Raw genomic sequence first — 70,044 nt, 5'->3', positions numbered from 1 at the left:
TAGTCTACCTATGGTAGATCAACTCTGATGGCAGGGTATACTTGAAATTAGACCTTTTAAGGAACATCTTTAACAGAGTTTATTCTGTTTGATGAAACAGATGTCATGCATCATGGCAGATGAACCCACCATTTGGTGTTTAGGATCCAAATTTCACTTCAGGAGCAGGGTCGTAAACAACTGAAGCTTTTCTCATTCAATCATGCCTGTTTGTTGGCAAGTTAGTTTTTTTAAACAAGAAAATAATCCTCATATCTTCTCCCTGACAAAGTTTTACTTAACTAATTGCTCTTAGGAAGTGTTATACTTGTATAATGAAGAATATCATTGATATAGTGAGAAATACAGAGCAAACATCATTTTTAGCTTACTGAAATCATGTAATCAGTTCTATTATATTCCTTAATTATTTATTATTTTCTGAGTCTAAAATTTTTTAAATGGAATAAATTAAATTACTCCATGAAGAGAAAGCTGGGAAAAGTGCTTTTTTGTGTGTGTGTGTACAAAAACTTATAAAATTAGTATATACTTAAGGTAAACAACATATGTCAGATGATTTTTATTTCAGTGATTTTAAAACAGTTATTGAGGCCGGGCGCGGTGGCTCAAGCCTGTAATCCCAGCACTTTGGGAGGCCGAGACGGGCGGATCACAAGGTCATGAGATCGAGACCATCCTGGCTAACCCGGTGAAACCCCGTCTCTACTATAAAATACAAAAAACTAGCTGGGCGAGGTGGCGGGCGCCTGTAGTCCCAGCTACTCGGGAGGCTGAGGCAGGAGAATGGCGTAAACCCGGGAGGCGGAGCTTGTAGTGAGCTGAGATCCGGCCACTGCACTCCAGCCTGGGCAACAGAGCGAAACTCCGTCTAAAAAAAAAAAAAAAAAAAAAAACAAAAAAAAAAAAAAAAAAACAGTTATTGATCAATGGTGTTCTGATTAAATCTCAGCTGTTCATTTTAAAATAGTGCCTTCTCATCCTTTTCAGCATTTCTTCATAGAAAAGCAATTATCTGGTTATTATCGTTAACTAAATATAAAATTATGTTCAAATAAATATCCTTGAGCACACAGAATTTTGTTAGTATAGTATTATGTGTAAATTTAGCTCTATAATTTTGAATTTTCAGTTTATTTTAAAATTTTGAAATACTAATAAACTCATTGTTCCACTGCGTATATGTAAAGATCAATAGCAGTAAGATTCAATATAACTATTATTGAATAAATGAAAAGCAGTAGCTCTTTTATCTCATCTAATGTAGTTTGTTTTTATAACCAAACACTAAGAACTACTTGTATTTTTTTAGTGTTTTGAACTCTGCACAATGTTTTCATACCAAAGATGGCATTCAATGATTTTAACTATGAGAAAAGAAATACAGTAACAATTACATGCTATATATATTTCAGACTCTGCTTTTAGGTAGACAGTTGGACTAGGAGATGGTCACTTTTCCCAAAAGAGACACTGTGATTTTCTCAGTAAATTTATTTTGAATGCTGCTAAAACACTTCTGTCTGAAAAAATCTGACTTACTTTCTTTTTTTCTTTTTTTTGAGATGGAGTCTCACTCTGTCGCCAGGCTGGAGTGCAGTGGCACAATCTTGGCTCACTGCAGCCTCCGCCTCCCAGGGTAAAACGATTTTCCTGCCTCAGCCTCCCGAGTAGCTGGGACTACAGGCACCACCAGCACGCCCAGCTAATTTGTATTTTTAGTAGAGACGGGGTTTCACCATGTTGGCCAGGATAGTCTTGATCTCTTGACTTCTGAAAAAATCTGACTTTTATCAGTAGCTGAAACTCTGGGAGTTGAGTCTATATTTCAAGCATATTTTGTTCTCTATGCCTTTGATCTATGTTCTTCTTATCCTCAGCCGAAATGCAAATCTCTCTGTTTTTGACATTCTGAGGAGCTCTCATTTCCTTCTTAACTTTTCCTCCTCTGCTGTTCACTTCCAGTTCTTTCAGCACTTTTAATCCTTAGTGCTCTTACATCTTCAGTACTCAAAGTTTTTACTGGTCATCTATTTCTGTGTAATACACTAACCCTCAATTAAGTGGCTTAAAACAATGACAACATTTATTTTCATAAAGCAGCAATTTTATTTTGATTTTGCTCTGATCATTGTCATTGGGGGGTATTGCAAAGACTGGTTGCTAGAATTGTCTAAAGAGTGCTTCCTCACAAATCTGGAAGTTGATGCCAGCCATTGGCTTAGATGTTAGCTGATGCTGTCTGTTGGAAGACTCACATGCTGACTTTCTACGTGGCATTGGCTTCGTTATACCTGGTACATTCCACAACAAGCTTCAATAGAGACAGTGAGCTGTATTAACTTTCAGAACTTATCCTCAGAAATCATACACTGTCATTCTCTGTATATTCTATTTGTTGAGGATTTTATAGAAGCCCATTCAGGATAAAGGGATGGAGAAAGGTCTAGAAGACCAATTTTGGTTGGAAATTTTGTTGAAGCAATTTTTTATAGTCTACCACAGTGCACGTTCTTTTTTCTCTTTCTGCAGCTTGCTATGGAATCATAGAAAGCTAGAAAGAATGCAGTTCTACCATGGACCATTCACCGTGTGGGTCATTATTACTTCCTCTGAGCTAACAATTGCATTTATGAAACTATTGCTTTAGACATATTATTAAAAGTCTGTTCCTTCTTTGAGCTCCATGTCACCTTGTGTCAGCTTTGCTACTACATTAGCTTTGTCATTTACTGTCTTCTTGGTTCCTCATCATTAATTGATGGATACACCTACTTGATAGTCTTTAAGGATGACTGCTCCAAGGTATAGCCGACTCTCTGGCCAGCCCATCTACCCATCCACCTAACTATTCACCCATCCACCCACCCATCTACACACCGCCCACCCATCTACCCATCCAACTACCCATCTACCCATCTAGTCATCTACCCAATCACCCACCCATCTACCTACCCATCCACCTAACATCTAGCCATCTACCCATTCACCCACCCATCTACCCATCCACCTACCCACCAACCCATCCACTCATCCACCTACCCATTTACCCATCTACCTAGCCAGGTTCCCATCCACCTACCTATCCACCCATCCACCAATCTACCCATCCACCTGCCCATCCACTCATCCACCATCCACCTGCCTATCTATCTATCTTCCTATCTATCTATCTATCTATCTATCTATCTATCTATCTATCTATCTATCATTTATCTGTTGGTGCCTTAAGCAGTTATGTTTGTAGCTGCAGGAAACCATCCTCAGACTCCTTCCTGGGGACCAAGATAGCCACCGACGGAGCTCTGCCCAGAGCTGTGGACAAGCACCAAGCTTTTCTCTTGGTTAGCTCCCCTACATCACAGTGCCTGAACCAGTGACCCCGGCTTCCCTTGTTTAGAGGAGCCAAACTCCTCTAAACAGATGAACAGCAGCAGCAAAGAGGAGTGAACACCCCTCTGTCGCTCAGCAGCCCTGAGTGGCTGTGACAGGCTGGGCTCGAGACTTACCAGGTGCTTGGTGAGGTCCCAGTTGTGGATGACCCTGTCCAGAATCACTGAGGCATCGTCTTGGTGGCAAATGTCACAGTAATAGAGGCCAGAGAAGGCACAGAGCTCGGGTCGTACAAAGAAGAAGCCGATCTGCCAGAAGCAGCCTGGGGAGATGGGTAGAGAGTGAGTGGTGTGGCCAGAGTCAGCTCCTAGTAACTTGAGAGCTGCTGTGGTAGAAAGGATCTGTTAATTTTTTTTAAAGGTAGGCACAAAGACAAGAATAACCACCACTCATATTTCCACCACTCAGAACTCCCCCTACTAATTGATCTTTACAACAACACACTGTAAGAATATCATTATTTTACAGCTGAAGAAATGGATGCTCAGAGAGGTTAGGAAATCTATCTGGTCACATAGTGATGAAGTGGCGTGGCTGCATTCAGATCTGGGTTTGCCTGGTTCCTTGGTTTGCCTGCTTCCTGGGGAAGGCACACATGCTTGGTCTAATGCCCCCAGGCAGCCCCCGCACAGGGGCATAAGAGCTTCTGGGTGGTACACCAGAGGCAGATGGGTAGGTGACCAGGAGGGTCCCAGGTGGGTCCCATCTGCAGGGACCAGGCCTTTCAGAAGGCAGCTCTGAAGTCCTGTTTTCCATTGCTAAAGGGGCAAGGTGTTCCCACAAGTACTATAAAACCTCATTGCAGAATGTCATCATAATTGTGCTCATTCAGGGAAGCATTTCCAGAAAAGTACTATATTGTCTCAAAACTGCCTACAGAGGACAAAAATACTGTTTCACCTGTCAAATAGGAAAATATTTTCCTGAAAACTACTCTATGCAAGTGATGATTATAGAGAGCTCTTGATTCCACCTGTAGCTCAGATCTAATCCAACCCCATGAAGCCCCAGGTGTTTTAAATGGTCCTTCCAAAGGTCTTTACCCTCAGTAGTTGGTTTATGTAACAGCTCTGCGGGGCTTGTTCAGATCTGCTATTGGTTTTGTTTTTTGTTTGTTTGTTTGTTTTGAGATTGAGTCTCCCTTTGTCGTCGCGGCTCACTGCAAGCTCCGCCTCCCAGGTTCAAGTGATTCTCTTATCTCATCCACCCGAGTAGCTGGGATTACAGGCACCTGCCACGCCCAGCTGATTTTTGTATTTTTATGTTGGCCAGGCTGGAGGATCTGCTGTTTGTTTAATGTCCTCCAGTGTTTCCTTTTTTTTTTTTTTTTTTTTGAGACGGAGTCTCGGTCTGTCACCCAGGTTGGAGTGCAGTGGCCGGATCTCGGCTCACTGCAAGCTCCGCCTCCCGGGTTCAGGCCATTCTCTTGCCTCAGCCTCCTGAGTAGCTGGGACTACAGGCACCCGCCACCTCGCCCGGCTAGTTTTTTGTATTTTTTAGTAGAGACGGGGTTTCACTGTGTTAGCCAGGATGGTCTCGATCTCCTGACCTCGTGATCCACCCGTCTCGGCCTCCCAAAGTGCTGGGATTACAGGCTTGAGCCACCGCGCCTGGCCTTTTTTTTTTTTTTTTTTTTTGGGACAGAGTCTTGCTCTGTCACCCAGGCTGGAGTACAGTAGTATGATCTCAGCTTGCCGCAACCTCTGACTCTTGGGCTCAAGTACCTCGGCTTCCCCAGGAGCTGGGATTACAGACGTGCACCACCACACCCAGCTGATTATCGTGTTTCCAGTAGAGATAGGGTTTCGCCATGTTGGCCTGCGTTCTGCTCCATTACCCCTTGCTGCGTGTGTCTAGTGTCCCTGCTGCTGGCTCAGCAATGCCAGCCTCCTCTCGGTCCACCCCTCCACTCGGGCCCCAGAATGGAAGCAGCAGAGTAGGGGCTATGGCGAGCAATGAAGTGGCTGGGGGACAGGGGTTGGGGTCAGGGCTGGCCATAGGGAGTGGACAGGAAGCTGGCAGGGGGCAGGGCAGTCTGCACAGTGTCTGATGCCTCAGGACTGTGGGGCAAGGCTGGCTTCGGCACCCCGTGGTTGGATAGTTCTTACGGTGTAGAGATGTCTCCACAGCGGGGGCCCATGGGAGCAGCCAGTGGGTGTGTCCTGGGCAAAAAGCAAAGGCCCTGACTCCCCCAGGGGCAGGCAGAAGGGTCCCTGGACCTTGGGACCAGAGGGCGGGCTCTGCTGCTCACTAGTTGCCTTACCCTGACCTTCACCTAATTTCTTCAAGCTTCCATTTCAATGTCTGTAAAATTCAGCTACTACCAGCTATTTTGTGGGGTTATTACAAAGCTTAAATGAGGAAAGGTTCTGCAAGTACCCTGCGAATTATGAAATACAACCCAGATGCCAGTGGTTGGTGTCTGCCACTGAGCCGTGCCTGCTGGGTAGAAAGAAAACCCAAACCCCCTTGTCTCTAAAAACAAAAACAAAAAATAAAAACAAAAACAAAACCCCACAGAACTCCAGACCTACTCATCACAGTAGCTCATGAGAGGAAACTATGGAGTGAGACCACCACTTCTGCTATCCTTCCCAGCTTCTCCTCCACCTCCCCTTTTCCCTAGTTTATAAGACAGGAGAGAAGGGGGAAAGCCAAAAGTTGGAAAGAAACAAAAGTAAGATAAATAGCTAGACGAACTTGGCGCCACCACCTGGCTCTGGTGGTTAAAATAATAATGATATTAACCCCTGACCAAAACTACTAGTGTTATCTGTAAATTCCAGACATTGTATGAGAAAGCACTGTAAAACTTTTTGTTCTGTTAGTTGATGTATGTAGCCCCCAGTTAAGTTCCTCATGCTTACTTGACTTACGACCTTTTCACGTGGACCCTTTAGAGTTGTAAGCCCTTAAAAGGGCTAGGAATTTCTTTTTTCGGGAGCTCGGCTCTTAAGACGTGAGTCTGCCGACGCTCCCGGCTGAATAAAAAAAACCTCTTCCTTCTTTAATCCGGTGTCTGAGGAGTTTTGTCTGCCGCTCGTCCTGCTACAAAACCAGTTTTCCAACTTTGCTTTGTAGAACTGAATGGCTCTAGAACTGAATGGAGCTTGGCGAATAGTCAAGAAACGATACAGTCAGGTTCCTTGCAGAACTGCTTTTTCTGAGCTCAGACACGAGGTCATGCTGCTGGCCTTCATCATAGTAATGCTACCTGAAGCAGCCCCGTTAAACCTCCCTGGAGCTGTTTTGCAGGGCACCTGCCTGTCCTTCTAGATCCCATGTTCATGGAGCTACACACAAGAAATTTAAGAGCGAAGGGTTAGGAAAAAGCTTTGATTCCCTCAACATCTGGGTGGGTTTTATTTTTCAACAACAAAGAGACATGCACCTGATAGCCCTTCTCTTTTCACCTTACCTAGCAGGAAAGTCAGAGCTAAATTTTCTTCAGCAACCACCACCTTAGCACCTGTACATCATCTGCCCCCTAATTCCTCTCCGTCTTGAGTCCCGTCTCTAACTTGCTTTTCGTGGTCCTGGCTTTTCAGTGAATTTGCCAGTTCACCACGTGTGTTTCTGTTGTGATCTGCCTCAAACCTTCTAGGGACTGAGGTCAGGGTAAGAGTAGTTTAAAAACAAGACAACACATGGACAGTGAAGGGTGTGGCCCTGGGGGTATCCTTCCCGCGGGGGTAACCTGGTAGTCTTGCCCACTGCCCCGGTTTATTCACTGGGGATGCAGTCCAGTCGGAAATGGGGCTCTGGCTCGGGGCAGGGAAGGGGATCTGGGGAGAAAGAGGTTTCCCAACCAGGCCTGTCACAGTAAGCAGTCAAGGACACGGAGCCTCCTGTCTCTCTCAGGCTGGGACGAGGGCTGCCATTCTAGGCATGAGAATTTCCTCTCCCAGAGGCCCTACTCCTCACCACCCTCCAGGGCAAGGATTATTAACTCAACTCCTGGAGAGGGAACTGCAGAATCTGTGATGCTAGAAGCACAGGATAGATCCCCTCGGGGGCCCAGCGTTGGCCTTGAGCCCCGAGAATGGTAGCCCCAGTTCTTCCCAGGTCCTCCTTCTTGGGGCTTGCCTACAGTAAGGGTCCCAGAGCACTGCCAACAACTGCACCAGTATCACCTCTCTGGCTCTGGATTCCTACCTCTATTAATACAGCCAAAAGCTGCACTCAGTGTTGGCTCATAGAGAATTAAGGGTCAAACCCCGCCAGGTCATTTCCAGGTCAATAGTCGTCAGAGGGCCGGCAGGCATCACTAAGCCCCTTCCCTCCTTCTCCCCACCCCCGCCACTCACTTCCAGCACATTCTTCCTTCTGGATTTGTCTTTGGGGGCCCGAGAGAGTGGCCCCCCTCAGCTCCACTATGTACTCGGGGGTGGGAAACTTGGAAGGCTGCCTCTGTGGGAGAGGGAGGAAGGTCACAGGCAGCCCTCAGCCCAGATGTGTCTGCTGTGGCACTCTGACCCTAGGAATAGGATGGGGTCACTGGCGTGGCCAGGAAACAACTCTGGGGGAAGGAGCCCCGAGGGTTCCTCAACCCAGAGACCCTGACCTGTGAGGCCCAGAAGGAGGGGGCATTAGCCAGAGCAGTCCCTCCCTCATCTTAGCATGGTTGGGGAGGGGCAGCGACCCTTGGCATTAGAGGGAGAGTGGGTTAGGGAGTCAGATAAACTGGGTTCAGAGCTTGACTGTACAAGTTGGGTGACCCTAGCCAAATCCCCTCATCTCCCTGAGCGTCAGTTTCCCCATCTGTAAAATGAAGATAGCCCCTCAGGTAAGTGAGCGGGTCATGTGGCATCTGGCCGGGCAGTGCTCACTAAACAGCCATTCCTTCCCATCCCCAATGCCTGGTGGTACCCCCAGATCTGCAGACAGGACCTGAAATTTCTGACGCAGATCTGGGCCCAGCCCCTCATCAACCTGCAGATGGTGAACGCATCTCTGAACGAGCATGTGGAGCGGATGCACCTCATTGGGAGGAGTTGGGAGCAGCTGAAGCTCCTGGGGGATTACCTGGGCCTGTGCCGGAGCGGCGCCCTGAAGGAGCTCAGCAAGAGGTGAGCAACCTCTACGTGCATGCACACGAACACACACACACACGCACATGTACACACAGACACACATGTACACACACCCACACACATAAATGTACACACAAATACACAGACATGCACACACATGCACATGCACACAAATGCACACACATACAGGCACTCGTGCACACGCACACACACACACGGGCAGTGCCCAGGGCAAGGTGTCCACCTGGAGGAAACCTAGGCAGAGATCTTCCCATTGGGCCTGGGAAATGATCACATTTTTTGTGGATGATTTTGTTGGGGTTTTGTTCATGTATCCATGTGCTCATTCAAAAACATGGACTGAGAACATACTAAGCTCTGCACATCTGGCGAGGCGTGTGGGCTGCAACACTAAGCAGGCCAGAACCAGGGCTGACCCTCCAGAAGCCTCCGAACTGGCAGGGAAGACAGGTGGAAAAGCCAGAACTCCATCCGGGGCTGAGGGTGAGAGGGAGACAGGTGGGAAAGCCAGAACTCCATCCAGGGGTGAGGGTGAGAGGGGAAGACAGGTGGGAAAGCCAGAACTCCATCCGGGGCTGAGGGTGAGAGGCACAGAGGCTTGGACATCCAGAACTCCAGATCCAGAGGTGAGGACAAAGCAGGAAGGACTTCCTGGAAGAAGTGACTTCTAAGGTGAGACCTGAAAAATGAAGAATTAGAAAGGGGAAGCAAAGGGGGAAAAAGCATTCCAGAGAGAAGGAATAGCACGCATAGGCCATGAGCGAAGGCACCGGTGGAAAGCCCAGGGAGAACTTTGGCGACAGTGTGGAGGAAAGCGGGGAGTCCGGTGAGAGGCAGGCAAGGGCCAGATGTTCCTGCCTCTTCCCTGTCCAGCTCGTCGTCTGGCCCATGGCAGCCTCCCGCCTGAAATTCTCCAAAGAGGACAGGATCGGGGCGAGGCCCTCAGGATGCCCTTCCGGAAGCTTCTCTTACCCAGGGCCTCGGACCTTTGGTGCTCAGGAATGGGATGTGATGCCGGGCTTCAACAGGGACTCAGGCCTCTCCGTGCCTGTCATAAATGCTTCTTAGTCCTCAGGTCACAGCCCAGGCCGCAGTCTTCCCAGGGCTGTGCTCTCCCGGCACCCTCAGGAGGGCAGACCTCAGCGGATGCCTGCCGGTGCCTACTGCCCAGCATGGGCTTCGAGTCCGCCTCTTCTGGGTTTCTGGGGACAGGGACCAGCTCACAAGCCCCTCCAGGTTCCTCCGTCTGGCCTTCCCTCGCCACAGGGCTGGCCTAGAGACCGCCTGTCTGAAGACTGCCTCTTCCATCCTGGCTGCAGTGCTCCCAGCGCCGGGCCTCCTCAGGACCAGGGTGTGCCCCGAGCAGGTCCCCAGGGGCTCTCAAGGGGTGCTGCAGGGGGCTGTCCCCTAGGCAAAGAGGAGAATCTGGCCCCACAGCTGCCAACTGAGCCTTGGTCTCCTCTGCAGGGCCTGAAAGAACAGAAAGCCCTCCGGGGACCACCATGTGGGACCCTAGACCCTAGAAGGCTTCACCCCTGGAGGCTCTGCCCATCCCAAGCATCCGCGGGTGACTGGGTCTCCACCTCTTGGCAAGCGCTGACTCTCCCTACCTCTGAGAGTCCAGAGAGACTGTCCTCCTGCCCACCTAACCAGGTGGTGAAATCTCTGGGGTCAGGCGGGGCCTCATCACCCTCCTTGGTCAAGGAGCCAGGTACCTGCACAGGCCTGCAGACCTGTGTAGACCAGGTGCCTGTGGGGTGGGTTGTGGGCCCCATTCACCCGTCCCCGCCCTGCTGAGAGAGTTTGTTCATTGGCTTTGCTGACCTGTCTGCGGGCACCAGGGGCAGCCCTGTCGCTCTCTCCCTGGCCCTCCTGCTCCGTCCCTGGGCAGCAGCGCTGTACTCCTGCCATGCGCTCAGCCTGCTGCGGGAAGGGCCGTGCCTGTGGAAGTCCCATGGAAACAGCGTGGGGCAGGGGAAACAGTATGGGAGCCCCTCACCCACTGTGTGTCAGGAAAGTTGCTTCACTTCTCTGGGTCCAGCTTTCCCATCTATAAAATGGGCCAGTGATTCCTCCATTCCTGTGGCCTCCTGAGTAGTGGTGAGGGCTGCGTGAGGGACCCAGAGTCTGGGCCACAGATGGCGCCGGGTCAGCATCGTGTGTGCCCTGAGGGCACCTGATCCAGCCTTGGCAGGGGCCAGAGGAGCTCCCAGAGGAGATGGCATCTGAGCTGAGGGCACGCAGAGTTCTTTTCCTTTTTTCTTCTAAAATGTTTTTCTTCTCTACAAAGGTCAATCTTCCAAGGGAGGAAAATTTATGAAAGGGAATAAAGCAGACCGTTCAGTCAGCCCTTCTCAGAGCCCACCACCACCTGCTTCTGCACCTCACGTGTTGCCACAACACAAGTGACATCGTGTGTCTATTGAACTGGGGCTTAGAAAAACGAGGGAAGAGCAGAAAGGGCAGGGGAGAACCTGGCTTTCCTGGCTAAGGGACCAGTAGCAGCAGGCGGGCAGGAGCACAGCTCACCGAGGCCCTAAGGGGCTCTGGGCAGCTGGGCTTCGGGTGCAGGGCCCAGAACTCAAAGGGCCCTCGACGACTTTGGATTTGATCTGCCACCTGTGGGGAACCATTGAAGGGTTGTGAGCACGGGGCTGTCACTTCTGATCTGCGGCTTAGAAAAGGCCACTCTGAAAAGACCAGGTGCAGTGGTTCATGCCTGTAATCCCAGCACTTTGAGAGGCCAAGGTGGGCGGATCACCTGAGGTCAGGAGTGTGAGGCCAGCCTGGCCAACGTGGCGAAACCCCATCTCTACTAAAAATACAAAAATTAGCAGGGTGTGGTGGCTGGCGCCTGTAATGCCAGCTACTAGGGAGGCTGAGGCAGGAGAATCGCTTGAACCCAGGAGGCAGAGGTTGCAGGGAGCCAAGATCACACCACTACACTCCAGGCTGGGAGACAGAGCAAGATTCTGTCTCAAAAACAAAAACAAACAAACAAAAAGACCATTCTGGCCCCAGTGGAGTGCAGTAGGTGAAGGGGAGAGCCCTGGGTGGCGGCTGGTGTAATTAACCCAGGGAGCTGGGCCTGAACTGAGTCAGCCAGAGGGGAGATTGAGAGGAGGAGAGGGCTGAGGCATGGGCAGGTCTTGAGCGTGGGACAGGAAGTCAGGGAGGAGCTGTCCGGCACTAATGGCAGCTGCCTGGCCAGGTTCTGTCTGGCAGACCTCGGACGTGTGTCCAAGGGCCAGAGAAGCCCCTAAGAGTGTCCTCTCCAGCCCTTGAGAGGAAGCCATCACAGAAATGCCCCACACCCTGTCCACCCACCAGACCTCAGTGTCCCTCCCGACAGCCAGGGAGTGGTGGGCAGAGGAGGAGTCGGGGCTCAGGAGACAGGTGGGACCCAGGTCCCCCATCCATGCGCCCCTGATCTTCCAGCCCTTGCCTGGCCCTTTCTTTCCCTGTCACTTCATCGGTTCCAGGAGCTAAGATTCGACCTCTCCCCTCATCTTCCTCTCTCCAGATTCCTCTGGTCTCTCTCAGGTAGCCAGCCTCACACCAGAGGACAAAGAGGGTTCTCATTGTGTGGGTGGAGAAACTGAGGCCCCAAGTAGGCCTGACTGTGCCCCGGTGCACCAGAGTTTCTCTCCTGGAGGCCAGCAGGGGAAGTGACTTCTCGCCCCTGGGTCAGTGCTCTCTCCCCTCTGGCCTTGACTGAGCACTGCAGAGAAACCAGTCGCAAGTCCTTGCTGAGAGGGTGACAGGCCCAGGACACAGGGGCTCCCAGGGCTTCCACGACTGTGGTCAGAGGACAGATGGCAAAGCTAATTCTCCATCCAGATCAGCCCACACTCCTGCCAGCTCAGGGCCAACCTGTGTCCCCCCAACCCGCTGTGTCCCATGTTTTCTTGGTAACAAATGGCAGCTTCCCTTCCTAGAGTGCAGGAAGTTTAGTGGGGACACCAGCATGGTAAACCAAGGGGCCAGTTGGCATCTTGGCCTTTGTGGCTGCTTGATGGGACTCACCGTCTCTACCCCAGATTGGGCTCTCCTGGACCACAGCTGAGGCCACCAGCTGGGACAAGGCCAAGTCCCCATCCAGATGCTCCACAGCTTGCACCTGGGAGGCCCAGACCCAGCGCTGGCACCATCCTGTCCCCAGATGTCTGGGGCATCCTGGGGCAGGTTCCCAAGCATCCTCTGACTTGGAGTAACCTCCCACCGCCAGTACCCACCCAAACACACACAGCCAGGCCAGGCAGGTTTTGTACCAGGGGACTTTCTACAGGTGTTTCCATCAGGATGGGGCCTGCTGGATCCCTGCCGTTGGTGTGGTGGAAACTAGAGCCACATTGGTGGCTGAGCCCTTGTCCTCTGCTGCCCCTGCCACCTCTGAAATGGGATCTGCTGTATTTAGGACACGTCTCAATTGCTCTCGTGTAGCACTGAAACCAGACACTTGAATGTCTGTCCCTCGGCCAAACGAGGGGCCACAGGAATGCAGAGGCCATATCCTGTGCATTGCTGTCCCCAGCAGTGTCCCTGGTATGTGATGGTGGCAGTAATCACAACAGCCTGCATCTCTAGGTATTTAGCAGGTGGACAAGGGTGCAGGCTCAGGAGCCAGGCCCCTGTGTTCAATCTTCAGCTGTCCCACCTACTAGCTGTGTGACCTCAGGCAAGTGATTTAACCTCTCTGTTTCCTCTTCTCAAAATTGGAATTGTGATAGTACTAGCCTCACAGGATTATTGTGAGGATCAAATGAATGAATGCGTATGAAGCTCTTAGCCCAGTTCCTGGTCCCAGGTGTCAGCACCCATCCTCCTCCTCCTGATTAATTACGTGTTTACTGGGAGCTTGGCACCAAGTCAAATGCTTTAAATAAGTTACTCAATCCAGACAACTCCATTTCCCAGACAGGGAAACCCAAGGTTCAGAGAGGTTAAGTAATGTGCCCAAGATCCAACCAGCCAGTTAGTTACCTTGAGGACTAGGTCCCAAGCCCAGGCAAGCTGAATTGCGCTCCTAGCCCCTGCCCCGCCCAGGCGGCAGGTGTCTGCCTGGTGAGCAGCGCCAGGGGAATGAAAACAAACAACACAGGTTGGCCCGGGTCTTGGAAACCTCTCTAAAGAATCGCTTGTGTTTTGTTTGAAGGCTCAACCACAGGGATTATCTCTTGGAGTCTCCGCATAGGTTCAGTGTTGCTGACCTCCAGCAGGTGAGAGTGTCATGCTTCCCCCGCCCAGACCTCCAGAGAGGCCTCATTCCCGGAGAAGTCAGCAGGGAAGATGGGAGGGGTGTCTGTAGTTTACTGAAGACAGCAGTCTGCAGCTTTTCTGCAGCTCGGGGTGGGTTGCCCTGCTGCCCCGGCTTCCCGGGCAGGGACGGATACCCCCCACACCCTGGAATAAGCAAGCACTCCAGCAACCCCAGGATCACAGGAAGAGAGTTTGGAATACTCCTTTCTCCAGGGGGCGGGTGCAGTGGAGTCCGGTCTCATCTGTGAGTCCCATTAGCCCTGAGTGGCCTCAGTGCCCACGGGCTGGACGCTGGCACTGCTCAGCCTGACTCAGGGAGGTTTGCTTTTCTTGCCCACGTGGAAACTGGGGGTAGAAGTTCTCCAGGCAGAGTGCCATGGCGCCTCAGTGCAGGTGCTTGAAAGGCCTGGGGCCTCAGTTTACCAGCCCTCCGCAGATGGCAAATGGGGTGCATAAAGGATTCCTCAAGACCCTGATCGAATTCGCCTCCCAGCACGTCTACCACTGCGACCTGTGCACCCAGCGCAGCTTCATCTGCCAGATCTGCCAGCAGCACGACATCATCTTCCCCTTTGAGTTTGACACCACAGTCAGGTATGCGAGACACCCAGCCAGCCGTCTCCCAGCCCCACCCTTCTCCCCACACCCACAGCCTGGCCCAAGCACGCAGGGCAGCAGGCCTCGCTCTATGGGCAGGAACGTATTGAACATCCGTTTGTGCCGTGCCAAGGGCTGGTGCTGCTGTTCGGGGCAGCCCATGCCCTGGGCAGTCATGGGTAGCTCCGGTCCAGCTCAGGGGGCAAGATAAGCTCTCCCAGGACTCCTCTGCCTTTATGGAACCATCTGTCTTCCTAAAGAAGAGGTGGCTGCCGGCTCTCTGCGTGGAGCCTCCTGGCACCTCAGTGTATGCATGGGTTGAGGAGGGTTGTATGAGTTACCGATCTGCACTGTTGGCATGAGACCAGGAACAAAGTGGGCGCTTGGTGGGTGGTACCTGCCACTGCCACTGCCTCTGTTGCTGAAATGATCACTCTTGTTCCCAGTTATTGCTCATTATCAGCAACCTCTCAGTGGAGAAATTCATTCAGACCTTCCTCAACCCACATGGGAGTGGAAAACTGAACTGGGAACATTAGTTCTTTTTCTGTCGGTGTTCACTGGCCTGGATTCAGCCCTGAATGGGCCTGGGGGTGAGTTTTTAAAATTATACAGTCTTGGCCAGGCGCGGTGGCTCATACCTGTAATCCCAGCACTTTGGGAGGCCAAGGCGGGTGGATCACTTGAGGTCAAGAGTTCGAGATCAACCTGGCCAACATGGTGAAGTGCCGTCTCCACTAAAACCACAAAAGTAAGCTGGGTGTGGTGGTGGGCACCTGTTATCCCAGCTACCTGGGAGACTGAGGCAGGATAATTGCTTGAATCCGGGAGGCAAAGGTTGCAGTGAGCCGAGATCGTGCCACTGCACTCCAGCCTGGGCAACAGAGTGAGGCTCTGTCTTAAAAATAAATAAGTAAGTAAATGTTTTTAAATATGATAAATCCTTAATGAATTTCAAGCAGCATTTATTAAAAACTGCAATAGTACAGAGAAAATCAGTGTGCATTGTGTGACATATCAGTAAGCACTCTTTCGAGAATCTCCTGTTCCAGAACGGAGAGGCACGGCATGCGTGCATGGGTTACACAGTATGTCACAGACGTATCGTGGGTTCTGGTCAAAAGTGCTGGCCAGCGTGGCCACAGGGCAACCTCCAGCCCAGCTGGCACCAGCAGGCGTGCTGCTCTCTCCCCAGGTGTGCCGAGTGCAAGACCATCTTCCACCAGAGCTGCCAGGCTGTGGTGAAGAAGGGCTGCCCCCACTGTGCCCGCCGGCGCAAGTACCAGGAACAGAACGTTTTCGCCTGATGCCCATCTGCTGACCCCGTTCTGAAGGCCGGGGGTGAGTGCAGCTCAGCCATCCCAGCTGGGTTTGCCATCAGCCCAGGATACTTACCGTGTCACAGCTGTGTCCCCTTGTCAGGAAGACCCTCAGATGTGACCAGAGCACTGGCCTCCCAGAGAAAGCCCAGGAAGTCCCTCTGATATCCCCTGGCCCCCTCACCACCCCTCTGCTGCAGGAGGCGTGGCCACCGCCAGATGCTCCCTGTCTCCGGGCAGACAGGGCCTTTCACTCACCAGGCCCTGGCTCACCAGCATCCCGGCACCTCCATTAGGGCTGCCCAAACACTGTGCAAAGGAGGCTTGGGGAGCATTTTCAATTCCACATTCCTGATTAAAAGGTCTTGTTTTATAAGGTGGGTTTTTCCCATTCATATTTCAACAGAAAGTATTTTTTTATTCTTGACCCTACGTGAGTCACCCACGAAATCCGGACATTCTCACCCCCAGCGGATGCACGGGAGTCATTCAGGCCTGGCCTAGAGGCAGTGGGTGGCTGGCGGGCAGGCCACTGCTGGGACAGGGCCCACCTGGAGCCTTTCCTTGGCCTTCACTGCCAGTGCCAAACCGCCCCTCAGCAGGGGAAGGCCAGTCCTGGTGACCCCACTTCCTCTCTGTCTTTACTCCCCACTCCAGTGCGTCTCGCCTGCTGAGCCCACCCCTTTCTCAGCGTCAGAGCCCCTAGCTCTTCTCTAGCCGGGGGCCTTGGCCCCATTCGGAGAAGGAGAAATGACTGGAAACCAGCACTGTCAGCACTTTGAGCCCTCCTCGGTTTAGGGAGGGTCACCGTCTTGCCCACCCCCGATCCTCACTCCTCTATAGACAGGGGCGCTGCTGCAGATGCTCCAGGCCCACCTCGGTGGGTGCCCGAGGTCACACTCTCTGCCTGACTGACCCTTGCCAGGGCACAGACAGGCAGGACCCCAGAGAGGGCAGGCAGCCCGGCCCTGCACTGTGGAGAAGTGACCCGGTCCTTCGCCCTAAGCTGTGCGGGGCGTGCCGGGGAGCTGCCCTGTGGATGCAGCCGCGGCCTCACAAAGCCATGAATTCCCACAGCATCACTGAACTTGCCCAGCTAGGACATGGAGACTGAAGAACTTCCCCAGAGCAGGACTGCCTTTGAAGGGGCCTTGGGGCTCGGGTGGGAGCCTGGAATTGTTTTCAGACCCTCCAGGCTTTGGGGGAAATGTGGGTTTGCTGGTCTCTCTGTCGCCATCCTCCACCTCTCCTGGACCCAGCAGGCCCTCAGTCCTAGCTGTCTTACCTGCGCTCAGCTTGGAGTCTGAGGCCTCAGGTGGAGATCTGCCGGTCACTGTCAGAGATGAGCCCACCCTCACCCCTCCCTGGGGGCGATCGGCTGCTGAGTCACCCACCCAGCCTTGGAGCTGGATGCCTGTGCAGTAGAACAGAGGCGGCAGTGGCAGGCAAGTGGAGGCTGCACACAGCTTTTCCGGGTCATGGCGCACACCCGTGCCCAGATGCCAATGCCTCCTAAGCCAGGAGCTGGGTTATGCACTTGCCATGGCCCACATTAACTCTCCCCCACAAGCCTGGCCTCGTCAGAGTCCTCATTGCCCCATCCCTGAGTGGGCAGGAGCCTGGCCTGGGGAGGGCTTGGGCCTGTGAGGATTCTTCTCGAAGGCGCCCTCAGAAACAGACTAATTCTCAGGGAAATCAGATTGCGGTAAAATGAGATAGAAATAGACAACATTCAGATCTGAGATTTCCTGTCCTTGTAGGCCCCTTTCAGATTACAAGTTGGCATCCTCTGCCCATCTAGGTGCCACAGCTTCCCCCAAGGACAGTAGATGGTAGGCCCAGAGAAGATAAGAGAAACTGGGGGAGGGAGGCCCAGTGGAGGGCCACTGCATGTGACCTGGTTCTGCCCTGCAGGTGGGCTCAGCCCTTCTCCATCCTCAACAAAGCACCTCTGAGGGCACTTGTTTCCCCTTCTCCCCAACTTTTTTGTTTGTTTGTTTTGAGATGGAGTTACTCTGTTGCCCAGGCTGGCGTGCAGTACCATGATCTCAACTCACTGCAACCTCCACCCCCCGGGTTCAAGCAATTCTCTTGCCTCAGCCTCATGAGTAGCTGGGACTTCCCCTTCTCTTCTGCCTGAAGGAGGAGGGGTGGTTTGCAGATTTCAATCCAACCCCCAAGAGCTCATCACATAATATAAGTGTCATAATAGCTGATATAGGTGGGCACGGTGGCTCATGCCTGTAATCCCAGCATTTTGGGAGGCCAAGGCAGTCAGATCATTTGAGGTCAGGAGTTCAAGACCAGTCTGGCCAACATAGTGAAACCCCGTCTCTACAAAAATACAAAAATTAGCCGGGCATGATGGCAGGGGCCTGTAATCCCAGCTACTCAGGAAGCTGAGGCAGGAGAATCACTTAAACCCAGAGACGGAGGTTCCAGTGAGCCGAGATCGTGCCACTGCACTCCAGCCTAGGTGACAGAGCCAGACTCCACCTCAAAAAAAGAAAAAAAAATAGCTGGTATATTGTGTGCGCTGGGCATGTGGTAAGCTCTGCTTAGTGGACCTCATTTAATCCTTCCAATAATCCAGCGAAGTGAGTGTTACTATTGATAGGAAAGAAAGCTGAGCTGCAGAGATAAGGCAGAGCTCCCAAGGCCTACCAGCCGCCAAGCAGCAGAGTGGGGTATCATACCAGCCTGACCCCACCAAAGACCATCACTGCTGCCTGGCTGTGCTGCAGGTGGGGAGGCAACTAAAAGGTAGGGAGGGAGAAGATTCCTTCAGTCACTATTTTCTAAGCATGTCGGGCACCAAAGACGGATGCCGAGTTCTGCTGTGTGCCTACCCTGGAGGGTCCCAAGGTGCCACCAAGCCTCAGACACACTGAGATTATCAGAGGAAGTGGGGACTCACGGGTGGCAACGCCTAGCAGGGGCAAAGATACAGAGGTAAGGGAGTTCCAGAATGAGCGTGGCCAGATTCAGCTTCCCACCCAACCCTGGACCCCCAGGAGGTGGTGTCAAGAGGGGCCATGGCCTGGGGTTCGGGCCCCTCTTCCTCCCAGAACACTGGCCTGAATCAGCCAGCTCCTGACACACACAGCCAGGTCCACAGGCACAACTGTTCTTTGGGGCCCCTGAGGGCAAGGGGTCTGCTGGGGCTGTGGCTTGTGATGTCTGGAGTGAGCGCAGGCTCAGATCAGGGCGAGGCAGCTTGTCCAGAGAGGCAGGTAATTCCCAAACAGAAGGCCCCCAAGGCAGAGGGTCCTGGGGCTGGACTCCTGGCCTCTAGGAGGTTGTTCTGAGCTTACCCTGTGGACAGATTGGAGGGTGGCCCTCCTTCCCCGCAAGGATCAAGAGGCAGTTGGGGATGGTGGGAAGGTAACCTGGCCAGGAGAAGCTGCGAGGGGGAGGCTCCTGCCATCCTCAGTCCCACCATCTGAGCCCCGCGTCCTCTTCCTCCCTGGAGACAGCTAGGTGTGGCCCAGGATCCCGGGAAGTGCAGAGGAGGGGGTGGTGTCTTCGCTCTTCAGGCGCTGGCCTGGCCCAGAGGGGTCAGGAAGCCAGGACGCCGGGGATTGTCTCTCGCAACTGCAGCCCAGACCCAGTCCGGGAGGAAGTTCTGCCAGGCGCTTTCCACCGGTGCCTTCCTAGTTATATTGCTGAATAGGAAACCGGGCAGCGCGGGAACCGCGCGGTGGAGTAGCGAGCGCTGGACACCGAGCCCACGAGCACCCGCTGGGACAAGTGGAGGCGAGGCCGGCGAGCGGACGCCCCAAAGTGCCCGGGCAGGCAGTGGGCCGCCGAGCGGGGATTGAGGTGGGAGGTGGGGTGGGGGTGGGGCAAGGGGCAGGATGGGGAGGAAAGTGTGCGGCAGGTGGCGGGTCCGCACCAAAGAGCTCCTCGCCCTGCTCCTCTTGTCTCGGTGCTGGGGCGGGGGCTGCGCAGGCCTCATCCCACGGGGAGGAGAAGGGAGGCGAAGGGCTGCCCTCCATCTGGAGGCAGGAGGGGAGCAGGCCCAGGCCCCCAGTGCCGACCCAGGCGTTGACGCCGCTGCAGCTTGTGTCACCTCGGCGGTGGACGCAGGGGACCTCCTGGGGACGGGTGCGATCTTGTGCTCCAGGGATCCTCCCGGTCCCCACCAATCCCTCCCCTTCTCTGTGTTCCCCCAGGTTGGCGAAGGAGCTGTAGCCGGGTCCACGTCTTATCCAGCCCGAGACACTGCGCTCCGTTGGGCGTCCCTGCGCTGGGAATCCCGCTCGGAGTTTCTCCAGGCCCGGCCAGGCTGGAAAGGCCCCGGTGGGGGAGGTGGACCCGGAGTGGCGGGTCTGCAATCCGGTTGGAAGGACTCGAAGTGGGTGATTCAGGGTGCGAATAACCTCCCCGCGAGCAGGAACGCCCGCACGAGACAACCAGCCCCAACCCGGCATTCCCAGAGCCGCGCGCGGGAGGGACGCAGGGACTACGGGACAGCAAATCCCCGGGGGAGAAGGGAAGGGGGAAGACGGGGCAGGGGCAGCCCCACCCTTCTTGGGCTCCGCTAGCGACCAGCCAGCGCCCCTTCAGACGCAGCCTTTCTGGCTCCTGGCCCCGGCCTTCTGCTCCGGGCCTCGTCCCAATGCCCCGCAAGGTCCCCAGCAGAGGCATTCAGGCTCCTCCTCGCCCCGCCCAGACACACCTGCTTTGGTTATCGGTGACAGCACTCCTGAGCGTCCCTGTCCCTATTTGCTGCCATTGCCAGCTCCGATTCCGCGCAGCCTCTCCGGCCTGGCCCCTGGAAGCCCGGCCCAGGGCGATGGTAGGGGCCTAACCTGCCGGCTCCGCCCACCGGGCCCTTGGGCTCCCTGAGACCAGCCCAGCCGACGTGAGTGCGCTACGGGGTCCAGGGAGAAGGGGCGCCGGGGGCAGCGTCCACCTTGGGGTTTGTTGGCTCAGGGCAGCTCGATGACCGCGCCTCCGGGGCCCAGTGTGCGTAGTGACTCAGTGTACACCCTTTCCTCGTCAAGAAACGCTTGAGAAAGTGGCGAAGGAGCCCTACGGGGGCCTCGGTTGGACCCTGCTTCTTCGGTCCCTCAGCCTCGGCCAGCAACGGTCCCCTGGCCCCTGGTCCGGGTCACCTTAGGGGGCAGGAGGAGGTGTGGTCAGTGTGGGAGTCTGGAGGGGCCATGCACTTCCGGAGAAGACCACTGACTCGTGGCTTTGGTGGAGGGACGCAGGCAGATTTAGTTAGGCTCTCCCCCATCCCTGACACACCGGTGCCAGGGCGGGAGTGGGGCTTGTGACCACTCCGGAGAGCTCTGGGGGCCCCTGCTCTGGGACTCCGCACGGATAGTCACTGTCTCAGAGTGCATTCTCCAGGGGCCACTCTCGTGGGGGCACTGTAGGGGTCCCAGGGCAGGTGGGCAGCCTTTCTCCGGGGCGGCGTGAGAGCCAGAGAGCAGGGGGCGGGGCGGGGCGGGGCGGGGCGGGCCCGGCTAGGGGTCACGTCTGCGCTGAAGTAGCTGCGGAAGGAGAGAGAAACCGAGAGAACCGGTCCCCCGCCTTGACAGCGGAGGCCCCCACACCAAGGCCCTCGGACTAAGCGGGGCAGGGACAGCCCCCAGGTAGAGCTGTTCACCGGGGCGCCTGCAGAGCCCGCATCCCAACCCCGACCCAGGGGCCGGGGCGCAGGCTCGCGGAGGGAGGCGGTGCAACGGGACCCTCTGCGGATTCTCTGCGGGCGGGAGGCGTCCAGATGGGACAGGGCCCGGGGAACGGCAGGAAATGGGCTGCTTTTCCTACTTGACTGACGGGAAAACTAAGGCTCAGTCAACTATTAAGCAAGCGTGGTGTCGACCTTAGAGCAGGCAATCACCCCTCGTTTTAAAGCCAAGGTTTCCCTCGCAGTCGATTTGGATCAAGACTACCCACGATCTCCCCACCGCAGGACCGAAGCGAGGCTCAAATCTTCGAATCAGCCCCACGGAATGAAGAGGTTGTCCTAATTTCAGCACTGAGTGTAAGAATGGAAGCCTTAGATGTGAGTGTAAGAATGGAAGCCTCAGATGTGATTTTATGCAAGTCCCCATTTTAGAAATGGGAAAACTGAGGCCCGAAGGCGAACGGCAAGTGCAGCATCGGGACTCGAACCCATGTCTGTCCCTGCGTGCGGGGCTATTCCGGGCTCGGTTGTCTTGACTTCCGCGGCCCTCCTCCTTGTTGCCTGCAGGAAAACGCCGCGGCCGCGATGTCGGCGGATGTGGAGGGAGACGTGTAAGTGCTGGTGGAGTACGCCTTCGAGTACACCGGCAACAATGGGCGCCGCGTGGCCATCCCGCCCAATGAGCTCTGCCGGCCGCTGCGGCGCAGCACCGAGCACCGGTGGCACCTGCGGCGCGAGCCCGGCGGCCGCCCCTTCTACCTGCCCGCGCAGTACGTGCGCGAGCTGCCTGCGCTGGACAACCCTGCCACGGCCGCGCCGCCAGGTCCCCAACCGGCCCCGCGGCCCCCAAGCCGTTCTCCTATGACAACCGGTTCGTGAGGGCGGCGGCGGCAGCGGGCCCCAATGGCCCCCCGGCGGAGCCCCGAGGCGGCGCCAGCTCCCTGTGCGGCCCTGCGCATTGCGGCGCCGCGACCCAGCGCAGCAGCCTGGCGCCCAGCCTGTCCGCCTGCCTGTACCTGAGGCCCGCGCAGTCCCTGGACAACCTGGCGCGCGCCGCCGTCTCGCCTGCCTCCGGCCACCTCGGAAGCAGCGGCAGCTTCAAGGCCTGCAGCGTGGCGGTGTCCTGGGTGTGCCTGCTGCCCCTGGCGCGCAGCGACTCAGAGAACGTCTACGAGGCCATCTAGGAGGTGCGCGGCCCGCCGCGGGAGGAGAGCACCAAGCAGGTACGACCCCGGGCGCGGAGGCGGGGAGGCTCACTGGAGACCGCGCCCGCAGGGAGCCTGGGCGCGAGGAGACCCGCTCCGCTCAGCATCGGGCACGACGCCCACCTTTGTCCTAAGACTTCGGATGAGCTCCCTCTCCCCAGCCGCGAAACAGTGCAGGCTCCCAGTCCCTCATCTGCAATTCCCAGGCTCCAAAGCTCCCTGGAAGCCCAAAAGGTTTTCCGTAATCCAATTGGTGGCAAAATTGCGCTTGAACTGATGTGAGGCTGTTGATGGTCTTTATTTATCGCGCTTGTGTGAATATTCATATTTTGCTGCAGAAATACAAATGAGCGCGGTAGCCGGCGGCTGCCCCAAGCCCTGATGGGAGGTAATGTAACCCACAGCAGGTGGGTGCCTCACGATATCTTTCCAAGTCCCAGCTGTTCTGTATTCCGAAGCGCATCTGGGCATGGAACGGGGGATTGCGGGCCTGCCGCCAGCTCAACCGCCTTGCCCGTCTCCCAGGAGCCTGGGGTCAGATGAGAGGGTGGATGTGAAAGTCTGGCGTCTGCTTCCCTTTGAGGGTGCTTCCAGAATTTCAGTTCCTTTTTATTTTTTATTTTTTAAAGAACTCCTGATGAGTTTGTTTCAGAAAGACGTCCGGTTAAGTGAGGTTGCTTTTTTTTTTCCTCTTCAGAATCCAGTTGTGTTAATCTGGGAAGTCGAAAATAGAGCACGTTTTATAAACACACTTACATCCCCAGAACACTCTGGGCGACCCTGACATTTTGAACTTTAGGAACTTTTCAGGGAGGGGCAACCCGAGGGGAAGAAAGGATGCTCAGAACCGTTCTGCCATCTGCCACCGGCCTTGTGATGATCTAGAGGCAGTTCCCTTCCTCACTCAGGGTCTGGGTTTGTTCTTCAGCCCAAAGGGAGGGGGTGGACAGATGACCTCTGAACCTTGGGAGCCCCTAATTTCTTTCGCTGTGCCTGATGTCATTACCATGAACATTGATGCCCACCATGTGCCAGGACTGAGTCCGGGATGCCCAGACGAAGGAGACACGTAGGCCCGCTGCTGGGTCTTCCCTCCGCCCGTCTCGTTACAATGCAGAGCTCAGGTTTTGAGGCTGGGGAAAGGAGAATTGGACTCTGCTGGGTCACCTGCCGGCTGCGGACAGCCACTTAACTTACACACGAGGACGCTCCCCCAGGCCCAGCGTCCTCTGGTGTAAGCACAATACCTAAGGATTAGGGTTGTGAGCCTTAAACGAGGTAAGACTTCGAAGCGCTTGGCAGTAACAGAGGGTCCCCCCAGACTCTCTAGGTCGTCCTCGTTTGGCTTCCCTGGGTCTGCGCCACCTTCTCTCCGGCTCCTGCAGCGGCAGCCCGCCGCCTTGCGGCCAGGATGGAGAACGCCACCCGACGGGCTGGGCTGAGGACCGCGGCTGGTTCCTGTTTTGTGCCGCTGCCAGCCGGCCAGGCAGCTTCTCTGGGATAGGTGGCTGGATGCCAGCCCTCTTCTCCCCCAGCGCCCCTCAGTTTCCTGCGTAGGCTCCCGGTGGCGCACTTCTCGGCCTCTCCACATTCTCTGTGCTGGTGACGGTGGGAGGGTGCCTGCCCGTCTGAGCGGAGCCCCTGGAGGTGGGGGAATGGCCTTGCTCTTTGAACCTCGCATCTGGCCCAGGGTCTGGCTCAGACAGAGTGCACACAGTGTGTGTTGAAAAGGGCAGAGGTGTGGCAGTCCCATACCTATGAGCCAGGGCTCTGTAGGTCTGCCCAAGGGCCACCACTCCAGGCCCCAGGACCAAAGAGGAAGGAGACTGCCCAGGTCCTGACGTCTCCTGAGAAGACAGGTCACCCCGGCTGCCAGGGCGCCTGCCAGGTGGCCCCTCTGCCCATCCTTCTTCCAGCTCCTAGCAGGTTCCTAGTTGCAGTGGCATCTGGGGGAGGGGCACAGGTGATGGGGGCAGGGGACTTACCCAGGGGGGCATCTAGGACATTAGCCAGAGACAGGCTGCTCCTTGGCCCCACTCGTGGCCCGAATTCACTGTGTGACCTCCACAAGTCACTTTGCATCTCCGGTCCTGTTTCCTCCCCTGTGCGATGGGTGCAATAAAACCACATTCCCTGCACCAAGCTTTATTCAAGAGGCAGCTGTGGGTCTCCCTGGTGCTCCACCCCCAACAAAGTCCAGGGTAGGGAGTTAGTCCTGCTCCCCAAGGGAACCCCACCCCTGCCCTTAGTTGTCCCAGGCGGCATTTGCCACCATGATCCTCCAGGCCCATTCACTCGTTCATCAGGCGTGAACTAGCTGAATACCTGCCAAACCCTGGTGAGCCTTTGGATCTGGAGAGGACTGAGGCACAGCCACGTTCCTGGGGGAGTCGCCCTCTTGGATAGGAGGCCAGCAAGAGAAGACATGGGGCCGGGGCTCAGGAGTGGAGCTTAGGGTTGGGAGTGGGTGCCCACCCGGGCAGGGCCTCATGGGCGCTTGCCAGGAATGTGCACGTTATCCTGCAGCTGCTGTGAGGCTTTTAGCAGAGACAGGAGTGGGACTGAGAAAAATATCCCTGTGGCCAGGGCTTCAAGCACGGCCGAAACTCTTAGTGGTCTCGTGGTCATGTGATGGTAACAGAGGTTTGGGAGGTGGATGGGCAGGGCCTGGGGGCTGAGGGAGGTGGGAGGGAAATCTGGTTGAGTTCTAGATTCCTGGCTGGCACTCGTGGGCAGACAGTGGTGCTGCTTACTGAGGTTGGGGTAGGGGGCAACTTGGGGAGGAGTAGGGTGAAGAAAAGCTGGGGCCCACCTGGATTTAGGTGCCAGACAAAGGGAAGAGAAGCGTGAGAGTGCTGGCTCAGAGGACAAGAAGTGGCCAGAAGAAGGACGCACAGGAAGGTCACGTGAGAGAAAGGCCTTATAACACTTACCTGAAGTGGCCACTAGAAGCTCAGCTGGTCAGTGGGGTGCTGAAGGCAGAGGGCGGTGGTCAGGAGTGAAGTGAGGGTGCGAACTGAGCGTGTGGACAATGGGCAGGAGGAGAGAGACACAGTGTGGCCAGAGGGGGTGTAGGTCATGGATGGAAACGTGGTCCCCAGGTTCAGGTGGGTGGGCAGGAGATGCGGAGGCTGAAGATGGGGAGGAGGTCGTTGCTGAGAAGGAATCTTAGAAAGAAAGTGGGTGCAGAACAGAGGGGGCAGGATGTGGGGATGGCATGGCATAGGGGCACTGGGGAGCATGTGGGGACCCCCCTCTATTAGGCAGCAGCTCAGGGCTTAGGGCAGGCTACCGGGCAGGGCCAGGGGCCCCCAGAACAGAGGAGCTCCTGCCATGGATGGTGTTTTACAGTCTTGTCACTCCCCATGCACTCTAGTTGCACATATTGAGCACTTGGTGTGGGCTGGTCACCATGCCGGACACTGGGGACAAAGTGTGGTAAGACGCAGTCCCAAAGGGGCTAACAGTCCTGTGGGCTGTTGCTCAAAGGCTTGTACCCAGGGTTAAGCTCCCAGCAGCTTGGAAGGCAGGCATGGACACCTCCATTTGCCCTGAGTACAAACAGAGGTTCGGAGAGGTTTAGTGACAGGACGAAGCTCACACAGCCAGGAAGTGGCTGTGTCCGGGACAGTTCCAGGTCCCTTGACCCCTAGCCCCACCCTGGCCACCAGGTTCAGTTTCAGTCAGGTGACATTTAGGGTTGGCCACCCTATTCCCCTTGGCAAGAACAGTACAAGCCAAAGGCAAGCAAGCGCTCCTTCTTCTGAGCAACCTGTGTGCCCAGCCCTGTGGTGGGAGAGTTGATGATGTCCCAGGAAAGGGACGTCTCCTGTTCTCTTGCTGCCCAGGAGAGGGCAGAAGCAAACCCTTCTGAGAGGGGAGAGAGGGAAACAGGGGGAAGTAAGCAGGGATGACTCCTCCCCTCCCCCAAAGAGGCCACTCAGGGAGCCCTGGGAAGCCAGGCCAAAGGCGGTGCAAAAAGGGGCCTCTGAGAGTCTTCCCCCTGGCTGAGGTCCTGGCTCTGGGATTGCAGGGTGCAGTCACCATCCCCGCCCAGAGGTGAGAAGGCTCAGGCTGGTGGGGCTGGCCTGGAGCTTGCCACTGCTGCTGGAGCACTGGCCGCTGGGAGGGAGGTTCCAGCCAGGCTGCTGCACCTTCTCATACAAGCAGCCCTGGAGGCGCCGCACCTGACACAGTCAGCGCCCACTGGAAGGAGCCCGGGGCCCTCAGTCCTCCTCCTCCTCCTCCAATGGGAACTGTGAGTGAGCCCTTGTCCCTAGGGGACTAGAGGGTGGCCACAGCAGTTTCCCCACTCTCTCCCCTCACTTTCTCACCTAGGGGCCCCTCCTGTCTGGATCCAGGGCCAGCACCCACTTCCTCTGAGGGCAGGACAAACTCTGAGGGCAGCCCGAGGCCGCTGTGATTGAGAGAAAGGAACTGGCCTTGGGACAGACCTACCTGTCCCCACTCAGGGCCAGCCAGGGGGCCTTTGGCAAGGGGCTTTGGTAACAGCAGGAAGCTGAGGCCAAGTTGAGGGGACTCCAGCTAGCCCCTTGCCTGTACTCCCTCCTCCAACAACCCCCACCCCCACCCCCCAGCTGGGACAGCCGCCCTGGGGTGGCTCTGCCGGTTTCTTTGCACCTGACCCAGTTCCCTCCCAGTGGCTCACCTGCAGCCCCGGGCTGTCCCAGAGCCCCTCTGCCTGCCTAGGACCTGACGTAGGAGACAGCAGGTTCTTGGGTCCCCCTCCCACCCTCACCCCACATTACTATCCCCCCAGAGATGTCCCTGCCACCCCCAACTCCCCTGTAGGCCACATAGTCTCTGGGGTCTCCCTGAAGCCTGCGCCTGGTTCTCACCTCTTAGTCCCTGGCTCCCTTCAGCCCCAGGGGCTTGAGATGGGCCCCACCTGCCCCCTCACTTCCTTCCCAGGCCTCAGCAGTTGACCTCACTCTAGACCTATTTTTTTTAATGTTTATTTTAATAGTTGTGGGGAGCAGGTGGTGTTTGCTTACATGAATAAGTTCTTTAGTGGCGATTTCTGAGATTTTGGTGCACCCGTCACCCGAGTGGTGTGCACCGTACCCAATGTGTAGTCTTTTCTCCCTCACCCCCCTCCCACCCTTCCCGCACCCCCAAATCCCCAAAGTCCGTTATATCATTCTTAGGCCTTTGCCTCCTCATAGCTTAGCTCCATAGACCTATTTTCTCTGCCCTTCTTAGAGCTGACTGTGTCCAATACAGGGAGGAGTGGGCATCACGCTGAATGCCAGCCTGGATGGGTGGTCAGTGCCAGGCCCTGGGGAATGGGAAGGTCCATGATCATGACCAGGGGGTAGCTGATGACCAGGAATGTGGCCAGGGCTCCATGCCTGAATGTTAGGGAGATTCGGAACTGGATCTGTGCCGGGGAGTGAGAGGTCAGCGGCTGTCAGTTCATATTGAGGGGGAAACAGGGCTGCCAGGACTAGGGCTCTGGGGCTCTGGGGCACTGGGACACAGGTGCTCTTGCTAAAATTTGGGAAGCTCTGTTTCCAGATTGCAGAAGGATTCTGGTGTTGAGGGAACTTCCAGAGCTGTTGCCTGGGCTAGATGAGGCCCACAGGACCCAGCTGAGGCTCCTATGGGTGCCCACCCTGCCTCCTCGCCTTCTTCTAGCTGGGGGTCCCCTGTGAGACATGAAGGGAGTGGGACAGGGGCCCCTGTCCAGGCCTCCGTGTCTGTCTAGGGGCTGGGCCAGAGAGAGGAAGCAGAGGTAGCAGAAGGGCCTGCCTGTAGAATCCTCCCAACCTCCGCCTTCCTTTCTCCTTGTTGGCTGAGTTAAATGTGTAAATTACTATTCCCTCCCTATAAAAATAGCTTAACTCCATTACAAATATTTGAATAATAGGAGGAAATCTCAATTGAATGACTGTTAGCATGTTGGTTTCTTTCCATTTTTTCTGCCTTCTTATGTGTATGTCTTGGGCAGTTCCCATAGAGACATCACAGCGTAATGATCATTGTGCCTTCTGCTTTTTCAATTACCATATTCACCTAGTCAGTGAATGTCAGCTGCTGTACTGGGCACTAGGGAGCAATGAAAAATAAAGGATGGTTCCTGCCCTCCGGTAGCTTACTGTTCAGGAGAAATTGAACAGCAGATCCAATTATGATATAGTATGGCATGGCACTTATGGTATGGCAGATATGATATGATATGATATGACATGATGCATCTGCACAGAGCTGTGCAGGATATGTTGAAGGAGCCATCCTCCCAGAATCTTGTTGGCAAGAGTGAAATCCAGGAGTGCTTCCTGGAGGAGGAAGGTGTTGGCAAAGATGAATTCAAAAGGTTTCTACTGTTCCCTGTCATGAAACCCTCCAGACCTGGTGCCTTTTTCAGTGGCAGATTTTTTTTCTCATCAGTGGTAATTAGTTTATTTAAGTTTCTACTCACCTTCTAGTTAATTTTGGCCATTTTATATTTTACTAGGAAAGCATTCATTTTCTCCAGATGTGTAAAATCTCCACTTTTAAAAGTTATTATGAATTTCTTTGTGACCAAGTAATTTTCTAAGTTTTTCAGAGACATATAAGAAAAATGTATATTTTCTTATTTTTATTTTTATTTATTTATTTATTTATTTGAGATGGAGTCTCGCTCTGTCACCCAGGCTGGAGTGCAGTGGTGCAGTCTCGGCTCACCACAACCTCCACCTCCTGGGTTCAAACGATTCTCCTGCCTCAGCCTCCGGAGTAGCTGGGATTACAGGTGTGCACCACCACGCCCAGCTAATTTTTGTATTTTTAGTACAGAGGGGATTTTGACATGTTGGCCAGGCTGGTCTGGAACTCCTGACCTCAAGTGATCCACCCGCCTCAGCCTCCCAAAGTGCTGGGATTACAGGTGTGAGCCACCACGCCTGGCTGGAAAAATGCATATTTTCTTTTTTTTTTTTTTTTTTTTTTTTTTTTTTTTTTTTTTTTTTGAGACGGAGTCTCGCTGTGCTCCCAGGCTGGAGTGCAGTGGCCTGATCTCGGCTCACTGCAAGCTCCGCCTCCCAGGTTCACGCCATTCTCCCGCCTCAGCCTCCCAAGTAGCTGAGACTACAGGCGCCCGCCACCACGCCCGGCTAGTTTTTTGTATTTTCAGTAGAGACGGGGTTTCACCATGTTAGCCAGGATGGTCTCGATCTCCTGACCTCGTGATCCACCCGCCTCGGCCTCCCAAAGTGCTGGGATTACAGGCTTGAGCCACCGCGCCCGGCCAAAAAAAAATGCATATTTTCTATTTAAGGGATATAAGGTACTATCTGCATCAAATCAAGTTTATTGATTATATTATTCAAACTTTCATTTCCTTCGTATCCTTTGCTTGGGGGCAGGGGTCTTTTACTCTAATTCTGATAGAGATGTGTTTTGTTAAACCTTCCACTCAAATTTTCTCTATAAAGCTCTTCTGGTGCTTTTCCTAGTTTTTGCTTTTTATATTTAACTACGATGCTGTCGGGAGCATGCAGATTTCGAGTGTTCTGTTGATACATATTGTGCTTTTCTATCATTATGCAGTGTCCCTCTTTATCCTATTACAGTGCTTAGCCTTAAATTTCGCCCTTCTGTTGTTAATATGACCACTCCTTATTTTACTTTTTTTTTGCACTTGCTTAGCATTCTTTTATTTTCTACCATTATCATTTTTTGAAACTACTAATTTCTTGTATAAGTCACATCACTGTTTTGTTTTGTTTGAGACAGGATCTGCCTCTGTTGCCCCAGCTGGAGTGCAGTGGTGTGATCATGGCTCCCTGCAGCCTCAACTTCCCTGGCTCAGGCAATTCTCCTGCCTCAGGACCCCGAGAACCTGGGACCACAGGCCCGCGTGCCACCATGCCCAGCTAATTTTTTTTTTTGGTATTTTTTGTAGAGATGGGGTTTCTTCATGTTGCCTGTCACCACTGTATTTTTGTTATTTTCATGTTTTTTTGTTTGTTTGTTGAGACAGAGACTTGCTCTGTCACTCAGGCTGGTGTGCAGTGGTGCGATCTTGGCTCACTGCAACCTCCGCCTCCCAGGTTCAAGTGATTCTCCTGCCTCAACCTCCCGATTAACTGGGATTACAGGCACACAACACCACGCCCAACTAATTTATGTATTTTTAGTAGAGACAGGGTTTCACCACATTGGTCAGGCTGGTTTCAAACTCCTGACCTCAAGTGATCCACCTGCCTCACCCTCCCAAAGTACTGGGATTACAGGTGTGAGCCACTGCGCCCAGCCTATTGCTGTGTTTTTAAACCCAAGCTGACTCTTTGTCTTTTAGTGGGAGAATTCTATCTGTTCACTTTTCATTTAACAATTGATCTACTGTACTTGATTTGATTACCTTTGGCTCATTTTACATTTATTGGTTTACCTTGCAGTTTTTTCCCTCTAATCTGGTTATTGATTTCCTTTTTCCTCCCCTGTTACACTTTCCATTTCATTATTGGCACCTGTCCCTTCTCTGGGGTTCCTAATCAAACACATGTTCTTTAGCACATGCCTCGATGGGGATTCTTTTCTCAGCACCCTCACAGCTCACAGAACCTGTCACTCTGTAGACTCTGGTCCTTTTCCCGCTTAGGAACATCTATTTGTTGCTTGATTTGATTATTGTTTGTTTGTTTGTTTATTGAGACAGGGTCTTATTCTGCTACCCAGGCTGGAGTGCTGTGGCACAATCACAGCTCACTGCAGCCTCCACCTCCTGGGTTCAAGTGATCCTCCCACCTCAGCCTCCTGAGAAGCTGGGAATCCAGGCGCACGCCACCACGCCCAGCTAGCTTTTTTTGTACTTTTTGGAGAGACAAAGTTTCACCATGTTGCCCAGGCTGATCTTAAATTTCTGGGCTCAAGCGATCCGCCTGCCTCAGCCTCCCAAAGTTCTGGGATTACAGGCGTGAGCCACTGCACCTGGCCTGTTGCTTGATTATTGTTTCTTTAACTTTTCTTTCCTTTGCATGTGAGTGCTCCTGACTGGGTCCCTCGCAGTTTATCTTTGGCCTTTTTATTTCAGTCTTGGTGCACTTTTGCTCAGAGGTTTGATATTTCCTTTTGACCTTCCAGGCTGCAAATTTGAATCTCAAGAGTGAATTTATTCCCCTTCAACTAATACAAGTACATATTTTAAGTTCTAAAAATCAGTCCTTTTTAAAAACTCTGCTTGATTCGAGTCTCCTTAAGAGTTTGTGTTCACGTTGTAATTGCATTCTCCAGCCCCTCTATTTTACCAATAGCCTTGAATTTATTTTACTAGGTAACATATTTACAGATTTTTTTAAAAAAATCAAAGCAATATTTTAAAGTCTATAGTAAAAATCTCACATGTACCCTGTTTCCCTGCTCTGTTCTCCATCAACTCAAAAGCCACCCCTTTCATTCATTCTTTCTTCATTCTTCCAGAGTTTCTGAGTACAAACGAGTATAACTACCTATCTGATTACTTAATTTTCTCTCTCTCTCTTAAGCAAATGTGGTGCCTTGTACACACTGTCCTGTGTGTAAAACAAGATTTTAAAAAAAAACCTTGGTTACTTTTTGTTTTGTTTATTCCTTTGACAATGTATCTTAGAGATTGTACCTAGAGAGGTGATGCTTCTTTCCCTACAACTACAAATTATCCATTTTACCGGTCTCCTGTTGACTGGCATGTGGAATGTTTCCTATTTTTTGCTATTACAACAATGCCATAATGAATACTCTTTTATATACTCTTTTATATATGTACAGGTAGATGTTAGAAAAATTCCAACAGTGGGATTGTGGGGTCAAAAGGTAAATAATGGATATTTGATGGGTATATCCCATGAGGCATATACCAATTTGCCCTCGCCAACACAGATGAGGGTGTCTCTTCCCCACAGCCTTGCCAACTGACTGTTGCCAAACTTTTGTTTTCTGCCAATCTGACCATAATATGTATTAACTTAAGGTACTTTAAATTTGCATTTTTCTTTCCAGTAAGAGTATCTTTTCGTATATTTAAGGGCTGTTTGTCTCCCCCACTTTTTTTTTCTTTCTGTGAATGGTCCGTTTATATCCTTTGCCTGTTTGCGTATTGGGTTGTTAGGTTTTTTCTTATTGAGTTCTAGTTGCTTTTTCTATACTAGGGAAACTGCCCTTTGTCTATTATTACATGAGTCGTAATTCCCTCAACCACCCTGAGCTTGTCTTTTGACTCTGCTAATAACATTATTTTGTCACGCAAGTTTTCTTAAAACACATTTATGTAGTCACATGTATCACTTGTTTATTTTATGGCTTTTATATTTTGAGTCTTTGTTACAAAGTCTTTATATATATATGTATATATACACACGCATACAACATATTGAAGTCTTTTATATATATGCACACACAGCATATTATATATAATATATACTTTAATATATACATACAGCATATTTTTATGTCTTTTATATATATAAAGAGTCTTTTATATATATAAAGAGACATATATATAAAATATATAGGTTTATATATATATACACAGCATATTGGATTTTGTTTTCTTTTTCGATTATTTTTATGACTTCATTTTTAAAAAATTTAAATCTTTAATCCTTTGAGGGTTATTGTGGATGGACAGAGTGAGATGTGGACCCTCCCTTATTTATTTATTTGTTTATCTCTTGATGGGCAGCCAGTTGTCCTGTGGCCTTTCACTGACAAGTTTGTCTTTCCCCGTCATCCGTGATGGCATCTTTGGGGCGTCCTGGGTCCCAGCTGTGCTGGGGTCTGGTGGTGGCGGCTGGTTTAGTGCGTCCTGGGTCCCGGCTGTGCTGGGGTCTGGTGGCGGTGGCTGGTTTAGTGCGTCCTGGGTCCCGGCTGTGCTGGGGTCTGGTGACGGCAGCTGGTTTGGTGGTACTGTCTATTCCCCCTGCTGAGCTGTCACAGAGTGAGTTTATATGTCTTTGCTCACCAGAGCCGGGGTCGAGTTTATAAAATATACTCGAGTACCCCACTCGAGGTGTACACTCGAGGTGTACTTGGGGGTACACCCCTCCAAGCAGGAGTACCCCACTTGGAGGGGTAGCCCTAGAGTGGAGAAGGGATGGTGGTCTCTGCCAGGGAGCCTGTGGGCATGGGACATCCGTGATGTCAAAACACCAGCAGAAATTCTCCCTGTCTCCTTGGTGCCCTGGCCTTATGGGTAGAGACTACCTGGCCCACCTGTTTGGCCCCCTCAGCTCCTGGCCACAAGGATACAAGAGCCATACTGCCTCCTCCCCGGGGTCCCATGATGGGCCAGCCTGCCCCAGAGTTCCCCTGGGAGCCTCCACCTCAGACACAGCCTTTCACCTGTGCCAGCCAGGTCCCACCCACCCACTGCCCCAGCCTCTGCTTGACTCAGGCAGTAGCAGGTCGCAGTTGGGAGCAGAAGGGAAATGGCATGTTTAAGTGGCCTTATTCCCAGAATCCCAGCTCCAGAGCTGTGTCTGAAAGGGAGATGAACTACTTCATCCGTAACATGTCAGGGGCAGGGGAGCTGGAAGGGCAAGTCTGTTTCCAGGTGAGAAATAATGAACAACTTTTTCTTCTTTTCTTTTTTGAGACAGGGTCTCGCTCTGTCACCCAGGCTGGAGTGCAGTGGTGCAATCACGGCTCACTGTAGCCTCAACCTCCTGGGCTCAAGCAGTCCTCCCACCTCGTGCTCCCAAGTAGCTGAGAGCACAGTCTTGAGACTGACTATCATCCAATTAGAAATTATATATATATAATTAGTAGAGACGGAGTTTCACCATGTTGGCCAGGCTGGCCTCGAACTCCTGACCTCAAGCGATCCACCTGCCTCAGCCTCCCAAAGTGTTGGGATTACAGGAGTGAGCCACCGCACCTGGCCAACATTTTCTTTTTAAGATGGAGAGACCAACTGGGTGCAGTGGCTCTTGCCTGTAATCCCAGCATTTTGGGAGGCTGAAGTGGGAGAATTTCTTGAGCCCAGGAGTTCGAGACCAGCCTGGCCAACATAGAAGTACCCTGTCTCTACAGAAAAAAAAAAAAAAAAAAAAAAAAAATTAGCTGGGCGTGGTGGTGTGGGCCTGTAGTGCCAGCTACTTGGGAGGTGAGGCAGAAGAATTGCTTGAGTCCAAGAAGTCAAAGCTGTAGTGAACCATGATCATGCCACTGCCCTCCAGCCTGGGTGACAGAGCAAGACCCTGTCTAAATAAATAAATAAATAAAAAGATGGAGAGGCCTTTAGTTTGTTGAAATGAGAAAGGGACAAAGGTAGTCAGAAGGGAAGGGTTGGAGATTTGAGGTGAGGCCACTTCTAAGCAAGTGGGAGGCAGCTATGGGGTCCTTCAGGCCTGGGCTGGAGAGGTTGGCTTGGACAGCAGGCCCCTGTGTCTTCCCCCGGGGGAGGGGGAGGGAATGGTGGGTGTAAACACAGATATGTTTGAGGGAGTGGGCAGAAGGTGACCACTCCTTGGTCTCATTTTCCTACCTCCCTAACCTGGCTAATCCCTACAGCCTTCGCTGGCTGGGAGGTTCCTTTATGGACCATTTCTTTTTTTTTTTTTTTTTTGTGGGGGATGGAGTCTCACTCTGTCGCCCAGGCTGGAGTGCAGTGGTGCGATCTTGGCTCACTGTGACCTCTGCCTCCCAGGTTCAAGCAATTCTCCTGCCTCAGCCTCCCGAGTAGCTGGGACTACAAGCGCACACCACCACACCCAGCTAATTTTTGTATTTTTATTAGAGACGGGGTTTCACTGTGTTGGCCAGACTGGTCTGAAACTCCTGACCTCAAGTGATCCTCCTGCCTCAGCTTCCGAAAGTGCTGGGATTACAGGTGTGAACCAACACGCTTGGCCCCTTGTGGACCATTTCTGATTCCTCCTGGCCCCAGTGGCCCTGCTGGGTCTCTGCCAACGTTACTTAGAGCACAGGCCGTGTGAGCCCTGAGGAGGCCCCACCCCAGCTCCCACCCCGCCCTGGAGGAGCAGGCCATGCAGGCAGCCGCATGAGGTCACCCAGAGGCTGGGGACGGAGTCCAGAGCCGAGGGCACCCAGTTGAAACCCAAAATCAGAAAAGCAGAAGTGCAGGCCTGCTTCTTCCCCATTCCCATGGGTGTGGGAACCCAGGGCCCGCTCAGTTCACAGAAGCAGCCCTGTGACGGGGTAGGGTTGACAGCTCTGTTCTACACATGAAGAAACTGAGGCCCAGAAATTCAAGCGGCTGCTCGGCGAGAAGCTGAAGTAGAGCCTAGACAAGAGCCCAAGTCTCTGGACTCCAGCTCCACTCTTTTTCCCTTTGAATCAATGGAAGCTTCTGCCCCAAGAAAAAGGTCTCACCTAAAACCATTACGTTTGGAATCTCCCCCCACATCCTTGCAATAAGATTACACTGAGCCAGCCGGGCTGCTCATACCTGTAGTCCTAGCATTTTGGGAGGCCAAGGCGGGCAGATCACTTGAGGTTGGGAGTCTGAGACCAGCCTGGCCAACACAATGAAACCCCGTCTCTACTAAAAATACAAAAATTAGCTGGGCATGGTGGCAGGCACCTGTAATCACAGCTACTCAGGAGGCTGAGGCAGAAGAATCACTTGAGCCTTGGAGGTGGAGATTGCAGTGAGCTGAGACTGAGCCACTGCACTCTAGCCTGGGTGACAGAGTGAGACTTCATACCAAAAAAAAAAAGATTACACTGAGCCTTGACACCTCACCTGGGCTGCAGTCAAATCACCCAAGGAGCTTTAAAATTAAACACCTTCCCCAGGCCCCGGTCCAAACCACTTCCATCAGAATCTCAGAGGGCTGAACTAGGCACGGCTCCCCAAAGCCTACTGAGGCTTGAGGCCCAGGACCCTGTGGGGTCACCCCCGGGTCCCCTGATCCTACCCCTGGATGTGCAGCTCTGGGCCAGGCCGGGATGGGTAAAGGGAGACCCAGTTTCTGTCCTGGAGAACATGTGATAAATAGGGGCTGAAAATTTGTAGAAATTTGTAGACCTATTTTTGAATTGTATTTTTTCTATTTCCAAAGCTGTAGTAGGTAACAAGATTAAAAGCATTAGGCTTTATAAGTATAGTTGCAAACCCAAATTTTAGTCAAGGCATAAAAATGCTCTAAATGGCTAATACACTTTCTTACTACATGATCAGTTTTGTTCTACATATAATTCTAAAGAATTAAAGCCTTCTTTACACATATGAGTAGGCTATTTTGGGTTTTATGGTTTATTAAATAACTGTAGGTGATTCACTGCTCAGTTCTAGCTATGATCACTTCAGGTGAACCTGCAGCTAAAAGATGAGGCTTATCCACTGATAGCAGAGTACTGTGGATAGGACAGCATGGCATCCCAGCTCTGATCAGGAGCAACGGGATCAGAGCTAGGACTCGGTATCTCTGTCCTTCAGCTAGCCATGGTGACAGGACATGGCCCCAACTGTGTCTCCGATATTCGAGAATTATTTGCAGGGTAGATATGCAAGAATAAATGATGTTCTTAACATCACAGCAATTGCTTAAAAGCAGTGCCTTTCATACTTCTTTTTGACTCTGACCCTCAGTCACATACACATTTTTTCATAGCAGCCCAGTACACATATTCGAAAGCTTTCTGAAATACTGTTTTACCTTATTATGTGGGAAGCATTCTGATATTTTCTGTGTTAGCCTACTGCATTACATTTTTTTTTTTTTTTTTTTTGAGACGGAGTCTTGCTCTGTTGCCCAGGCTGGAGTGCAGTGGTGCGATCTCGATTCACTACAACCACCGCCTCCCTCATTCAAGCAATTCTCCTGCCTCAGCCTCCCAAGTAGCTGGGACTACAGGCACACGCCACCATGCCCAGCTAATTTTTTTGTATTTTTAGTTGAGATGAGGTCTTACCGTGTTGGCCAGAGTGGTCTCAATCTACTGACCTCATGATCTGCCTGCCTCGGCCTCCCCAAGTGCTGGGACTACAGGCATGAGCCACTGCCTAGCTGCATTACATTTTATTTTTTAAAAAGCTGAATAAGATCCACTATTTATTTTGTAGTCACTAAAGAGTTGGGACCAACTGTTTGAAAATACTATTTTGAAGTATCCATGGGATCTTACACTATAGCTGGAATGATAAGAGGACCCGAAAGGGTGTTTTTAGGAATATGTTTTTGCGGGGAGAGTACATCCGATCCCCTTCTTTTTCCCTTAAGTATAAACTTGAAAAACTTGAGAAAATGGTAGGTGAGTAATTTATATGTATGGTTTCATGTGTATATTTGAAGTATTAATACATGAAAGCAGTGAACAATAGTATCTAACATGTAATAGGTACTTAATATGTGTTAGTTTTCTTTCTGCAGGCATATCTTGGTTGTTTAATTGTAAACAATTAGCTTTAGCTTTTAACTTAGCTTATAGACTTCAACTTAGCTTTTAGACTTCAAAAGTTCTATTTATCTTAACTTACTTTGAGTGATTAATTTTAGTTATTGAAAGACAGTTGATCAGATGACATAAACAATGCAGTCTTTTTATGTTTTTGGTCAGGTACTGGTAGTTAACTCTCAAGGAGAAATTTCACGGTTGAGCGTCAAAAAGGAAGTGGTCACGAAAGGAAATATCAACAATTATCTTAAATTGGGTCAAGAAGGGAAGTATCTCGTCTACCACAATCAATACTCCACCAATTCATTTGCTTTGAATGAGCACCAGCACAGAGAAGATCATGATAAGAGAAGGCATCTTGCACATAAATTCTGTCTGACTCCAGCAGGAGAGTTCAAATGGAACGGTTCTGTCTATGGGTCCAAAGTTCTTACTATATCTACTCTGAGTCTATCACCCAATTAGAAAACAACATCCCTTCATCCTTTCTTCATCCCAATTGGGCATCACATAGGTAAAGGAAACTGAGGTTAATTTATTGCTGTAGATATACTAAATGTTTATAAAATGATTGTTGTAGATGTGCACTTGAAAACGTCATTACCAATGAGTTGAAAGAAGTCAATGTGGTCAGCAGACAGGACGTTAGAGGTGTAAGTGTACTTCTAACTTACTGAACCAACACCACTATTTGGAGGATTAGGAGTCAGAGTCTGATTCCCTGGAATCAGATGGAGGCCAAAGTTAAAACTACTGTGCTTTTAATTTAAGGTCAATGTAGTGAAATAATTTCTTTCATTTCTTCTGAAATATAAGGCAAATTGGATCAAGGCAGTTCAGATGTGTAGCAAACCCAGAGAATTTGCATTGGTTTTAGCCATTTTAGAGTGTGCCATTAAACCAGTTGTGATGCTACCAATATGGTGAGAATCTTTAGGACATACCAGGTAAGTGAATTCTGAGCCTTGTAAATGAGGAATATTGGACTCCCTTTTGAAATACTAGCATATTAATAATGAAAGCTAATGTATTTAAGAGGCCATATTAAAGACTTTACTTTTGGCCTCATTTTCTTCTTAGATAAGTTGTAAAACATGAATGAATATTATTAGTTCTTTTTTTTTTTTTTTTTTTTTTTAAGACAGTGTCTTGCACTGTTGCCCGGGCTGGTGTGCAGTGGCACAATCTCAGCTCACTGCAACCTCCACCTCTTGAGTTCAAATGATTCTCCTGCCTCAGCCTCTGAAGTAGCTAGGATTATAGGTGCCCACCACTATGTCCGGCTAATTTTTTGCTGTCACCCAGGCTGGAGTGCAGTGGTACCATCACAGCTCACTGCAGCCCTGACCTCCCTGGGCTAAGGTTGTCCTCTTACCTCAGCCTCCCAAATAGTTGAGACTACAAATGCATTCCACTATGCCTAGCTAATTTTTGTATTTTTTGTAGACACAGGGTCTCATTATGTTGCCCAGGCTGTTCTTGAACTCTAGGCTCGAGCGACCTGCCTGCCTCAGCCTACCAAAGTGTTGGGATTATAGTCATGATACATTTCTGATAACAGAGCAATTAGTGCAATGGTTGCTATAACATTTTAGAGAATGGTTTGACAAAAACAAAGTTAAAAATGCAATTTGACTCCTTCCTGATACTGTAGAGAAACTTTTACCCTGTGTACATGAGAAGACATTGTAGCAGAGTGTTCCTTATAATATTATTTCATAATGGTGAAATTTGGAAATAATTCCTAAGTACTCATAATCAGGCATGTTTAAATTGTGTTATTTCATAATGGACTATTACGTAGCAGTGAAAAACACACTACAGCAACAAGTGTCGAGATTGAATCTCATAAGTTTACAATAGAATGAAAACATTTGGAGAGGGTGGGAGAGGCACAAGGGTTGAAAAATTACCTATTGCGTACAGTGTTTACTATACGGGTAATGAGTAACTAGAAACCCAGTTCCCCCCAGTGCACATAGACTCCTTGAATCTAAAATAAAATAAAAATTTAAAAAAAGAGAAAACAGTTCCATCACTAAAAACACATAAGGAAAAATGTATATACTACATACATGTGTGTAGAGTTTAAAAGCATGTGTGATGATACAATGTTACAGTATTGTTTAGGGATATAGACATTTGTAAAATTTTAAAGAAATGCAAGGGCTATATGCTTGAAATGTAAGAAATATACTTCTAAATAAATAAGTGCTCAAATGTAAATCATAATGAGAACCAGAAAACATTTTGATCTGGATGTTCATGAAAGTACTACATATATTGAAATTTGTGAGATGCAATTAGACTTCCTGGGAGAAGTTGCTAGCTGTTAATGCTTATGTTAGAAAAGAAAAACTGCAAATTAATTAGCTAGGGGTACATCTCAAGGAACCAACCTAAAGAAAGAAAATATTAAAGATGAGAAAACGTGATGAAATAGAAAAGAAACATACCTTAGATCCCATTATGTTTTACAAGCCTCTGATAAGATTATCAAGGGGGGAAAAATAATACAGCACAAATAACCAATATCAAGAATAAAAAAAAGAGGTATACTAACCAATGTTTCTGATTCTCTTTTACTAGAACTTGGAATTTTAAAGCCTTCACAGGGTCCACTAATATAGTATTCAGGTTTCCTACATCCACAAAGAAAGGGGTCCACCTAGAAGGAGTGGACCAAGATGGTGGAATAGAAGTCCCCACCTGATCGTGCCCCACCTTCCATCCCCACCGCTACAGAAAGGGGCCCACCGAGCTCCCTTTGGGTGGGGGAAGGGTTGGGAAGGACGCCACAGTGATCTCAGTCCTTAGTAGGGCAGAAGCCACACTCAGGCAGGAGAAGGATTTCTGGTTGTTTATCACTGCACCTGTCATTAAGGTGATGGCAGGACCAGATGAGTTCATAAGGTTTTTCTTAAGTTTCAGGAACCAGATAGTTCTTTCTAAACTTTTCTACCAGAATAGAAAAAGGAGGACATTTTACAGATTATTGTTTCTCTTAGTGTGAACCTGTTAGAAAACTTGATAAATAGAAATAGACAAATAGAAAATTATGGCCCTGTCTCCTTTATTAATATTTATTATAATAATTAATAGCAAATAGGCATGTCTATAAGAAATCTCAAAACATTAGTATGCAGATATATTCAGGAGTAAATTTAAAGAATAAGAAGCCATGCTGAATTGGCTTCACCTTAGACACCAATCTCCAGGAGATTACTAATACCCTACTATTTTAAGAAGTCAAAGAAAGGCTGGAGCTGGTGGCTCATGCCTGTAATCCCAGCACTTTGGGTGGCCAAGGTGAGTGGATCACTTGAGCCCAGGAGTTTAAGACCAGCTTGGCCAACATGGTGAAACCCCATCTCTACTAAAAATACAAAAATTAGCGGGGCACAGTGGTGCATGCCTGTAGTCCCAGCTACTAGGATGCTGAGACAGGAGAATCGCTTGAACCTGGGAGGCAGAGGTTGCAATGAGCTGAGATCGCACCACTGCACTCCAGTCTGGGCAACAGAGCAAGACACTGTCTCAAAAAGCGAAAAGTCAAAGAAAGGAAACCTTTTGATCATCTCATTAGATGCCAAGAAGGTATTTTTGTCTAAGTTCATTATGATTTATTGTTTTTTTTTTTTTGGCTGGGCGTGGTGGCTCATGCCTATAATCCCAGCACTTTGGGAGGCCGAGGTGGGTGGATCACCTGAGGTCAGGAGTTTGAGACCCACCTGGCCAACATGGCGAACTCCCATCTCTACTAAAAATACAAAACTTAGCCGGATATGGTGGCACACGTCTATAGTCCCAGCTACTTGGGAGGCTGAGGCAGGAGAATCACTTGAACCTGGGAGGCAGAGGTTGCAGTGAGCCGAGATCATGTCACTGCACTCCAGCCTGGGCGATAGAGTGAGACTCTGTCTCAAAACAAAACAAAACAAAAAATGACTACTAGGAAGTTTCCATTTATATAGCTTGCATTCTATTTCTGATGGACAGCCCTCTCCAGGAAGTCTCAGCGCTTCAGAGGGAAGGGGGACAGTTCCCCTTTGGGTAAAGCTATTTCATAGTGCTGAAAACATGATGATCCCCCCTCTAGCATACAGGTGTGGATTCAGTAGATGCTTGATAATTCAATTCTTATTTGGTACTATTATTGACAAAGGAAAACGATAAAGGAAATATTTTTCTCCTCGCCCATCTTTTAGCTTTCTCCCTTTGTCTCATAACCATGTCCAGCAACGAGAATGCTAATACACCAGCTGCCCGTCTTCACAGATTCAAGAACAAGGGAAAAGACAGTACAGTGAGTACCTTCTGTTGCTTTCCTGTGGTGGTGTTTAAATGGGAGGACATTTGGAAAGGGGTGAAAACTTAGGGATCTTTTAAAAAATACCCTCACTTAGCAACAAAAACTGATGTGATAGGTGAAACGGCATGTTATCTTTTCTCAAGGAAATGAGGCGTCGCAGAATAGAGGTCAATGTGGAGCTGAGGAAAGCTAAGAAGGATGACCAGATGCTGAAGAGGAGAAACGTAAGCTCATTTCCTGATGATGCTACTTCTCCGCTGCAGGAAAACCGCAACAATCAGGTAAAAAACGTATTTTGGTTTATGAGTTACGTGAAATCCAGAAAATCAGTAGGAACTTTTCTTAGAAATTCAAGTAAACTTAACATTTCTAGTCTTATGGTTTTAACTATCTGTGAAGATCTTTTTCTCTGTTTGCAATTAGTAATTGTCTTCTTTCCTGCCTTCCATAATCCACTGAAGCTGATTTAGGATCTTCCTTTAGCTCTGACCTTCCTTCAGACTTCCCTGCATTTCTAGCTGCTAGCTGGGTATCTTGACCTGACCAGTGTGTCCAGAGCCAACCAGTTTCTGGTTTATTTCTTTTTTCTTTTTCCTACATAGAGTCTTGCTCTGTTGCTCAGGCTGGAGTGCAGTGGCACAATCTCGGTTCACTGTAGCCTCCACCTCCTAGTTTCAAGCAACTCTCCTGCCTCAGCCTCCCAAGTAGCTGGGATTATAGGCATGCACCACCACACTTGGCTAATTTTTGTATTTTTAGTAGAGACAGGGTTTCACCATGTTGGCCAGGCTGGTCTCGAACTCCTGACCTTGTTATCCGCCCACCTGGGCCTCCTGAAGTGCTGAAATTACAGGTGTGAGCCACCACGTCCAGCCTATTTCTGGTTTATTTCTGCTATTTTTGTTAGTCTCTATTTTTTTTTTTTTTAATTTGTCACCAGCTTTGTTCAGGACTTTCCTCCTGAAATATTTACAGTAGCCTCCTAATTTATCATTTCCTTCTTTCTGTGCCCTGTCTCTAAAAATAAAAATCCATACTCTGGCCAGGCACGGTGGCTCACACCTGTAATCCCAGCATTTTGGGAGGCCAAGGTGGGTGGATCATCTGAGGTCAGGAGTTCGAGACCAGCCTGGCCAACGTGGTGAAACCCTGTCTCTACTAAAGATACAAAAAAATTAGCTGGGCTTGGTGGTGGGCGCCTGTAATCCCAGCTACTTGGGAAGCTGAGACAGGAGAATCGCTTGAACCTGGGAGGCGGAGGTTGCAGTGAGCCAAGATTGCACTACTGCACTCCAGCCTGGGCAACAAGCGCAAAACTCTGTCTAAATAATAATAATAATAATAATATCATCATCATCATCATCCATACTCCATGAAGGCCTTCCACAAAGTAGACCTATCTTAGATTTTCAAATTTATCTTTCATCTTTCAAAGATAACTGGGCACTTTCCTACTTCTTTTTCTCACAATATGCTCAATATGCTTCCTTTTTTTTTTTTTTTCTTTTTTTTGAGACAAAGCCTCACTCTGTCATTGTGGCTGGAGCGCAATGGTGCCATCTTGGCTCACTGTAACCTCTGCCTCCTGGATTCAAGTAATACTCGTGTCTCAACCTCCCGATTAGCTGGGATTATAGGCACGCACCACCATGCCCAACTAATTTTCTTTTTTTTTCAGTAGAGACGGGGTTTCGCCATGTTGGCCAGGCTGGTGTCAAGCTCCTGACCTCAGGTGATCTGCCCACCTTGGCCTCCCAAAATGCTGGGATTACAGGTATGAACCACTGCGCGCAGCCACATTATGCTTCCTTTAGCCCTTTAGCACTCCACATTTATCTTTTTTTTTTTTTTAATTGAATACTACCTATGTTCTATTTCTAGGATACTAACACTAATAGAGGTGAGTAATGCTCAAAGCTCATCTTCTCCTTATAGCACTCCTTAGCCTAGCAGGAAAGACACTCCTTTCCCAGGATTCTCTAGCGCCTGGTTCTGCACCCAAAATGGGGAGTAAATGCTGTGTAGCCCATCTGTTTACCACTTGTTTTATGCTGTTTGTCTGCTTGTCACATTTCCTCTGTGAGGCATCAAGCTCCTGGAGAGACAGGGGTACTGTCTTTTTAAATTATGGGTAGCACTGGTTCTCAAACCTCCTTTCTACTGTGATTCACAACATAAAACATTTTTTTTTATAGGGTGCAGGGGATGGGTCTTGCTCTGCTGCCCAGGCTGGAGTGCAGTGACGTGATCTCAGCTCACTGCAGCCTCTGCCTCCTGGATTCAAGCGATTCTCCTGCCACCTTCTCCCGAGAAGCTGGGATTACAGGGGCCCGCCACCACGCCTGGCTAATTTTTGCATTTGTAGTAGAGATGGGGATTCACCATGTTTCCCAGTCTGGTCTCGAACGCCTGACCTCAGGTGATCTACCGCCTCGGCCTCCCAAAGTGCTGGGATTACAGGCGTGAGCCACTGAGCCTGGCCGCACATAACACATTTATATTTGCAACAACATTCAACCGTGGGCATACATAGATTATAAAATTAGATATGAAAATCCTCAGAATGTTGCTTATAACTTCGTGTCTTTCTCTCTCAAAGTATATCTGAATGCAAGTGATTGAGATTAATGTAGGAATAATCTTCAGGCTGCTCTGATTTTTTTTTTTTTTGAGACAAGGTCTTGCATGGTGACAGGCGCACACCACCGTGCCTGGATAATTTTTCAAAAAAATTTTTGTAGGGTGGGGAGGTCTCATTATGTTGCTCAGGCTGGTCTCGAACTCCTGAGCTCAACCCATTCTCCCTCCTGAGCCTCCCAAAGTGCTAGGATTATAGGTGTGAGCCACTGTGCCTGGCCTTCTAGTTCATTTTTTTAATTGTTCAAAGCTGCCTTTTTTTAGCAACAAAACACTTGGATATTCCATAACTTGAGACTCCAGTGAGTCCTGACACCGAGTTTGGAAACTGTTCTACATATAAAATAATGAATATTTAACAGGCAAAATTAAATGTAGGACTAAATTTTTAGTAGCTGGCTATAAGCCGAACAATGTTTACACTTGCCTTCACAGTGGTAAGTGTGGATTTTATTGTTTGTATTTAGTCTTAATGATAAGGTGCAAAATTTCATTTTTCTTCTAGGGCACTGTAAATTGGTCTGTTGATGACATTGTCAAAGGCGTAAATAGCAACAATGTGGAAAATCAACTCCAAGCTACTCAAGCTGCCAGGTAAGTCTGTCTGCGATAGCATGGGTAACCTAATAAATTAGTGTTTTTAGATTTTTTGGGGAGTAGGCAGGAATAGGCAGACAGATAGTATAAGGAAAGATTAGGTTAGCCAGCCATAAGCCAAATAGTTTCTTATTTATTAATTTTTTTGAGAGGGGAGCCTTGCTATTTTGCCCAGGCTGGTCCCAAATGCCTGGGTTCAAGCAATCCTCTCACCTCAGCTTCCTAAAGTGCTGGGATTACAGGTGTGTGCCATTGCACCCGCCCATAAAGTTTTTATCAAAGTAATGTTTCAAGTCACTGGCAGGGAAACGAAGAAATAAATAGTAAGTGGGATTGAGACATCCATTTAGAATGATAGATCCATTTAGGAGATAAGTATAATTTGACCTTTGCCTCCCATCATACACAGTTATGATGTAATAGAAAGGATTAATAATTTCTATAGCTTGACAGAACAAATTTCAATGGTAAATGATTAAAAAGTTCTAGGCTGGGCGTGATGACTCATGCCTATAATCCCAGCACTTTGGGGGCCAAAAGGTGGGTTACTTGAGCCCAGGAGTTTGAGACCAGCCTGGGCAACCTGGTGAGACCCCGTCTCTATGAAAAATAAAAAAAAATTACCCAGGTGTGGTGGTACACACTTGTAGCCCAGCTACTAAGGAGGCTGAGGTGGGAGGATCACTTGAGCCCAGGAGGTCGAGGCTGCAGTGAGCTGTGATCGTGGCACTGCACTCTAGCCTGGGTGGAGTGAGATCCTGCCTCAAAAAAACAAAAAGTGCTTAACCACAACTATCAGGGAGACCAAATTCAATTACTAATGAGAGTATAACCCTGTCAGATTGTCAAAAGCTTTTTAAAAAGTGACAAGATCTGTAGAAGATTTCTGCAGGGCTGCAGAGGAGGATAATCAACAATTTTTGGAAAAATGATAGTTAATTATACCGCATACATAGTACCATACGAGTAATCTGTTCAGCTTCTCTCAGGTTCCAGAATGTCTCAGCATTTAGTGATTTACTTAAAAGGTTGTCTGAAGTTCTAAACTCTTGAATTGCATTTTAAATTGGTTTTTAGACAAACTCCTTTTGTTAATCACTTTCAACTTTTTTCTTTTTGTTCCCCTTTAGGAAACTACTTTCTAGAGGAAAACAACCCTCCATAGACAACATAATCTGGGCTGGTTTGATTCCAAAATTTGTGTCCTTCTTGGGCAGAACTGATTGTAGTCCCATTCAGTTTGAGTCTGCTTGGGCACTCACTAACATTGCTTCTGGGACATCAGAACAGACCAAGGCTGTGGTAGATGGAGGTGCCATCCCAGTGTTCATCTCTCTGTTGGCATCTCCCCATGCTCACATCAGTGAACAAGCCGTCTGGGCTCTAGGAAACATTGCAGGTACTTGGACTTGAAGTTCTTTTGACTGAATGTATCTAAGCGTAATGAGTTGGAAGAAAGGCCTTATTATAAGCAATAATGACTTTGTCAAGTTTTGAGCTTGCTTTCAAGTCGTTATTAGGAATGAAAGTGTCGTCTTTACAAAGGCAGCAGAGGGCCATCTAAGTACGCTTGGGAGTTTTTGCTGGTGCATCAGTCACTGAACGTTAATGGTGTTGGACAAAATAATAAAATTAATCTTGCCTTTTTTTTCAGGTGACGGCTCAGTGTTCCGAGACTTGGTTATTAAGTATGGTGCAGTTGACCCATTGTTGGCTCTGCTTGCGGTTCCTGATATGTCATCTTTAGCAGTAAGTTACTAACATGAATAAAGTTACTCACTTCTTCATTCTCATTTCCCCCATCTTCTCAAAAGACAGAACCTCTCATTGCCTATTTTTTCCTCTAGTGTGGCTCCTTACGTAATCTTACCTGGACACTTTCAAATCTTTGCCGCAACAAGAATCCTGCACCCCCGATAGATGCTGTTGAGCAGATTCTTCCTACCTTAGTTCGGCTCCTGCATCATGATGATCCAGAAGTATTAGCAGATACCTGCTGGGCTATTTCCTACCTTACTGACGGTCCGAATGAACGAATTGACATGGTCATGAAAACAGGAGTTGTGCCCCAACTTGTGAAGCTTCTAGGAGCTTCTGAATTGCCAATTGTGGTAAGTTATTTACTTGTAGATTAGGACGTAAGTATAAGAAGCATGGTCAAGGCTGGGCGCGGTGGCTCAGGAGTTCAAGACCAGCCTGGCCAACATGGTGAAACCCCATCTCTACTAAAAATACAAAGAAATTAACTGGACGTGGTGGCATGCACTTTAATCCCAAGGCAGGAGAATTGCTTGAACCCGGGAGGCGGAGGCTGCAGTAAGCCGAGATTATGCCATTGCACTCCAGCCTGGGTACAGAATTTCTGAAGTGCTGAGAAAAAAATAAGGTAACCAGCATCAACAATTTTTCCTTTTCAGACTCCTACCTTAAGAGCCATAGGGAATATTGTCACTGGTACAGATGAACAGACTCAGGTTGTGACTGATGCAGGAGCACTCGCTGTCTTTCCCAGCCTGCTCACCAACCCCAAAACTAACATTCAGAAGGAAGCTACATGGACAATGTCAAACATCACAGCTGGCCGTCAGGACCAGATACAGCAAGTTGTGAATCATGGATTAGTCCCATTCCTTGTCAGTGTTCTCTCTAAGGTAATGAAGTCTTAGGATTTAATCAAGTCATTTTTTAGTATTTATAGAAAGCTCTGCTTGATAAGCTTCTTCACGTGCAAGAATCTTGGGTTCTACTTGGAGTCCTTTGCTGGAAAATACCCAGGAACCCCTTTCACTTACGGTTGGATAGAACCTTGGTCCTTTGAGTCATTGTTTTTGTGAAAAAGTACTCTTGGAAACTTATTTGTGCAACTGTTCTGAAATCAAACCATTTCCTTATGTTGAATAGGCAGATTTTAAGACACAAAAGGAGGCTGTATGGGCCGTGACCAACTACACTAGTGGTGGAACAGTTGAGCAGATTGTGTACCTCGTTCACTGTGGCATAATAGAACCGTTGATGAACCTCTTAACTGCAAAAGATACCAAGATTATTCTGGTTATCCTGGATGCCATTTCAAATATCTTTCAGGTAAGTCCTATCAAGGTGGCTTTGTTTGAATTTGAACTTGATAATAATCAGTTTACTATTTAGACCTGGGGGAGGGCAGCTGTTGTAAGTTTACTCACTAGTAAGCCAAAGATTCAGAAAGCCTGTTTAGGTGGGCCACACCTTTGATTAAAAATGTGGCAGGCATTATCAAAGATATAAAAGAGATGACAAGTGGATGATGGGACCTGAATCGAAGTCGGGTGCTTATGTGAACTCATCACACCTGTTCACTTGGTTGATTTAATGTCCCAATTTTCTACTGAATTTTGGTGAAATTAAATTTGAATGACTTGGTGCAGTGGCTCATGCCTGTAATCCCAGCACTTTGGGAGGCCGAGGAGGGTGGATCACCTGAGGTCAGGAGTTCGAGACCAGCCTGGCCAACATGGCGAAACCCTGTCTCTACTAAAGATACAAAAATTAGCCAGGCGTGGTGGCGGGTGCCTATAATCCCAGCTACTCGGGAGGCTGAGGCAGGAGAATTGCTTAAACCCTGGGCGGGGGGCGGAGGTTGCAGTGAGCCAAGATTGCATCACTTCACCCCAGTCTGGGCGAAAGAGTGAAACTGTCTCAAAAAAAAAAAAATTCTGAATGACTTAATTATATTTTTCTTCTGGTTCCACCCCTAATTGATCCAAGCATACCAGCATATGGCACTTTGTCATAGTGATTGGTGGTAGGTAAGCCCTTCTCATCAACTTTGGATTCTAGAGATTTTTTCATATAGAAGTTGAGCCTATAGGCTGGGCGTGCTGGCTCATGCCTGTAATCCCAGCACTTTGGGAGGCCGAGGCAGGTGGATCATGAGGTCAGGAGTTCAGGACCAGCCTGGCCAATATAGTGAGACTCCGTCTCTACTAAAAATACAAACACTGAGCCAGATGTGGTGGCGGGCGCCTGTAATTCCAGCTGCTCAGGAGCTGAGGCAGGAGAATCGCTTGAACCTGGGAGGCGGAAGTTGCAGTGAGCCAAGATTGTGCCATTGCACTCCAACCTGGGCAACAAGAGTGAAACTCTGTCTCCGAAAAAAAAAAAAAAAAAAAAAATTGAGCCTACAATAATGGATGCTGGCATATCTGTCACTGCGTATAAATAATTTGTCAATATGTGGCCAGTATTTCCTCTTCCCCTCATCTAATCACCTAAGTTATTTTCAAGTAAATCTGCTATTTCATCTATAGATATTTATGTGTCTCTTAAAAGTTGAAAATTTAAAGAAAAACTAACCTACATACCATTCCATATGCCCAATAAATCCTTAATATCAACACACATTCTGGTCAGACATTTAGTTTAGCACTCCATACGCCATCTTTGCCCTTAGACATCTTGACTACACCTTGTGATGATAAAGGATTTTTTACAGAACAATAAGCCCCTGTTCCCATAGCAGACCAGTTGAACTGGAATGTAGTGTGTTTTAAAAGTTGCCCATGTGATTTTGATACATAGAAAAGGTTGAGAGCTATTGATTGTAAGATCTTTGGCTCCAGTTGAAGTAGTGCTAAAAGCAGGTATAGATCCAATCACATTGAGTTTCAACAAAATATAAAATGGACATAAAACTATGACATGCTTGATGAAGGAACTGTTAAGGTGCTTATTTCTGCCTGACATATCAATATTCAAAATTTTCAATGTTTTCTTCATTAAAACATTCAGAGTATACACCAGTAAACTTGGAATTTTTTTTTTTTAGGCTGCTGAAAAACTAGGTGAAACTGAGAAACTTAGTATAATGATTGAAGAATGTGGCGGCTTAGACAAAATTGAAGCTCTACAAAACCATGAAAATGAGTCTGTGTATAAGGCTTCGTTAAGCTTAATTGAGAAGTATTTCTCTGTAGAGGTGAGTAATGGATGGTAATATTAATAATAACTTGGAAACATCTAAAGTCAAGCCCTTTTTTTCCCTCATAATTTTAAAAATGAGCCTCATATCTTTGTTAAATATAGTAAAATTATCAGTGTACATAGGATGTAATGTATTTATTTGCCCCTCTGATGTTTGGCTTGATAGTAATAAAATCTTTTTATTTTTTATTTTTTGGTTTCTACAAATTATTTTATTAGAATGTCAGACTCAAAAGGAACTACCAGTAACATGCCTGAAAATGCTATATATGATTTATGCTTGACCCATGACCCCTGCTGTCACTGGATCCAGAGTGTGAACAAGGGAAAAGGAAGTGGAGGTGGGCGGGGACAGCACTAGCCCTGGCTGGCCAGACGTCGGGCCCACAGACCTGGTCCCCATAACCACCAGGATCCGTACAATGTACACATTCCTAATTCAGGCTCAACTCTCCTTTACCCAAGAATAAATGCCTCAGGACTCAGTCTGAATCACTGTCCGTCTCGGCTTCTGTCACATCCACACTGAATTTGTACTCCTGGTCACATCCCATGTAAGTGTCACTCATGAAATACAGAGTGTAGTTGTGGGCACCAGTGGCTGGGGCCACAAAGTCCAACTTCACCTTGGCCTTCTGCTGCAGCGTCAGCCTCTTGATGGAGATGAGGCTACTGGACGTGGCATCTCCAGTCACCACCCACCAGCCCTCTTCATGTTTCTGCGGGAAGAGAGGTACAACGACAGGGCCTGTGACTTCCTCCTCTCGCTGCAGCTGCACCAGCACCACCACTGGCCTGCCACTGCGGATGCTGTCCTTATCTACCACCTCATAAGATAGTTCGATATTAGGGTAGCGGTTACAAAAGCGAGCCACATCTGTAATCTGGTTGTCAGTCAGCTGAAGCAATGCGTTCCATTCTTCATCCTCCATCTCCAGGATGTCGAAAACACTCTCCACTCCCTTGTCTGTGCAATGTTTGATATGCTCAGAGGTGAAGTGTGGCAGCTGCTTCAGGTATGAGTCCTGGGACCACATGGCTTGAGTGACCCTCTGGGCCAGTTGCATAGCTGCCACAGCAGAGCTGAGCCACCCATTGCGGGAGAGGACATCCACGCAGGCCTGGATAAGCCGGATTGCCTTACTAAGGATTTTCTCCGTATCTGACTGTAACTCAGCACTCAGCTGCATGCGGGACAGGCGAGCCTGCAGGAGCAGGTTGGCCTTGATGTGTGGATCATTGAACTTAGGGTTATTCAGCTTGTGGGGGACCTTCTGAGCCAACTGCCTCAGGAAGCTGTCCTCATGGTGCCGGATGGGAATGTTCTCATACCCTGCTGCATTGGAGATGATCTCAATAAGCCCTCGAACCTTGGTCTTGGCATTGAGGTGAGATTTTAAAAGTCACCAGGTTAGTTTCAAATGGACAGCCTTGAGCATCTTAGACTATCTGGAGGGTAAGTTAGTGGGTGTCATTGTAGAAGGTGATAGAGAAGTAGGCCAAACCCACCGCCATGCTCTGGGCCTAATACAGTCTTTTCCTATTGAAAAGTGACAGTTGGGGAAGAAAAAAATCTCGGCCTGTTTCTGTTACTGTAGTAGCATTCCTTATCCCCGGTCCCCGCAACTCCCCGGGCACTCATGAATTGGCAAAGTTTCAGAGACCCTCCCTCCCCTATGTCAAATACTAGAATATCATACAGGATTAAAGGTATAATATGCAGATCAAGACCTAGAGATTGAATACAGACTTCTAGATAGGCTGCTGCTTGGAATAATTATATTCTTTTTATATTTATTTTTTAGTATATTTCCAGGAAGAGGAAGATCAAAACGTTGTGCCGGAAACTACCTCTGAAGGCTACACCTTCCAAGTTCAGGATGGGGCTCCTGGGACCTTTACCTTTTAGATCACGTAGCTGAGGCATACATTTGTTGTGTACCGCGTTTGGTATTTTGTCTTATTGTTTCTCTACTAAGAACTCTTTTTAAATGTGGTTTGTTATTGTAGCACTTTTTACACTGAAACTATACTTGAACAGTTCCAACTGTACATACTGTATGAAGCTTGTCCTCTGACTAGGTTTCTTATTTCTATGTGGAGTTTCATATCTTGCAGCATCCTGTAAATAAACATTAAAGTCCACCCTTTTCTTTACTTCACCATGCCTGTGTGTGGCTTTCTAATTTGGAGCCTTTAATGTCGCTGGTGAAAGGTAACCCATCCGAACTGGTGTGATGAACCAGAGTAGTCCTGGCTGCAGTTTTTACAGAAGAATGAATAACATTTTCCAGAAACCCTCAGCCAGTGTCTCCTTAAGTCTCCTTGGCCAGGGAGATGGGCTAAACACCTTAAATTTAATCATAAATCTCTCCTGGAGCTACAAGCGGAATTCATTCCTCCCAAACTTCAAGGCTGAATGGGATTCCAAGGTCAATCATGGCTGCACATGGGCCTCACCTGGGAAAGTACCCAGTTCTGTTTAGTTGATGAGGGCCGTGAGGGTCCACCTTGGGTCTTTTTAAAAAATGCAATTCCCAACGGCTCCTGTACAGTGTAGGTTGATAGACACTATTCTTTTTGAGATGGAGTCTCGCTCTGTTGCCCAGGCTGGAGTGCAGTGGCACGATCTTGGCTCATTGCAACCTTTGCCTCCCAGGTTGAAGCGATTCTCTTCCTCAGCCTCCTGAGTAGCTGGGATTATGAGCACCCACCACCATGCCCGGCTCATTTTTGTGTTTTTAGTAGAGATGGGGTTTCACTGTCTTGGCCAGGCTGCTCTTGAACTCCTGACCTCATGATCACCCACCTCGGCCTCCCAAAGTGCTGGAATTATAGGTGTGAGCCACCACATCCAGCTGATAGCCACCACTCTTAAGGAATGTGCTGTCACTGGAACAGGCAATGGATTCTGAGTGGAAACCACAAAGTGTTACCTACAGTAGTACCACGTAAGTCTTAGGAAAAGTGAAATGCTCACTGCAACCTCCACCTCCTGGGTTCAAGCAATTCTCCTGCCTCAGCCTCCCGAATAGCTGGGATTATAGGTGTGTGCCACCACACCCAGCTTATTTTTGTATTTTTAGTAGAGACGGGGCTTCACCATGTTGGCCAGGATGGTCTCGATCTCTTGGCCTCATGATCCACTGCCTTGGCCTCCCAAAGTGCTGGCATTACAGGCGTGAGCCACTATGCTCAGCCAAGACATCTTTCCAAGTCAGTAGTAATATACTGCAACAAGTCTCCATTTACCTTCTTGGCTACAAACACAAGGATTTTCTTCCTCTAGTTCATCAACATGCATATAAATATATTTTGCCTTTTGCAGGTAACAGTTGTGTTTTAAAATCCTTCCATGGAATGATGTTTAATCCTTACCTTGTTTAGGTATAGAGCACTGGCTAATACTTATTTCAAGCACCCCCTACAGCCAAGTTGCTAAAATGGGACACTAGGCCGGGTGCGGTGGCTCACGACTATGATGCACTTTGGGAGGTTGAGGCAGGCAGATCACTAGAGGTCAGGAGTTTGAGACCAGCCTGGCCAACATGGTGAAACCCTGTCTCTACTTTAAAAAAAAAAAAAACACAAAACAAAAATTAGTGGGATGCGGTGGTGGGTGCCTGTAATCTACTTGGGAGGCCGAGGCAGAAGAATCGCTTGAACCTGGGTGGCGGAGGTTGCAGTGAGCTGAGATCGCGCCATTTCACTCCAACCTGGGAGACAGAATGAGACCCTGTCTCAAAAACAAAACAAAAACACACAAAAAAACAACAAAAAATAAAATGGAGCACTAAACCCCTGTGTTACACATGGTCCTCGTAAGCATAGAGCATTTTGTTTGGAACCGTGGATTACTTTCTCAGCTTTTCCTGTACAAAGGCTGCCATAAAGGGAAGGGGGAAGAGACATTAACAGTACAGACGGCCCTTCCTTTCCTACTTACTTGCTCCTCTCTTCCTCTCCCCGAGTCCCTTCTTGGATACTGAATCCAAAAGTCTTCAGCTTGAGAAAAGGTGATGGGGAAGTAAACCTGGACATCCTAGATTTTTGCTTTAACATGGGAGAGTTTTAATGGCTTCAGAGGGACTGGTGTAAAAGACAGGATAGAAAGTGTAAGGTCTGGATTTGTTAAAGGAGGCATGACTCAATAGTGAGGTAATGAGCAGCAGATAGCTGGTTTCCAAAAAAGTTTTTTTTCATATTTTAGATAAAATGCTTAACATGCTAGTTTCCTTGGAGTCGTTAGATCCATAGAGGCATTGGGAGATTTTTATTTAATTTATATGTGGGTAACTTAATATCTTTGAGAATGACAGAATGACTTTATAACCAGCTTGATTTGTAAAAGTCACGATAAAAACATTATGTAGCCACCAACTTCTCCCTCTTGTAGTGTTAATGTCTAAATTGCCAATGATTTATTAATGTACTAACATTTTTAGTTTCCTAGTAGTTTGAAATCTCTTTATTTTTTCTTTTTTTCTTTTCTTTTTTTTTTTTTTTGAGACGGAGTCTCGCTCTTGTTGCCCAGGCTGGATGGAGTTCAGTGGCGTGATCTTGGCTCACCGCAACCTCAGCCTCCCGGGCTCAAGCGATTCTCCTGCCTCAGCCTCCCGAGTAGGTGGGACTACAGGCTCCCACCACCACACTTGAGTAATTTTTTTTTTCTTTTGAGACGGAGTCTCGCTCTGTCTCCCACGCTGGAGTGCAGTGGCGCGATCTTGGCTCACTGTAATCTCCACCTCCCGGGTTCACGCCATTCTCCTGCCTCAGCCTCCCGAGTAGCTGGGACTACAGGCACTCGCCACCATGCCCAGCTAATATTTTGTATTTTTAGTAGAGATAGGGTTTCACCATGTTAGCCAGGATGGTCTTGATCTCTTGATCTCGTGATCCGCTGTCCTCAGCCTCCCAAAGTGCTGGGATTAGAGGCGTGAGCCACCGCGCCCACCAATTTTTGTATTTTTAGTAGAGATGGGGTTTCTTTCTTTCTTTCTTTCTTTTTTTTCAAGACAGAGTTTCACTCTTGTTGCCCAGGCTGGAGTGCAGTGGCGCGATCTTGGCTCACAGCAACCTCCATCTCCCAGATTAAGCGATTCTCCTGCCTCAGCCTCCCAAGTAGCCAGGATTACAAGTTCCTGCCACCACACCAGGCTAACTTTTGTATTTTTATTAGAGATGGGGTTTTGCCATGTTGGCCAGGCTGGTCTCAAACTCCTGACCTCAAGTGATCCACCCGGCTTGGCCTCCCAAAGTGCTGGGATTACAGGTGTGAGCCACCGTGCCCGGCCATCTAGCAGTTTGAAACGTCATTTAAGACTTTGATAGGGTTACAGAGCGCGGGGCCGGCGGAGAGGAAAGCTGGAGGCATGGGTGGTTGGCAGGAAGTGGGACTGGTGCCTGGCAGATGCGGTGGTGACGATAGGTACTGATTTTGGATTAGGAATTGTTTTCTCACTTACCTTCTTTAAAAGAAGAATGTGGCCATTAGCCTTCAGTTCCGGCACGGGATTAGGAATGGCTTACTCCAACTGTCAGCATGATTTCCAGGCTCCGTATCTTCTACATGGAAAATATGTCAACGAGCAGGAGCAGTGACTTCAGTTGAGAACATCCCAGTGGGAGGACAGGAGAAATCATGTTTACTCCTCAGGAATACTGAAGTGCCCTGGAGTAAGCTGTCATTCTTCTGTAACAATGTTATCAGCAATGCTTTAAACTCCAGCACCTGGTTATGTATTTGAAATCAAGTCTGTTTCTTGTTTTGTATTTTCTCTCTGGAAATTGTAGGGAGGTGGTCTTCAATAAATTAAACAAAAAAAAAAGGAAAAAAAAGAAAAAAAAAAAAAAGACTTTGATAGGCTGGGCATGGTGGCTCACTGTTAATCCCAGCACTTTGGGAGGACGAGGCAGGCAGATCATCTGAGGTCAGGAGTTCGAGACCAGCCTGCCCAACATGGCAAAACCCTGTCTCTACTAAAAATACAAAAAATTAACTGGGCGTGGGGGCGGGAGGTAGATGTTGCAGTGAGCCAAGATTGCACCACTGCACTCCAGTCTGGATGACAAGAGCAAGATTCCATCTCAAAAAAAAAAAAAAAAAAAAAAAAAAAACTTTGATAAATTATATATGTTTTTACCAATAACTTTCATTTTTGTATTTGTTTTTGTTGTAAGCAAGAGAGGAAAGGTAATATTCCTAATATCATTTGGCAATTATCAAAGTAAAAACTGCTAACACTTATTTTGCTTGTTGAAATAATCTTAAAAGGGTAACATTAAAAGATTGGACATCAGTGTGAAACATTTCACGAAGTATTGATTCTTTCATTGCTATATTGCATTTTGGCTAAAAATAATCAAGCTACTTGATTATTTTTAGAACAAAGGAAAGCAACATTCTGTTTCCTAATGTTGATTTTTTTTTCTCTCATCTGTGGCTGCATCACTGAAGAAAAAGCTCAGGATAATTTTTTGTTATTGTAAATCCTCGTTGTTAAGTAAGATTTTTATTTCAGCATTTGGCCTCTTCAATTGCATAACAGCAAAGTCAGTTTTGTTCATATGAGCCATTGGAAACCTTGTCAGATACAGGACCCAAGTTCAGAAGGCCATTAAGGCCTGGCTGCCCCTTACCCCTCTCCACCCTTGCTGGAGCTTGCCAAAACCCGGTGGACTGATTTTGGAAAGCCCTTGAAACGTGTCATTTCATTAATGGTGCTTTCTTTTGGGATTGGGCTGTTGACCTAACTTGTGATGAACAAAACCCGGCCAAATCATGCAGCCTCCCTCTAACTCCCCATGGGAAAGTGTTAGAGAAAAGTGTTTCAGCAACATCACCCATTTAAGTTTCATAACCCCAGCTAATAAAGATGATAAGAAACACCCAAGCTATCAACTAGGGTTTTCTGAGGGCAGAAGTACAATTTAATTTTGAGCACTTGTATGTTAAACAACATGTTGTTGGCCTAGTTTGAAAGCTAATTCTAGTGTCTGTAAACGCTCAGTTCCTCCTAAATATTTGGGACAGTTTCATAACATTGTGTAGGAGGTGTATGCATCGAACCCTCTTAAACTGATCAGTTCGTGCATTCCAGGCTTTTCACAATTGTAAATGTCTTTTCCCATCCTAGTTGTGGGAGGTAGCATGGTGCAGTGAAATGGACTAGTATTTAAGAGCCAGATCTGTCTGAATTCAAATCTTGCCTCTTTATTATGTCAGTGAAAGACCTTTTGGTGGGGCAGCTAAGTGCCTGGCATAAGAAAAGTATAGACACTAATTCCTATATAATAGAAATATCCCAGATAAGTATTACAGCTATTCCAAATTTTTTGTTGTTGGGAATAGCCATAATAACTGAAGAAGCAAAGTCTCGCTATGTTGCCCAGGCTGGTCTCAAATTCCTGGCCTCAAGCTATCCTCCTGCCTCAGCTTCCCAAAGTTCTGGGATTTACAGGCATGAGCCACTGCACCCGGCTGCCTCCAACCTTTTAACACCAAAGATTTCTGTTTGTTCTTACACAGACCGACCCTTGTTTTGATTTATTTTACCTTCTAGGCTAAGTTTATTATACTCTTCCCTTTTTTCCCCCTTATCAATCAGATACAAATCAACATGAGATCACCATACTGGATTGTTTATAAACTTAATGATAGGATTCTACCCAAAAGTCAGATGTTTTGTCAGCCTTCAGGTCTTTTAGGGGCTTGGCATAGCTCTCTGAACAGTGGAACTGGCTCAAGGAGGGCCGACTGTGACTAAGTTCCTAGACTGGCTGTTAGCCTTTGCAGTATCCCAGTGAGAGGTCCAGCTGTCTTCCTGTGCCCACTGGTTCCCTTTCTCTTAATTCTATTGGACAGAATAATTGGAGCACCTCCTCACCTAACTTCTCATTGGCCATGAAAACAGGACTGAACCACCCAAGTCCAACTTGGTGATGGAAGCTTGTCAGTATCAATACCTGATAGGCCCCTAATACTAGTGTTAATGAAGTTTCTCAAATGATCAAACACTTGACTGTTGAGACAGCAACCACAAAGCCATATATTCTACTATTAAGAAACTCATGTTTAGAACTTGAACAAGTTTAGGTAGAAATATTGGAAGCTTATCCATAAAAACAAGGGAATATGAGGAAAGACTGGATGAATAAGAAAACTTTGAATCAATTCAAAATTAAAATTAATGGTCAAGGTATGACATCTGGAAGGCATCTCCTGATTGTGGCTGCAAAAAATATGTATTTTAATAGCAAAACTATTGAAATACAGGAGAAATGCAGAAAAACATGTAGAAATGAGATGGTCTTTTTCTTTCTTTTTTTTTTATTTTTTTGAGATGGAGTCTGGCTCTGTCGCCCAGGCTGGAGTGCAGTGGCGTGATCTCGGCTCACTGCAAGCTCCGCCTCCCAGGTTCACGCCATTCTCCTGCCTCAGCCTCCCGAGTAGCTGGGACTACAGGCGCCTGCCAACACGCCCAGCTAATTTTTTTGTATTTTTAGTTGAAACGGGGTTTCACCGTGTTAGCCAGGATGGCCTCGATCTCCCGACCTCGTGATCCGCCCACCTCGGCCTCCCAAAGTGCTGGGATTACAGGCATGAGCCACTGCGCCCGGCCTGAATAAAAATTCTTAACCTGTGTAACCTGAGATCCAAGGTAGGTTATGGGGCTCCTGAACATCTGAAACTGTATGCAAAGTTTACTGTTAAATACATGTGGGTAATTTTCAAAGAAAGGGAATCATAGCCTGGGGAAAATTAGGTTCTCAAAGGTAGAGCTACCTTCAAAATATTACAAGCTTCAGGTGTAGTTCCTTTTCTTTCTTTTCTTTTCTTTTCTTCTCTTTTCTTTCCTCCCCTCCCCTCCCCTCCCCTCCCCTCCCCTCCCCTCCCCTGCCCTTTCCTCTCTTCCCCTCCCCTCCCCTCCCCTCCCCTGCCCTCTCCTCTCCTCTCCTCTCCTTTTTGGCTTCTTTTGAGACGAAGTCTCACTCTGTTGCCTAGACTGGAGTGCAGTGGCGAAATATTGGCTCACTGCAACCTCCGTCTCCCAGGTTCAAGCAATTCTCCCACCTCAGCCTCCCGAGTAGCTGGGATCACAGGTGCCTGCCACCATGCCCAGCTAATTTTTGTATTTTTAGTAGGAGACGGAGTTTCACCATGTTGGCCAGGCTGGTCTCAAACTCCTGACCTCAGGTGATCCACCTACCTCGGCCTCCCAAAGTGCTGGGATTACAGATGTGAGTCACCGTGCCCGGCCTATTTTCTACACATTTGTAAATGTGCTTATTCTCTCTCTTTTTTTTTTTTTTTGGCAGAGTCTTGCTCTTGTTGCCCAGGCTAGAGTGCAATGGCATGATCTCAGCTCATTGGAACCTCCACCTTCTGGGTTCAAGTGATTCTCCTGCCTCAGCCTCCTGAGTAGCTGAGATTACAGGCATGCACCACCGTGTCCAGGTAATTTTTGTATTTTTAGAGACAGGGTTTCACCATGTTGGCCAGGCTGGCCTCAAACTCCTGACCTTGTGATCTGCCCACGGCAGCCTCCCAAAGTGCTGCGATTATAGGCATGAGCCACTGCACCCAGCCACTTTTTTTTTTTCTAATATCACTCCCTGAGCCTAAGTAATTTAAGACCTCAGATCACTGAAGGTAACGGCCATTTGACTAAAGAACTCCAGTTGAACAGGCGTTTTAGCTGCTGTCCCTAAAAGATGGCATTTGGTTGACATTCGTTCCAAAAGCATGATAAAATACTAAAAATCTGTGGTGCCTTTGTCCCCGGAAAGAGAAGATGGCAAGGGTTTATATTTCTCGTTCGGCCAGGAGTGCAGTTTCCCTGCAAGCCCCAGAGGGTGGGTGGTAACAATGGGATGTGTTTGGCTCCTCATCCTCCTGCTGACAGCCAGGTCTCAGAGAGGCAGGTCCCACACTTCCCAAGCTCTGGATCCCAGCTCGGCCGCCGCGGGAGGAAGGGCTTCTAACTGGTTAGGAAGCACAGAACTTGCCTGGCCTTCGCCAGCATATTCCGATCTGTCATTCTCTGTAGGAACTGGCTCTGCTCTAGGCCTTGTTCTTTGCTCGGGAGGTAACAATTGCCATTTTTCTTTGGTATTTCTGCTGTAGTGATCACACTCGCCCTTCTCATAGGAAACCATGGGAATCAGCCCAAGTCACAGCTGGCTCCCAGATGGCTCTTGATCCTGTGACCCCACCAACATTCCGACGCTGATTTGCTTGGGAGGTTCAAGCTTGGCTTGCCGGGGCACCATGCTCCTGGATCCCCACCCTGGGAGATTTATAGGCAGGCCTTGGAGAGGACAAATCTCTAGAGGTGGGATGGGGCCAAGCAGTTTCCTTTTGTTGCATGTTCTAGAATTCTGCCTAAAACAGAAGAGGCTGACCTCATTCTTGCCCCACCCGAAGACCGAGCGGGAATAACTAACTAGCATGCTATTACTGACATTGCTAAATTACCTAACAAAGAAAGTTCTTCATTCTGTCTCCGTCTCTCTTGATGTATACTAATATATGTGTATGTATACTATATATGTGTATATGTGCATATATACTATATATATACACACACACACGAAGAAAGTTCTTCATATAGATGTGCATACACAAGGGGAATTATTTTCCCGTGTGTGTTCTTGCTGTAGGATGCTGAGTTTGACATAAACATGATCTAAGAAGATTGTATTCTCCACGTCCCAGGCTGAGAGTATCCAACTCATTCAGGTAGAAATGGCCAGTAGAGCTCAAATAGTTTCTCGTTGCAAAGAAATTCTTCGGTGTCCATTTCCTGGAGATACTGTGGAGGATGCTAGCAGGTTTCTAACATACTTCAGCTGTTCAGGAAATACTTTACATAATTTCCTGCTCTAGAGAATAGGAGGAGGGCCTGAAAGTTGGAATGCATTACTCTCTTTCTTTACGGTCTCAAATGTGGTTCACAAGGACCCTTCGCTATTCACACACACGCTCTGAGGCGCTCTTTTCTGGCTCTACCAGCCTTTTTATGCGGGAATGTTCTTTTTTTAAGTGTGGCGAGAATCCTAGTAACTTGGACTTCCCATAGCATACTGGCCTGAGCTTCCTAAGGAACTTTACAAACATGAGCTAATTAAGCTTGGAAAGCCCCATGCCAGTCCTCCCGGCTGTTATTGAAATGAGGCCAGCTCTGGGGTGGACCAGCCGCAGTTTTTGCCCGGCACAGCAACAATTCAAACCGTGGAGAGGAAGGGAAGCTGGCTGCCTAATGCAATTGAAACTGCAAGGGAGAAGCAAGTTAGGCAACACATAATTAATTGCCTCCTCGGTTTGCTTCAGCCTAACAGTGGGGCTCAGATACTGGTATTTTAACTGGTCATTTAGGCCTTTGTCCAAGATTTCAGGCAATGGCCCCAAAATGGACAAGTCTAAGATTTTGCTTCTTTTTTTTTTCTTTTTTTTTGAGATGGAGATTCACTTTTGTTGCCCAGGCTGGGTACAATGGCGCGATCTAGGCTCACTGCAACCTCCGCCTCCCAGGTTCAAGTGATTCTCCTGCCTCAGCCTCCCAAGTCACTGGGATTACAGTCGCGTGCCACCACACCCAGCTAATTTTGTATTTTTAGTGGAGTCGGGGTTTCACCATGTTGGTCTGGCTGGTCTCGAACTCCTGACCTCAAATGATCCGCCCACCTCAGCCCCCCAAAGTGCTGGGATTACAGGTGTGAGCCACTGCACCCGGCGTAAGATTTTGCTTTTATCTAAAGCAGTGGTTCTCAATCCAGGGAGATACTGCCCCCCAAGATGACATTTCACAAAAATCTGGGGACTTTTTTTTTTTTTTTTTTTTTGAGATGGAGATTCGCTCTTGTTGCCCAGGCTAGAGTGCAATGGCATGGTCTCAGCTCACTGCAACCTCTACCTCGTGGGTTCAAGTGATTCTCCTGCCTCAGCCTCCCGAGTAGCTGGGATTACAGGCGCCTGCCACCACGTCTGGCTAATTTTTGTAATTTTAGTAGAGATGGGGTTTCGCCATGTTGGCCAGGCTGGTCTTGAACTCCTGACCTCGGGTGATCTGCCTACCTCGGCCTCCCAAAGTGCTGGGATTACAGGCGTGAGCCAGTGTGCCCGGCCTGGAGATATTTTTGGTTGTCACCTTGGGGGGAGGGGGATGCTACGGTTATCTAGTGGATAGCGACCAGGGATGCTGCTGAACACCCCATAATGCACAGAACAGCCCCCACAATAAGTAATTTTCTGGTCTAAAATGTCAATAGCTTGGGGGTTAAAAACCCTGATTTCAAGCTTCAAAGTGACTCAGCGTTGGCTTGTCTCCTCTGTGTTAGCCCTAAATCTTAGCCTGGTGACCTTTCAGCCCCCTCAAGTCTAGGATCTAAGCTCATGGCAGCACCCTGAGCCTCTCGTGGGTTCCTGAGCTCAGCCCTCCCATCGATGCCTCTGTGAGTGATGACACTGTCCTGAGCTTCTGGGTGGGGAAGACTCGCCTCTCACTGTGCCATATGTTCCTGGGAAATTGGACGCCTCTGCACCTTATGAGTGGGCTTTCTGGAAAAGGAACCACTTGTGTAGTTCCCGGTTGGGCCCCAGAGCTTTGAGGTCCTGTGTTTCTTGCAGTGAATACAGTGAGGCATTCCCGTTTCTCGGAAGAGCCCATTCAGAGAACAGCTATTTACTTCCTGCCTCCTCCAGGCCCAGCCGCCAGGGAGACCCCAGGCTTCAGCAAGATAGAAAGATACCAGAGAATTCAATTTTAGCCTTTCCTTTTGTAAACTTAAAAGACATTCTCTCGTGAGAAAGCCTGGGAAACCTTCACTTCAGCCAGGAAGACTTCTCAAGCAATCCTCCAGTCTCGGCCTCCCAAAGTGTTGGGATTACAGGTGTGAGTCACTGCACTCCGATCCAATTTACTTTTTTGTTGTTGTTGAGACAAAGTCTCGCTCTGTTGCCCAGGCTCTGGCATGCAGTGGTACAATCTCAGCTCATTGCAACCTCTGCCTCCCGGGTTCAAGTGATTCTCTTGTGCCTCAGCCTCCTGAGTAGCTGACAAGTGTGTGCCACCAGGCCTGGCTGATTTTTGTATTTTTAGTAGAGACGGGGTTTCACCATGTTGGCCAGGCTGGTCTTGAACTCCTGACCTCAGGTGATCCACCTGCCTCAGCCTCCCAAAGTGCTGGGCAGGTGTGAGCCACTGCCCCCAGCCAACAATTTACTTTTAAAAGGTAAAAGTAAAGCTGGTGACAATGAAAAGGGCATGTCTTTGCCCTTTCCTGCCTAAGAGATTAAAACATGGACAACATGCAATAACCTTCAGCTCTGGTCTCCCTGCCTTCTCTTCCTCTGTCGTCCCACATCAGTCCTCACAACAACCACAGGGTGTGTGTGTGTGTGTGTGTGTGTGTGTGTGTGTGTGTTTTATGAAACTTGTTTGCCCTTGAAATAACTTATTCTCCTAGATTCCTCCCTTTTTATTGTCTTTATTTTATTTAATTAATACAACTTATTTAATTTTTTTTTTTGAGACGAGTCTCGCTCTCTCAAAAAGCACGTTGGAGTGCAGTGGCACAGTATCAGCACACTGCAACCTCCACCTCCCAGGTTCAAGGGATTCTCCTGCCTCAGCCTCCCAAGTAGTTGGGAGTACAGGTGCCTGCCACCATGCCTGGCTAATTTTTGCATTTTTAGTAGAGACGCGATTTTGCCATGTTGGCCAGGCTGGTCTCGAACTCCTGACCTCAGGTGATCTGCCTGCCTCGGTTTCCCAAAGTGTTGAGATTATAGGCGTGAACCACTGCACCTGACCTTAAGGTGCAATTTGTATTCAGTAATGAGTGTGAAGTGCTCTAATCTGGAGTGTGCCACTCAATGCTTTTTGTTTTGTAGACAGGGTCTCACTCTGACATCCAGGCTGGAGTTCAGTGGTGCAATCTTGGCTCACTGCAACCTCCGCCTCCCGGCTTCAAGTGATTCTTGTGCCTCAGCCTCCTGAGTATCTGGGATTACAGACCCAAGTCACAATACCCGGCTAATTTTTGTATTTTCAGTAGAGATGGGGTTTGGTCATATTACTCACACTGGTCTCAAACTCCTGGACTCAAGTGGCCCTCCTGCCTCAGCCTCCCAAAGTGCTGGGATTATAGGAGTGAGCCACTGTGCCCGGCCACTCAGTGCATTTTTACCTGCATGGACACCCAGGTAACCACCATCCAGATAAAGACATGGAACATTTTGGCCGGGTGCGGTGGCTCACTCCTGTAATCCCAGCTCTTTGGGAGGCCAAAGCAGGAAGATTGCTTGAGTCTAGGCGTTCAAGACCAGCCTGGGCAACATGACAAAACCCCATCTCTACAAAAATTAGCCAGCGTGGTGGTGTGCACCCGTAGTCCCAGTTCCTTGGGAGGCTAAGGTGGGAGGATCACTTGAACCAGGGAGGTCAAGGCTGCAGTGAGCTGAGATGGCACCTCTGGACTCCAGCCTGGGTGATACAGTGAGACTGTCTCAAAAAAAAAAAAAAAAAAAGAAAAGAAAAAGAAAAAGAAAACTAACGTGCCTCCTCTATCTAAAACACCAATATGAAGAACAATGGTATTTCTAAAACTTCAGAGCGAGGTGTCAAAATGAATTCACCCCAAAGTGCACCAAGCATTGTCAGATTCTCTTCACTAGATTCAACCCCCAGGGCTCCTAAGTGGCTTCCAACCTGTGCTGTGGACGGACATTGAGTGAATGCTTTTGGTTTTACATAGGAAGGGTGAGGGCCAGGTGTGGTGGCTCAGGCCTGTAATCCCAGCACTTTGGGAGGCTGAGGTGGGCAGATCACCCGAAGGTCAGGAGTTCGAGACCAGCCTGACCAACATGGAAAAACTCCTCTCTACTAAAAATATAAAATTAGCTGGGCGTGGTGGTGCATGCCTGTAATCTCAGCTACTTGGGAGGCTGAGGCAGGAGAATCGCTTGAACCCGGGAGGCAGAGGTTGCAGTGAGCCAAGATCGTGCCGTTGCACTCCAGCCTGGGCAACAAGAGTGAAACTCCGTCTCAACAAACAAGCAAACAAAAACATAGGAAGGGTGAGAACAAATGTTTTTCCTTCTAATGGTTTAGAAAGACAGAAAGTGGAAGTTATTGGTTAAAACACACACACATCAACAAAATTTTTTTTTCTCATGGTGGGTCAAGATTTTATGCATGTCAAAAGTATGAACACAGGGCATAGGATTTGCTATGAAAAGCAACAGGGGGAGACTGAGTTCCGTGTGTTGTGGGCGAGGGAGGTACAGTATTTGTGAAAGCTGCTGAAGACTCCCTCCTGCCTGGAAAGCCAGCCAGGAGGCAGTAGAGCTTAGTGGCAGTCAGCCATTTGGAATCAGATGTGACTCCCCCAATCCAGCTCTGACACCTACAGCTGTGTGCACCTCCAGCCAGCTGCTTAACTGCTCTGTGCCTCACTTTCCAACCTAGCAAAATGAGGGATGGAAACTAGTATCTAATCTCCTAGAGGTGCTGAAGGTATCGAATACCCAGCCTACCAAGTAAGCCTCAGTCAGTTGTTTGCTAGCAGCAGGAATTTAAGGGGCAAATCATTTCAGACAGATAGACAGACAGATAGATAGATATGGATAGATATGTTAGATAGATAGATAGATAGATGTTGGATAAACAGTTTTTGAGCATACTATTTTCAAGTTGGCGAAAATGGTTTGAACCCCAAAATCTAAAACAGCTGCCCCCAAAGAGCCTCTTTTCCAGCCTCCACCTGCAATCATGTCCCTTCTGACTACAGAGCAGATTTCAACAGGCCCTCCAGAGAAACCAGGATCCTGCACAACAAGTTATTCTCCCAGCCTTCGTCAGCGCGGATGGTAATGAGTTCCTTATTTCACTTCTTTTTATAGATCCCAGTTTGTTATCCAGGCTGGAGTGCAGTGGAGCAATCATGGCTTCACAAGCAGCCCCACCTCTGTCCTCAGCAATCCTCCCACCTCAGCCTCCCAAGTAGCTGGGACTACAGGTGTGCACCACCATAGCTGGCTAATTTTATATTTTGTAGAAACAGGGTCTCCTTTTATGTTGTCTAGGGCTGGTCTTGGTCTTGAACTTCTGGTCTCAAGCAATCCTCCTCCTGCCTTTAGCCTCCCAAAGTGTTGATTACAGGTGGAGCCACTGAGCTCCAGCCTCTATTTTACCTTTGAGTGGAAACTTTTAGCCTTTTAAAGACTTTTACAGATAGACAGGATGGAGATAGGGATAGATAGATACTAGAAGTTTAGAATACACACCCATATATCCAAACACATCTAACATACAATGCAACAAACACATCATGAGACACATCACATTTGGCAATTCTATTCTGTGGGCATCCTACTCTGAGCTCTTACTCCACTCAATGAGATTGGAGATCGCTTTTTTCAGCTCTTTTTCTTATTCAAAGTTTCAAAGTAAGAGCTTAATGTGAAAGCTCCCAATGCTGCGTGTCCATCAATTACAGGGAGTGTCTGAGCTTGGGAGACGGGGATTAGTAAGCACTTGGCTGGTGGTTCAACAGGTGATTGGAGGCTTTAGGGGATTGGTAACATTTCTGGAGGAGGAGGGGAGTTGGATGGGTAGGGATCCCAGTGATCAGATGGGAGGAATTTAGATTTAATCCCTGATTGGATTGTAGTTCTCCAGCTGGGAGTGCAGGCTGGTTTAGAGGAGTGGGTTAGATGTCGATGGAATAGCAGACTCCTCGATTCTGAGTGAGAGAAACTGCATGAAGGGGCTGGGCGCCGTGGCTCATGCCTGTAATCCCAGCACTTTTGGAGGCCAAGGTGGGTATATCACTTGAGGTCGGGAATTCAAGACCAGCCTGGTCTACATGGCAAAACCCCATCTCTACTAAAAATACAAAAATTAGCCGTGCGTGGTGGTGTGGGCCTGTAACCCTGGCTAACCAGGAGGCTGAGGCATGAGACTCACTTGAATCCGGGAGGCAGAGGTTGCAGTGAGCCAAGATCGTGCCACTATATTTCAGCCTGGGCAACAGTGTGAGCCTGTGTCTCAAAAACAACAAAAACAAAACAAACAAACAAACAAAAACCCAAGAAAAAGAAAGGAAGAAGAAAAAAAAAGAAACTGCATGAAGGATTGTGTCTGTTACCCAGTAGCCCTAGGAAATCAGACTTGAGCTTGAGCCCTGGCAATTTCTGAACTGCTCAGTGAGGATTATTTAGGGCTGGAGAGATTTTAAATGACAGCTAACAACCAGAATAGTGAGCACTTACTGAACAATTACTATATGCAAGGCACTGTACCAAATATGCCTCGTACATCCTCAAACCTCTCAGGAGAGCCTCATCACAACCCTATAAAGTGAATAGTATTTAAAAGTCCGTTTTAAGCTGGGCGAGGTGGCTCACGTGTGTAATCCCAGCACTTTGGGAGGCTGAGGTGGGTGGATCGCTTGAGGTCAGGAATTCTAGACCAGCCTGGCCAACATAGCAAAACCCTGTCTCTACTAAAAATACAAAAAATTAGCTGGGCATGATGACAGGTGCCTGTAATCCCAGCTACTAGGGAGGCTAAGGCGGAGAATCACTTGAATCTGGGAGGCAGAGGTTGCAGTAAGCTGAGATCGTGCCATTGCACTCCATCCAGCCTGGGCAACTAGAGCGAAACTCCGTCTTAAAACAAACAAACAAACAAAAAAAGAATTCTTTTTACAGAGGAGAAAACTGAGGCATAATGAGGTGCCTCAGGTGTAACCAGTTTGTCTGATTTCACCTTCTCCCAAGGACCAAGGCAGATGGAGTCTCAGACTTTTGCTTTGCAGGGGCTTCTGGACAAGGGCTTTTTTTTTTTTTTTTTTTTTTAGACGGAGTCTCCCTCTGTCTCCCAGGCTGGAGTACAGTGACGTGATTTTGGCTCACTGCAACCTCTACCTCCCGGGTTCAAGCGATTCTCCTGCCTCAGCCTCCCGAGTAGCTTGGACTACAGGCACCCACCACCATGCCCAGCCAATTTTTGTATTTTTAGTAGACACGGGGTTTCACCATATTGGCCAAGCTGGTCTCAAACTCCTAACCTTGTGATCTGCCCACCTCAGCCTCCCAAAGTGCTGGGATTACAGGCGTGAGCCACCAAGCCCTCCCGGCCAAGGGCTTTTGACAGTGGACAAGTGGGCCCACGGAAGCGGACTCCCCAAGAACACGCTGGAGGGCACTGGAGGACAGCCAGCTGGTTGCATCTGGCAAAGGGGCAACGTCCTTTTCTGTAAGTTTGGGGACAGCAAGAGGTGAGTTCAGGGTAGGAAGCTGAGGTCTCTACAAGGTGCTGGGCAGGACGCGAGCCTCAGGGCTCTCTCCAGAATGAATCAGCTCTGCTGCCGATTTATTTATTTATGAGGCAGAGTCTCGCTCTATTGCCCAGGCTGGAGTGCAGTGGCACAATCTTGGCTCACTGTAACCTCCGCCTCTTGGATTCAAGCAATTCTCCTGCCTCAGCCTCTGAGTAGCTGGGATTACAGGCATGAGCCACCATGCCAGGCTAATTGTTGTATTTTTAGTAGAGACAGGGTCTGGCCATGTTGGCCAGGCTGATCTCAAACTCCTGACCTCAAGTGATCTGCCCGCCTCGGCCTCCCAAAGTGCTGGAATTGGAGGCATGAGCACTGTGCCTGGCTTTATTTATTTATTTATGTATTTATTTTTGAGTCAGGGTCTCAATCTGTCACCCAGGCTGGAGTGCAATGGCACGATCACAGCTCACTGCTTCCTGGGCTCAAGTGATCCTCCTGCCTCAGCCTCCCATACAGCTGGGACTACAGGCATGTGCCACCATGCTCAGCTAATTTTTATTTTTTTGTAGAGATTGGGTCTCACCGTATTGTCCAGGCTGGTCTCAAACTCCTGGGCTCAAGTGATCCCCCTGCCTTGGCCTCCCAAAGTGCTGGGATAACAGGCATGAGCTGTTATGCCTGGCCATGGTGCCACTTATTGAAGAGGAAAGAACTAACGCTGAGCAGAGAAAGGGCCGTACCCAGTGGTTTTGAAAGGTGCTTCCCTGATGTGTTTCCCCTCCACCCAACGACTATTCTCTGAGCCTTTAATATGGGTCTGGGAAGGAAAACAGTATTTACCACAAACCATCCCCTTCTCTGATGTGCATTACCCTCCGAATTCTCACAAATACCTGAGAGGCAAGGCGAGAATTCTGCCTTTACCGAAGAAGGAGCTGAGGCTAAGAGAGGTTAAGGAGGCTTTTTAGTGTCACACAGCCACCAAATAGCAAAACTGGAAAGTCATCTGTGGTCTGCCTGCCACTTGCCTCATATTGCCAGGGATGGTACTAATTGCTGGAATACAAATCCTAAAGGAAAGTCTTTTTTTCCTAAAACTTTTGTTTTGTTTTGGTTTTTTGAGACAGAGTCTTACTCTGTTGCCCAGACTGGAGTGCAGTGGCGTGATCTTGGATCACAGTAACCTCTGCCTCCCAGGTTCAAGTGATCCTCCTGCCTCAGCCTCCTAAGTGGCTGGGACTACAGACACATGCCACCACGCCCAGTTAATTTTTGTACTTTTAGTAGAAATGAGGTTTCACCATGTTGGCCAGGCTGGTCTTGCCAACTCCTGACCTCAGATGATCCACCTACCTTGGGCTCCCGAAGTGCTGGGATTACAGGTGTGAACCACCATGCCTGGCCTAGAGGAAAGTCTTTTTTTCTTAAAACTTTT

The 70,044-nt window shown here is 48.8% G+C and overlaps 2 protein-coding genes and 2 pseudogenes across 3 annotated transcripts; all 4 read left to right on the top strand.

The window, feature by feature from the left end:
• Positions 1-5,192: 5,192 nt before the first annotated feature.
• Positions 5,193-16,027, top strand: LOC101010448 (putative pleckstrin homology domain-containing family M member 1P). Its single transcript, XM_021929331.2, has 4 exons — positions 5,193-8,462; positions 13,603-13,666; positions 14,125-14,300; positions 15,499-16,027. Exons 1-4 carry the CDS (start codon positions 8,332-8,334, stop codon positions 15,608-15,610), a joined length of 483 nt encoding a protein of 160 aa, XP_021785023.1. The 5' UTR covers positions 5,193-8,331; the 3' UTR covers positions 15,611-16,027.
• Positions 16,028-21,114: 5,087 nt separating this feature from the next.
• Positions 21,115-22,617, top strand: LOC101007889 (annotated as a pseudogene).
• Positions 22,618-38,305: 15,688 nt separating this feature from the next.
• LOC101007523 (importin subunit alpha-1) lies at positions 38,306-52,483 on the top strand. Of its 2 annotated transcripts, XR_004179483.1 has the most exons (12): positions 38,306-38,330; positions 42,025-42,122; positions 42,272-42,409; positions 45,271-45,359; positions 46,493-46,761; positions 47,017-47,111; positions 47,210-47,473; positions 47,780-48,013; positions 48,264-48,446; positions 50,167-50,316; positions 50,541-51,709; positions 52,127-52,238. XR_004179483.1 is itself a non-coding variant. In XM_031657700.1 (10 exons), exons 1-10 carry the CDS (start codon positions 42,048-42,050, stop codon positions 52,228-52,230), a joined length of 1,590 nt encoding a protein of 529 aa, XP_031513560.1. In that variant the 5' UTR covers positions 42,025-42,047; the 3' UTR covers positions 52,231-52,483. The 2 variants fall into 2 exon arrangements, 1 of the variants encoding a protein (XP_031513560.1); XM_031657700.1 differs by lacking the exons at positions 38,306-38,330; positions 50,541-51,709 and having other exon boundaries at positions 52,138-52,483.
• A 1,650-nt stretch (positions 52,484-54,133) lies between these two features.
• Positions 54,134-56,163, top strand: LOC101009735 (annotated as a pseudogene).
• Positions 56,164-70,044: the final 13,881 nt, after the last annotated feature.

This window comes from Papio anubis, chromosome 17 (genome assembly GCF_008728515.1).
Source record: "Papio anubis isolate 15944 chromosome 17, Panubis1.0, whole genome shotgun sequence".
Taxonomy (NCBI): domain Eukaryota; kingdom Metazoa; phylum Chordata; class Mammalia; order Primates; family Cercopithecidae; genus Papio; species Papio anubis.
The sequence above is the reverse complement of the archived record's forward strand: the minus strand, read 5'-3'. Positions and strand labels throughout refer to the sequence as shown.

Excerpts from the sequence above, each read along its gene's own strand:
- LOC101010448 (XM_021929331.2), top strand. The coding sequence starts at position 8,332 with ATGGTGAACGCATCTCTGAACGAGCATGTGGAGCGGATGCACCTCATT. Across the intron at positions 8,463-13,602 it reads CTGAAGGAGCTCAGCAAGAG|GCTCAACCACAGGGATTATC; the intron begins GTGAGCAACCTC and ends TTTTGTTTGAAG. Across the intron at positions 14,301-15,498 it reads GAGTTTGACACCACAGTCAG|GTGTGCCGAGTGCAAGACCA; the intron begins GTATGCGAGACA and ends CTCTCTCCCCAG.
- LOC101007523 (XM_031657700.1), top strand. The coding sequence starts at position 42,048 with ATGTCCAGCAACGAGAATGCTAATACACCAGCTGCCCGTCTTCACAGA. Across the intron at positions 47,112-47,209 it reads CTGATATGTCATCTTTAGCA|TGTGGCTCCTTACGTAATCT; the intron begins GTAAGTTACTAA and ends TTTTTCCTCTAG. Across the intron at positions 50,317-52,137 it reads AGAAGTATTTCTCTGTAGAG|GAAGAGGAAGATCAAAACGT; the intron begins GTGAGTAATGGA and ends GTATATTTCCAG.